Raw genomic sequence first — 72,089 nt, forward strand, 5'->3', positions numbered from 1 at the left:
GACTTAAGAGAGAAGTGTGCTCTTCCCTTTCAAAAACGATGGAAGCATTTTATTTCAAAAATCAATGTTTAGTAACATTAGTCATCTTTCTTTAATGTAAAACTCAGTTTTACAAGCTCGTTCCTAAACTAGTGAATGCGAAAGAGATTATAAAATTGCTATATACATCCTGCCTTCTGGGAAGTTAGAGGGTGGTTGAAGAAATAAGAACGAAAAGAATACACAGGAGAATCATATCACTGATGATGCCAACTATAGTCATGAGACCAGGAAGGAGTAAGAATAGCGCAGAAGTTTTATTAAATAAGATTTACTGCACGGAGATAGATCTGGAAGGCCAATCGGAGAAGGGAGGGCATTCTAAGCTTAGAAAACATCATTCATTTTGACCTTTCTCTTTCTGCTGTCCACGTAGCATGAATTGCATCATCATGTGATGCCTTGCCAGACAGTCACCATGATTCTGTAGTCTTTCCAGAACAATGCTGATTTCTTGGTCCTTTATTTACCTTCAGCCTTTGAGCAACTTTATTGCCAGAAACTGTCACTTTCTTAAGCTCATAGCATTATTAAATCTTCAGTATCTTTTTTTTTCCATTTTAGAAAAATACATAAAGATGTAAAACCAGAAGAGGAAGAAAATCTTCAATACATAAGAAAAAAAAACATGGAAGAGGAACCTGTATTTACTTCAGTAACTTATTTAACATACATTTAATGTCTTACCACATTCGAGTCATTGTGCAATACACAAGGCTCGGGGTAGAGAGAGATGTCAGACTCCACCCCAATGATCTCTGCCCTCAAAAGCACTCATTTGGATCTGTGAGATAGGACTGAAAACTAATAATTGGAATGTGATAGGACACTTCCAAAAAGTGGAATAGCATGCCACTATTAAGAATTACAATGAGTAGAGTATGTTTATTGACCTGAAGAGGTGTTTATAAGACATTAAGCTAAAAAAGCAGGTTGCAAATTATATAACAACATGATCCTAATTTGGTGATTTTACCAAATCATATACGTCTCTATGTAAAATAGATATTTACATACAAACGTTTAAAATCCAAATGAAAATAGTATTGCTGATTATGTGTGGATGGTGGGATTATAAATGTTTTTTTCTTTCTCTTCTTTCCTTTTTTATTATCTACATTTTCCAATTTTGTTTGTCTAATTTAACAGACATTAAAATGCAGTATGATGTTGCACTAATTCATATCAGAAAGTGCAAAGGGCTGGAGAAAATGGGCACTTCCGTGTTTGGGGTGTCAGAAAAGGCTTTCCAGTCCAAGGCTGAGGGAGGTGTGACAGCAGAGCATATTCCAAGATTTACAGAAGAGCCATTAAGGTGGAAGAGAGTCAACCACAAAAGGACTTTGGAACGAACTAAAAATAGGAGAGGGAATAGTTTAAAGCAAGGAAGTATAAAAAGTACCTATCTTATCAAGGTAAATATCTCAGACTAGCACAGAGCTTGGAGAAGAGAAAGAGAAAGCAGAGAAGTGCTGCAGGAACACGGTAAGTCCACTGAAACACCTCTACCTATTGCTTCCCTCAAGTCAATGGGCATGAATGGTGGGGCCGGTCTATCTGCATGGGTTCTCTGCAGCAACCCACGCTCTAAGCTGGAGAGGTGAAGACAGCTCCTGACTCTATTTAGGCAAGTAGATGAGTAGGGGAAAGAAACCACGAGAGGGATAGAACAGGAAAGAAATGAAACAGGAGAGAAACGAAAGAGAATGTCAGTTGCTATAAAACAGGTAAAAGATACTTCTAGAAAAAATATCAAAATATGATGCTAAGAAAGGTGACATAGAAGGTTCAAATGTCTGCTATTCCATGAATATTAATGAACGAGGAGAAGGGAATGTCCCATTGTGAGCACTTGATGATAATGTGGCTACCACATGACCACATAGCACAGTAGAAACACTGCAGCACTTGGTTTTGTAATGCATTTTAATTAAGGTGCTTTTTTTACAGCAAAAACAAAACACAGGTGCTGAAGATAACTGATTTTCACTAGGTCAGTATTTTCATTTGTGGATGTACTGGGTGATAGGGTGAGAATGATTTAGTACTGTTTCACCATATGCTACAACGTCTTCTCAAAGATAGTAATCATCTTCACTCTGTAATGTTAAAAGTGGAATTAACATGGAGGGGAGGTAGCAAGAAACTAGAAAAAAGTAAATTTTTCCAATTTTTATTTGAAATTACCTGATCAAAGAGCAAATGGGTGAGCTTTCCTCTTATTGCTATAGTCATGTCCTTTCGATCTCATCAGACCTTCTATTTTTTTATGTGTTCTTTGTGCTTAAAAATAACTGCAGTTGCTCTAATTTTTAGAAAAAAAGACAACTGAGAGTAAATTTTTTCCCAAAGGTCAAGAGAAAAATTTTAGTAAGTCAATAGATGGAATTTATAGAAAAAGTCTATTCACTGGTTTCCCTTTTCTGCTATCATTTCCAGGATTATCCTCATTTCAACTGGACGCTCGCTTAGTTATTCCCCCAAGCATTTTTCCCTCCCTTTGTACCAAATTATGTAACCAGAAAGGCTCTTTACACATTAAGTTATTTTGGTATAAACTAAAAGGACTGAGACTGGCTCAGCTCTTTAATCCTTTTTATAAAACCAGAATTTGAGCTGGTAAAAATGCATCTGAGACTAGCATCATCTTTATAAAGCTATTAGCAATCTGGGTTCTATAGGGAACTCACAGGCCTTAGTCCAGAAACTAAATAGCAGATATGAAATCAAAAAATGTTGATAAATACATGAAAAGCTTTGAGTTTTCATATCAAATTTCTCAATGAGACAAAAAATTACAATGACCAAGAGCAAAGGAAGTAGGTAATGAGATCACCTACATGCAGAAATTGTTTAATTGTTTTAATACTTAAAAAAAACTCAAGAAAATTCTTGTTCTGGTTAATTACTGTACCCAGACCCCCCATCTCCTATCTCCTTGATTTCGGCATTGACCCTCTCAAGTTCAGTCTCTATTTAAACTTTTCATATGGCCACATCCACTGCTTACACTGGGATGGAAGACTTTGGGCTCTAATGATAGAATGAGAGCCACATTTCATCCAGTTCTGCCATACGCTGGGCACTGATCCTACAGCTTCACAGGAATTAGAATTATCTGGTCTTCACACTAGCCCCTTTGAATGGCACTGTCAGTCTCATTTTACAGTTGAGACACAGGGATGAATAGGGATCTAGTTAAGAAAGTTTCTCGAGGGCCCAGAGTCAGTGAAGGAGGAGACTGCGGATTAAAGAAGTAGCCGAGTGGGAGGGCTTGAGCACTAAACGGCCACAGAAACCAGATCCACGGATACAAAAACTTCGTGTTCTCAAACGTTATTTCAGCATTATCAGGAGTCACTCCAAGAATCTCAGCTATGGAACTGTTTATTTTTCCTTGTTTAAAATAACCTTTTGTGGATTAAAATATGTTTCCACTCTGACGAAGTAACCCCTTTGTCATCAGATGTTTCCAAAATGTGTTTTCTGCCTTTCGATTGAGTTTTCAACCTTTTTCAGTTGTGTCTAGCATCTGAGCAGCTTAGAGTAAGGGTTCTGAGTGTAGGTTCTGGATTCAATTCTCTCACTGTGAAATGGGATGATATTAGTACCTACCTCATAGGGGAGTTGAAAAGACTAAGAGAGAGAACATATCTCATCCACTTTACATAGCAATAATAATAGAGACAACCTGTGCAGTTGTAACAGGCACAGATTCTGAGAATTTTACATGGAATAATCCTTTAATACTCAAAGTGACCCTATAAAGAAGGTACTTATTATCCTCATCTTACAGATGAGAAACTAAGGCAAAGAGAGGTTAACAAATTTACCAAAGACACAAAGCTGGTTTCAGCGCCAGGATTCTAACCCTGAGTCCACACTCCTAACCAGAACACAATACACCCCCTAGTGTCCCTACAGGAAATGTCAGATGAAATGCTAGCTCTCTAGACAGCTCACCTGAGGAAGACAGTAGTTTTGTTGTTGGGTAGTTGTAGGTACAGAGTCAATAACCTGTCACCTTGGCTGGCCTGGAAGATGGAAGACAAACTCTGCAAGCATCCAGAGGGGGCAGTGTGAGTGGAGTGGGGAAGTCCACACCAACAGTCAAGACCTCAACTTTCTAGTCCTGGCTCTGCCGTACATTTCCTATGTAACCTTGATCACAACATTTCATTTCTCTTCTGTAAAACAAGGGGAATGGGACAGGATAATTGGAAAGGCTCTTTCTTACTCTGAAATTTCAGGATTCTATGAGGACATGGTGTGAATAAGTGTTTCAGTTAAAACACCAGTGGTGAAATGCACCAGTAGGCTATTCACACTTCCTACCAAGGATGAGGGCATTCAGAACTCCTGCTTTCTTGATATTCATAATGTACAAGAAAATGGTTTGGGGATAAGGTCTCAAAAAAAGAATCTACGAACATTGAAGACAAATTTGTGAAAGTGTCATGGTTTTTTTTCAAGGATTAACTGTGATTGCTGTCCATATCCAGTTCCCCTTGGCCACAAGGGATGTGAGATACTCTACACATCCAGAAGGACAAAAATTAACAGGGAATCTCAAGAGTATTTTTTCTTAAAGAACAAGAGAATCAACTTAATTGGTCTTATGTGAATTATCTATTTGGAAAAGTACTAACACATAATTTTAAATCTTGGACTGCCTTTCTTACCATCCAGTTGTATTCTTGGCCTCTGTATTAGTTTTCTATTTATTGATGTAACAAATTACCATCAACTTAGTGGCTTAAAACCATACAAATTCATTATCTGACCATTCTGTAGGTCAGAGGTCCAACACCGGTTTCACTGAGCTAAAACCAAGGTGTTGGCAGAGCTGCATTCCTTTCTGGAGGCTCCAGGAAAGAATCTGTTTTTCTTGTTTTTGCCAACTTCTAGAGGCCACCTCTATTCCTTGGCTCATGGTCCACTTCCTCCATCTTCAAAGCCAGCATCACAGCATCTCTCTGACCCTACTTTCATCATCACATCTCTTTCTCTGACTCTCTTCTACCTCCCTCTTCCACTTTTAAGGACTCTTGTGATTACACTGGCCCACTGAAATAATCCAAAATAATCTCCCTGTTTTAAGGTCAGCTTATTATCCACCTTAATTCCATTTGCAACCCTAAATCTGCTTTGCCACAAAACACTTTCCTGGATTAGAAAGTGGACAACTTTGGGGGAAGGAGGAGGGTGCAGTGTTCTGCCTACACTTGTCTCTTCCCTCTTTCTGTTCTCCTTCAGATTCAATGGACTCAGGGAAAATCAGTATAAATACCTGATAAAAGCAAATAGGAATTGGAAAATAAATTTGTTCCCCAGCTTCCCCTCTTTCACTTCCTTCAAACTAAAGCATATACAGGATTCCAAAGTCAAATGTGAATTATGTTTATGTTAACTGTCACTGCTCATTATCTGCTCACTTGTTCTCCTCCATTTGCATAGATAATTGACATTTGACAAAATTTTCTTTAGTTTCCTTGCTGGGTAAATTTATCACTTTGTTATGTTTTGTAATACTTAGGACATAAGGATGTTCTCCAAGCCAACAACCCAGCCTGGAGTGTATGGAACCACACCCAATCCTTACATAGCGAATAACTCTATGGCTCCTGGGTCTCAACAACCCCTGAGTTTCATAATCCCAAGAAACCAACCTCAGAGTGGTCAGCCTCCCTTCATCACTTCTCCAGAAATCCGCACTAACAATCAGCAGGGTCAAGGAAATGTACTAATGGTAAATCCAGCTACAGTAACAGCAACCACAAACTTTAAAGAAGAAGGAAAGACACTAGGGGTAAGTCTGTTTACTATTAGAATTTTAATTTTGCATTTGCAAGGTTTTATTGTACTTAGAAGTTACAGGTGGAGAGAAGCTTATGATCTCATGACATACATCCAATCATTAAAAAGTTCTGAATGTTACTCTGGAAACTGTATCCCTTTTAGGTAGAAATAGTTAGTCTGCACATAGACATTACCATAAGTTCATTTTATTTTAGATTCAAGCAAGAACCTAACAGGTGACAAAGGACTCATCCTAGCAGGACAACTCGGTAACATTGACATTATGGGAGCACCACTATTTCTAGCTTGATCTCACTTCCCCCACCCTCAATCCTGTCTCTGGATTAGTTTCAAGACTGGTATTTGTATACAGGTGAATTCACATTAAAATAAACATTGATGGCTGCCTTAAAAACAGAAGGAACTACAAATGGGCAGTCTGGGGAAACCGGCTGTGAAAGCATTAGGGGCCATTCCATCTGCGTGCTTCACCCAATGCCCATGGAGATGTTATGACTTAACTGCCACACTACTTCTAAAAAGGGTACTTTAAACATTCATAGTCTTGTATATGTCAGCAGTATACACTACGCCCTATTTGGAGATGAAGATTCCACTCGCCTAGACAGAATCCTTAGTCCCTTTGTTGTGCTTTCCAGGCACCTCAATTCCACCAAACTGTATTGTCTCTCCTGTGTGCACATCTAACTTCTCTGCTAGAGCATTCAGTAAATGATATTCAGTGCCCATTAGGTACCAGAAACTCTTCTAGCCATCTTTCTATTTCAAGTTTCAATGTTGTAGGGAAATAAAAAAGAACATTGGTTCCCCTCCAGCAAGCAGGCAGATCTAAATTGTGAAGCTGGCCACTCAGATCCTCCTCCTGCCAGAGAGAGGAGATTCCCTACTCCCATTGAGCAAACGGGACAGACTAGCACCCCACACAGCCGATCCACACACAGGTGTGGGGAATATTGCAGAGAACAACATAGGCAGTCTCTTCCCTCATGGAGCTTAGAACCTAGTGGGGGAAATCATACCACACACATAATAAAGATTTAAAGAACACAGTGTGTTACAAGGTGATCAATGATATGGTGAAAAAGAGAAGTGTAGAAGGATAAGAAGTGCCAGCAGTGAGGGGGCAACAATCCAAGTGGGTCAGAGTAGGCCCTCCTTAGAAGATGACATCAGAGCAAAGACAGGAAGTGAGGGGTGAGCTGTGCAGCTATCAGGGCAAGGGCTTCTGGGTAAAGCTGGAAAGGTCCTTAGAGGAAATGAGTGTGATGTGTTTGGAGAACAGGGAGGAGGCCAATAAAGTAGAATAGAATGAGGGAAGGAAGCAGAAGGAGGGCAGAGGGGTGATGGGAGACAGACCCTGTAAAGCCTGGAGAACAGAAAACTCTGGCTTCTACTCTGAGTCCAATGGGCAGCCATTGGAGCATTCCACTGGGTACTGAAAAGGCTCACAATAAAAGTATTTTAAAGTGGTAAGTGCAATTTTGTTTTTTAAAAGCTCTGGTTGGCAGAAGTTACTTCCTCTCCCTGAAAATTGTATATCTGTGCCATTAGCAGCCCCCAGTCATCACCAGCGGTGCAGAGGCCCCAGGTCGTAGGACGTAGAGCATCTGCCCCAAATGACTCACAACTTACAGTGGTTCCGTGGCCAAATATTCAGAATGAATGAAATGACCAAATTACTAAGTCTGGGCTATAGGCAATTTTGATCAGTAAGTGGTACAGCCAGGGCTACACTAGGAGAAAAGGCTGGTATTAATCCAAGATCTAATCGCTCCTCATCAAGACGATGACAAGGATAAGGATGGGAAGTTTGTAGCCAGATGATGGAATTGCTGCTCTAGAGAAGAGGTTGTAAAAACCAAATATAATGTCTAATGCAGGAGATCTTCAACTGAGATCCACGACGGGCTACAAGAGGCCCAGGACACCTCTGAAGTTACCTACAAAAGTGTGGTGTGTGTACACATGAAGGTGTAAGACTAGTTTTTCAGAGGAGACGGCTCACAGCTTTTATCAGAGTCTCAAAGGACTTCGTTATTCAAAAAAATTAATTTCTTAGCACTATTTAAGAAGCTGTGTTTTCTTTTAATTCTGATACAATTTAATTGTATTCAGTAGCTACTTATTGAAGAAATCAACACAACCACCCTTTATTTGCAGTCTTGCTGAACAGATAAGCTATAAACTTGGGAAGAAAGACTTAACTTCTGGTCCAATCTAGCAACAGTTATTTCTCACAAATCTATTTATCCAGGATGAGGGGAGGTGCCCTAAGCGGTACAAAGATGAATCCACTGTCTTTAAGAATACATGTCTTGGCCAATAAGAAAATCTTTGTGCAGCTGCAATTAAAAAAGGAATATAAATAAACAGAAAACCAAGTAATAAAGTGTGTGACTTACAGCATAAGATACAACAGAAATTTGGAAAGAAAAAAGGCAGCTTGAATTGACTGGTGTAACCAGGAAGACTTCATGGAAGAAGCAGAGCTGAGCTGAGCCTGAGGGGAGGCTGTCCTGAATAGTCAAGACGTGGGCTCTGGAGTCAATTTGCTGCATTTGGTTCCCAGACTTGCCCCTCAGTATCTTGTGACCTTGGACACTGCTATAGTGGTGAAATGTTTGTGTCGCCCCCAAATTCATATGTTGAAATCCTAACTCCCAAAGATGATAATATTAGGAGATGCTTAGGTCATGAGGGTGGAGCCCTCATGAGTGCGATTAATACCTTAAAAAAGAGGTTCCACGGGGCTGGCCCCGTGGCCGAGTGGTTAAGTTCCAGCGTTCTGCTTCGGCGGCCCAGGGTTTCGCTTGTTCAGATCTTGGGCGTGTACGTGGCACTGCTCATCAGGCCACACTGAGGTGGCGTCCCACATGCCACAACTAGAAGGACCCACAACTGAAAATATACAAGTATGTGCTGGGGGGATTTGGGGATAAAAAAGCAGAAGAAAAAAAAGAGGCTCCACAGAAGTCCCCAGCCCTTTCGACCATGTGAGGACACTGTGAAAAGGTGCCAGCTGTGAACCGGGAAAAGGTCCCTCACCAGAAGGTGACCATGCTCGCACCTTGATCCTGGATTTCTCAGCCTGCAGAACTGTGAGCAATAAATTCCTGTTGTTCATAAGCCACTGAGTGTGTGGTACTTTGTTATAGCCAGAATTAACTAAGACAGACCCCTAATTTCTCTCTGTCTCTGTGTCTCCATCCAGTTGTTGGAAGGAGTACACAAAGTAATAAATGTAAAATGTTTAGAACATTATCAAGCATATGGTTAATACTCCCAAAATTGTTTTTTCTTCATTGATACTTTCCACGTGAGTAGGATTACCCAAGCAAAAAAATCAGTCCATTTGTAAAGGATGGCCATCAAAGTCACAATGAAAGCATTTTTTTCTAAGACTCTTTAGAAGCTCTCAGGAAATGCTAATGCATGCCAAAGTGGCACTTTCTGAAGAACTCTCCTCGGGCCACCCCAGCAAGCCTACCCAAATACCTCAGACAAGGCCTTATGCTGAGGCCTTGGCTCTAGTGTGTCAAATGTTCACGGCCCACCTCCTGCTGTAGAGGTCTGCCCAAATGACACCCATGCACCTTGGCAGAGTCGACAATAAGAAGCAGCAGCAGCAATGACAGTAGTGTTTCAGTAGTGCCTGAAAATGAAGAAGCAATTTACAAATGCCTGTTTTCTTTTTTCAGGCAATCCAGATTGTGATTGGATTGATGCACATTGGTTTCGGTGTTATTTTGGGTTTAATAAGCGCCATTTACGGTGGAGTTTGGAATTTTGCTTCCAGTACCTTTGTCAGTGGATATCCATTCTGGGGCGGCATTTCGGTGAGTATATTGCTAGAACACCTCTCCTTCTCAGTTTGTAAATTATAGATATCTTCAACCTATGCACAACTCATTTTTTTATAAGCTCTGCATCTGATCAGTTGGAGAACTGAGAGAATTAACAGCTCTGATTGGGTATAAATAAGGGAGAGCTTTTGTTCTCCATTTTAACTTGCAGCTTAAACTCATAACCTAAAGTTTATTCTGATCAAGTAATCAACAAGCTGAAGTTTTAATTCCTTACTACATTTTAGATGGAAATGTATATGTTAGAGAGTTGCAAAAAGAGGTGACTGGGAAATAACTAACAACACGCACTTGATCATGAGAAGAGATTGAGTAGTGAGCTCAGAAGTCATCAGAACGAGGAAAGCTTACAAGAGAATGAGTCCTTTACATTCTAGAAACTAAGGAGAGAAAAAAAAAGAAGTCAAAAAGACAATTTCTGAGAGTTACTCCAGAAAAAATGAGAAGTATATGAGGAATTTTTGAAAAGGAAATTAAATGAATATAAGTAGACCAGCTTTTCATATAAAGAGAAGTCATTCCCAGGAACAATCAAAGAATCCATCATTCACAAATAAATCTGTCCATTTCCACAGTTCATCATCACTGGCGCTCTCTCAGTATCAGGGTCCAAGCACCTTTCCCTTTGTCTGGTAAGTCAGAATGTTTCTACTTTTTAAACCTGTTTAAAGATTAGTTTATTTGGGGAGGAAAACTGAGAAGGTGGATTCAGAACACGTAAAGGGGAGCACTTTGTCCCAAAATGTATATTGGTTGCCTCCATGGCATGTGTGTCCCCACATGGTCCACACAATTTGCCACTCATAAATGGCAGAGCTCCACATCCTGACTCTTGAACTCACTTGAGAGGGACTCAGTAAAGATAGGGTTCCTTTAACTTTATTCTAAAGGCCCCTGGTTCAGTTGGGTCACTGCATTAGGGGAACTCCAAAGAAAAATCCAAGACCCAGGAAACCCCCACTTGCCACTTCAGTATCAAAAACTCTACTATTCATTTGCCATTTCTCAGTTCTGCCTTGCCTTGTATTTTTACTTTTTATTTGCACATATCTCCTATTCTTATTCAGATTTGACTTTTGTTTTACAGTTCGTTAAATCGTCACTAAAAACACCTAGATCTGTATGTAAGAAGAGTTTATAAAAATAATCACTGAGACAAGACTTGCAATTCTCTCAGCCACAGTACTCCACCTTTTGCAATTTCCTGGTCTACTTCTTTTTTTTTCAGACAAGGCTATACTTTTTTCAAAAGTTATTTTATTGAGGTCATACTGGATTACAACACTGTGTAATTTCCAGGTGTACATTACTCTATGTCAGTTTCTATATAGACTGCATTGTGCTCACCACTGACACTCTAGTTTTTATCCATCACCACAAATGTGCCCTTTACCTCTTTTGCCCTCCTTCCCACCCTTTCCTCTCTGCTAACTACTAATCTGTTCCCCTTATCTATGTGTTTATTTATCTATGTGTTTATTCCACCAGCAGTGAATGACAGTTCCCTTTTTTCCACATCCTTTCCAACACACGTTATTTCTTATCTTGTTAATTACAGCCATTCTAACAGGTGTAAGGTGATATCTCCTTGTAGTTTTGATTTGCATTTTCCTAATAATTAGTGATGTTGAACATCTTTTCATGTGCATGTTGGCCATTCTGCATATCTTCTTTGGAAAAAATGAATATTCATATCCTCTGCCCATTTTCTGATCGGGTTGTCCATTTTTTTGTTGTTAAGTTATATGAGTTCTTTATATATTTTGGAAATTAACCCCTTGTGGGATACATGATTTCCAAATATTCTCCCCAGTTGGTGAGCTTTTTGTTTTGTTGATGGTTTCCTTTGCCATGCAGAAGCTTTTTAGTCTAACGTAGTCCCATGTGTTTATTTTTTGTTTCCCTTGCCTGAGTAGACATGGTATTCAAAAAGATGCTGCTAAGACCAATGTCAAAGAGCATACTGCCTATGTTTTCTTCTAAGAGTTTTATGGTCTTGGGTCTTACATGCAAGTCTTTGATCCATTTTGAGTTAGTTTTTGTGTATGTTATAAGATAAAGGTCTACTTTTATTCTTTTGCACATGGCTGTCCACTTTTCCCAACCCCATTTATTGAAGAGACTTTCTTTTCTCCATTGTATGTTCTTAGCTCCTTTGTCAAAGATTAGCTGTCCAGAGATGTGGGGCTTTATTACTGGGCTCTCAATTCTGTTCCATTGATCTGTGTGTCTGGTTTTCTGCCAGCACCATACTGTTTTGATTACTACAGCTTTGTAGAATATTTTGAAGTCAAGGATTGTGATGCCTCCAGCTTTGTTTTCTCAAGATTGCTTTGGCTATTCAGGGTCTTTTGTTGTTCCATATAAATTTTAGGGTTCTTTGTTCTATTTCTGCGAAGAACATCATTGGGATTCTGAGTGAGATTACATTGAATCTGTAGATTGCTTTAGGTAACATGGACATTTGAACCATGTTTATTCTTCCAATCCACGTGCATGGAATATCTTTCCATTTCTTTATGTTCTCTTCAATTTCTTTCAATAATGTCTTACAGTTTTCAGTGTATAGGTCTTTCATCTCCCTGGTTAAATTTATTCCTAGGTATTTTATTCTTTGTTGCAATTGTAAATGGGATTATATTCTTGATATCTCTTTCGGCTAGTTCATTATTAGGGTAAAGAAACGCAACTGATTTTTATATGTTGATTTTGTACTATGCAACTTTAGTGTATTCATTGATTATTTATAATGGTTTTTGGTGGATTCTGTAGGCTTATATAAATATAGAGTCATATCATCGGCAAATAGAGACAGTTTTACTTCTTCCTTTCCAATTTGGATCCCTTGCTTGAACAATCTCAGTTAGAAGGACAGATTCATAAATGATGCAGAGAAAGAATGCTGTATTTTGTTTTGGGATTACAACAGGAGTGTTTAATCAGGATTAGGCTCCTTTATTTTAGTCTAGTCTAATTCTGCCTGGGAGAGCATGAGCAACATGATTCTGTGTTTCCACTTTTCCATTCTTTCTTCTTATGCTGGATTAAATATATCAAATCAGTTTTTAGTTCATTGGCAGATCCCTGGCCTACAGTTTTGAAACAGGAGAAAGCAAATGATTCGCCAAGAACTAAAGACAACTAGAGCAGAGGTGGTTTCAAGATTTTTTTTTAATTTTATTGCAGTAACATTGGATTATAACATTATATAGCTTTAAGATGTACATCGTAATATAGTTCAAATTCTGTGTAGATCATGTTCACCACCCAAAAACTAATTATAGTTCATCACCTCACATGTGAACCTAATCACCCCTTTTGCCCTCCCCCGACCCTTCCCCTATGGTAACCACCAATCCAATCTCCATTGCTATGTGTTTGTTTGTCGTTGTTTTTATCTTCTACTTATGAGTGAGATCATACGGTATTTAACTTTCTCCCTCTGACTTATTTCACTTAGCATAATACCCTTGTGGTCCTTCCATGTTGTCACAAATGGCCGGATTTCATCATTTCTTATGGCTGAGTAGTATTCCATCGTGTATATATACCACATCTTCTTTATCCATTCGTCCCTTGATGGGCTCCTAGGTTGCTTCCAAATCTTGGCTATTGTGAATAATGCTGGCAATGAACAGAGGGGTGCATGTATCTTTATGCATTTGTATTTTCAAGTTCTTTGGATAAATACCCAGCAGTGGGATAGCTGGATCATATGGTAGATCTATTCTTAACTTTCTGAGGATACTCCATACTGCTTTCCATAGTGGCTGCACCAATGTGCACTCCCACCAGCAGTGTACGAGAGTTCCCTTCTCTCCACATCCTCTCCAACACTTGTTGTTTCCTGTCTTGTTAATTATAGCCATTCTGACCGGAGGGAGGTGATACCTCATTGTAGTTTTGATTTGCATTTCCCTGATAGCTAATGATGTTGAGCATCTTTTCATATGCCTGTTGGCCATCCGTACATCTTCTTTGGAGAAATCTCTGTTCAGCAGCATATTTTCAAGCACCATGTCTGACTGGGTAAGGGAAACAAAAGAAAAGATGAACAAATGGGGCTACATCAAACTAAAAAGCTTCTGCACAGCAAAGGAAACCATCAACAAAATGAAAAGACAACCTAACAACTGAGAGAAGATATTTGCAAACCATATATCAGATAAGGGGTTAATATCCAAAATATACAAAGGACTCATATATCTCAACAACAAAAAAAAACAACAACCTAGTTAAAAAATGGGCAAAAGGTCTGAACAGAGATTTCAAGATTGTGTTTAATCCAGCAGAGGAGGAAAGAATGGAAAAGTGGAAACAGAATCATGTTGCTCATCCTCTCCCAGACTAGACTAGACTAAAATAAAAGAACCTAATCCTAATTAACCACTCCTGTTGTAATCCAAAACCAAAATAAAGCGTTCTTTCTCTGCATCATTTATGGATCCTTCCTTCTAACTGAGATTATCCAGGCATAGAATCTGTCTATTTAGAGAAGACAGAACTAAAACTATACCTAAAGCAATTTTTCTTGGAGCCTTTCAGAGGCCTTCAGGAGACTCTAAGGCATGCTGAAGCAGCAGCACATTCTTAAGAACTCTAGCCGAGCCAGTCTTAGCAAGTCAGCTCAGGACTTGGTTTCACAATCATTCAGCTGAATCTCAAAACTTTCCTGTAGAAACTGGGGTAACTTTTGGACTCTGCCCATACCCCTCTACTCACAAAATCCTAACGAGTTCCTCGTTCTAAATCCGGCGTTATCTAGCCCCTAGAAAGACTTTAGGGTTTTCATAAATTCCTAAATTTATCAGCAAAGTTTTTTTGCATATACTTTTTCATCTATAAAATTGGATGCTGTATAGTACTACCTCACATGATGGTTGTAAGAGTTCAATGAGATAATGTGTTTAAATAATCTAACACAGTGCCTGTCACAGAAAAATGCTCATTAAAAGTTTCTTGTTTTAAAAAGGGAATACAATTGTTACTGTGCATGAGGCATTTAGACAAATGTAATAGATGAGCTTCTGCTTTGCATTATTTACATTTTTCTACGGATTTTAAAAATAACCCACATTTAGGCTGCATACAGAATAGTTTTCATAGTAACTACCCAGAAGGGCAGAGGGAAAAAAAATCATTTCAACTTCAAAACTTTTTTTGAGATTTCAAAGATTAAGAACCATTAAATTTAATTAATCCTTACTTCATTTAATTTAACTTATCCTACATATATTTCTCCTGTTGTCTCCATTAGATAAAAGGCAGCCTAGGAATGAATATTGTTAGTGCTATCTTTGCCTTAACTGGAGTGATTCTGTTGCTGGTAGATGTGAGCATCAATGGGCTACCCACACAAGACTTTTGGGCAGTGGTAAGTATCCCATAATCTTCCACGTGCCTCCTCTCTTTCCACTCTCATAGAGTGAGTCTATTTTTTAATCTCTTATTACTGTGTAGCAGCTCTAGTGGAAAATCCCTTTTTATATTCCAGCCCTACTCCTAGTAATGTGATCTCTAGGACTATAGAACAAAGTGGGAGAGTTACCTCTACAGATGCACTAGGGCAGAGGGGCATCCCTTATTGGTCCATCTCATTGCCAATCATATGAACAATGCAGAAGACTCCTAAAGACACCCAGATACTATTTCCAAAATATTTAAAATCCTATGTAAATAAGATAGTTATTGAACAGTTTTATTTTAGACTAAGAATGGGATGAGAGGAGAATGGCAGTGAGAAGGACATCCACTTTTTATGAGAGAAACACACAGAACGAAGCAATTGCAAAATGAAGCACATGCCTCAGAATGTTCTCAAAAACAAAATCACCCATTTATTATTGTTATATAGGCCAAGCATGGACTTCATTACCTCAGGAGCAGAGAAAGGTGTAGAGAAGAGCTTTTAGGGAGGCAAGAATATGAGGTGACTTCATAGTAAATAAGGTGGACTGAAGCAAGAACACAAAACTTATCCTCTACAATACCAAACAAAAAGAACAAAAATTAGTCAAAAACCGGGGGCTGGCCCCGTGGCTGAGTGGTTAAGTTCATGCGCTCCACTTTGGCAGCTGGCAGCCAGTTCATATCCTGGGCACAGACCTAGTCCTGCTCATCAAGCCATGCTATGGCAGCATCCTGCACAGAAGAACTAGAATGACTTACAACTAGGATACACAACCATGTACTGGGGCTTTGGGGAGAAAAAAAAAAGAGGAAGATGGGCAACAGACGTTAGCTCAGGGCCAATCTCTCCTCACACACAAAAATTAGTCAAAAACCAGCTTTTAAATCGGCATCTTGGGAAAGAAACAAATGATTCTGCTGTGTTTCAAGGTGGTAGAAGAAAGCACAGCTCCTGGCCCTGCCTCTTACTCCCCAGGAACAAAACTGAGGAAAGGAGGATGCCAAAAAATACTGAGAAGTTTCGCTAATGCTCTCCAGTCTAGAGCTAAGAATACTTAGGTGGAGAGCAGTCAATTCTGAGAAAGGATAAAGCAAATCCTGTATGGTAAAGCCGTTGTGCCCCAGGACCTCAAGAGAAGTAGGGAAGTCACCAGAGTTCACACCTTCCAGTGCACTTTGCTAATGTGGAAGCATGAGCAGAAATCCACAGGAATAGAATAGACCTCCGACCTCGAAGCAGGACTTGGTACAGGGCATTTCTCAGAGGAGAGAGACAGCAAGCCCATGTTCACTAGCAAGAAGTGTGCTCACTGCCAGCTAAGCTACTGCTCTCCCGAGCAGCTACAGCTGCATGATTAGCATTCAGCAAAATGGACAGAAAACAATATCTAGCCCTCAAACTGTAGCTGGAAACAAGCAGGACAAATTGGACCCAGTTAGGTGGAAATAAAAATCAACGAAAATTTTCCTATACTGTATCTGAACAAACATAAGGCCTACACAGAATGGTTCACTTTAAGAATGAGAAAGTTGAAAACAAATGGCATTGAAACTACCCAAATACATTAGAGTGATTAAAACAAGGAATGGAAGAAAAAAAGAAAGGAAGGAGGAAAGAAGGCCTAAGATTCCTGTGGGTTAGTGGGTCAGCAAAAACACTCAGATGCCTGCTGTTCATTTTCAGTAAAAGACACAATCCAAGTAATCAGGACAAAAGATATCAGATAGTAAAATGGATGCAAATACATGTGCCTTCCTTCTCCCTCACAAGATGTGCTCTGGTTTAATGAAAATGTGGGTCACAATAACCAGGAAAACATTGAGTTTCCTCATTCTCATGGTTTGATCCCTTACTAACCTGGGAAGCCATATCTTCAAGATCTACCCCAAATTCCAGATAATAGATAATAAAACTATAAGATAATAAAACTACTCTGTGATTACCACATGATCCATACCTAGCATCTTGGTTTCCAAGAATTGAGTTTTTCAATTTAAAATAGGGACTTATAAACAACAAAAAGGAATTTCGGAGTAGCAGGTTCAGCCATGTTCTACCACAGCACACTAGTAGTAGAGATAAAAAACCCAACATGGAAGAAAACATCACTCAATTATCAATAAAGATTCCCCATGAGCATTTTATGCTGTTGAAACTCTTAATAAGAAAAGAAACTGAGAGAATGAAATAAAAAGAACATTGCAGCACTATAGAAACCAACTGAGTACCAAAAACTACTATTATAGATCTAATTTAAAAAATCACACACAGCAAGAAACAGAATGGACTCAGATAAAAACAGCAGAGAGAAAAACTGTACTCATAGTCTTACAGAAGAAAAAGACAAATATATTAAGTAATGAGAAGATGATAAACATGAAAGATAGGCAAGTTTGACCCAACATAACAATAAGTCGTCTCCCTGAGTTAGTCTCCGATAAATGGTACAGAAAATAAGTATTTAGAAACACTGAAAAAAAATTCCTGAAATAAGAGATAATTGAATTTGTAGACTGAAAGAGAATAACCTATATTAGGAGATAGAGATGCAAAATAAGTGAGATATACACTTACTCTTGTTAATATATAAGGTATAGAAAAGGATTCTTTAAGGTTTTAGGCACAAAAATCAAATAACCTACGAGTTGGAAAAAAACCAGCTTGGCTCAGTCTCTACCACAGCAACCTTGGATGAGAGAAGCTAACAGTGCAATGTCCATAAAATTTTGATGAAAAGAAACTGTGACTCAAGAATAACACATCCTGATTGCCTAGTGGTTAAAGCTCAGTGCACTCCGCTTCGGCAGCCTGGGTTCGATTCCCGGACACAGAACCACACCACCCGTCTGTCAGTTGCCATGCTGTGGTGGCAGCTCACATAGGAGAACCAGAAGAACTTACAACTATACGCAACCATGTACTGGGGTTTTGAGAGGGAGAGGAGGAAGAAGAAAAAAAGGAGGAAGATCGGCAACAGATGTTAGCTTAGGGGGAATCTTTTTCTGCTAAAATAAAAAAAGAATGCATCTAATAAAATTCTCATGCAAGTATAAAAGCAACAAGAAGATATTCTCAGTAAAACAACAACAACACACATGGGCACTGCTGCTAAAAAAAAAAAGCATTATTCAACCATCCATGGGGTAAACTAAATCAAGAATTCAGAAAGGCAAGGAGAAGTTGCGTAAAGAGATTAGTGAAGAGCATGAAAGCATTTAAATATTCATCTAAGACTGTAAGACGCAACAAGTGGGGAAATAACTACAAAACTGAACGTAAATGTTTTAATGTTTCACTCAAAAAAAGTGAAAAATGACATAATCGCCAAGTACTGGGAAGTGAACAGAGGGGAGGTAAGATGAGAGAGATATAAAATAAGAATGCAATGCTAATCACCTCATTTTTCATAATAAACAATCATTTGATATTGTCCAAAACTGAAACTTGTAGGTTTAAAATGGCTTCAACTTCTTCATGGATTTCATGAACTTTTTATTTTAATTTTAGCCAATTTAATTTGACTTAACTTCTTTTTATACTTTTAAAATCAAGCAACGCTTTGATTTCAAAATAGTAAGTACAAAATGATGCCATTCTTAAAGAATGATGTTTCTCTCTCTGGCTCACGCTCTCTCATTCCCTCTCTTGCTTTTTCTTGTCTCTCACTCTCTCCATGCGTTTTTCTATTTGCCTTTTGCCTATACATAAAGATCTAAAATAACAGGTATCAATTGTTAATTTTGCTTATTTCTATGCTGTGGCATTTGGAATGATTGTTGTTTTCTATATAGCCTGATTCTTTCTTTTTTAATGAGCAGGTAACATTTTTATAAAAACAAGAAAGCCATTGCAAAGAAGAAAAAATCTACCTCCTTTCTAAAGTTTCTAAATAAAACAGTCTACTGGCAAAGAGGAAAGTCTTCCAGCATTTTAAAGAAAAGCTGAAATTAAGTCACATTCCCTTGAAATAAGCATTTGATGATAATAGAGAAATAATCACGGAGCGAGTTGAGTATGAGCACTCACACGTTTGACGAGTCAGTAACTTTCTGAAGCCTGTGTGAGGCCATCTTGATTAGCCAAAATCTCAGTGTGTTTTATTCCTGATTTCAGCTTTCTGGGAAAGGAATTTCAGCTATACTGATTATCTTCTCTCTTTTGGAGTTCTGCATAACTTGCACCACAGCCCATTTTGCCATGCAAGAAATCACCAAGTGGGTGAGTTGGGCCTCTTCTTTGGAAATCATCTGAATATATGCTAGAGAAATATAGACTTAAGCGTCAGCTAAGTCCCATTATGGGTTTACCAGAGCACTCTTTGTCCTTGACTCTGATGGGACCAGGGAGGGACTGAACAGGATTTCAGTAACAATATTGCATGCTTTATTCATCCCTTCCAGTCTGTCCTGACTATTCCAAATGTGTATGCAACCAGTCCCTTGACACCAGGGTTTGCCTCAGCTCCTCCCAGAAGTGATGGCCACCCAGCTAACATCATTCAATATTAAAATAAAAAGAAGCATTATCCAGTCTCATGGGGTGAAACCACTCTGCAGAAACTTCTTGAGAGGCTGGCCTCTACTGTCCCCGATGATTGCTAATCTTTAAAGGCTGTGTTTGAGACGTGTTCTTAATTTATTATTAATGATAACTGACGTATCTCCAAGTCACTGCTCCTTCCGAAACACCACCACCATATATCGGCAAAGGAAGGACCAGAGGACTGAAAATGACTCTGCAACTCTCCAGAAGTTAGAAAATCTCCTGGGAATGTTACCCTTTCCTCAATAAAATGTTTCTAGAAACATAGCCTTTTTGGTATTTTTTTTTAATTCATTTTGGTTTGATATTAGTTGCAGAGGAAACACTGCAAAGCAGACTAATAAAATTGCTTTCATGATGATTTGCAAGGTGTCCAAGTCACTGGAGTTCCCTTACTCATCCCCTCCTCCACTTTCTGTTTAGAAAGAAAACGCCCAATTGCCCTTGTTGGGGGCCACATTATTTTGTACATTAATATCATCGAATACCTTGCCTCTTGGATATCTACAAAGCTTTGCTATTTACAGGCTATTTTTATGTGCATTAAACTCATTTGCAAGGGGATAAGAGCAGAACACGGATGGTACATCAAGGGCATTTTATTTGGATTTTGGCTGTTTTGTTTTTGAAATGGGAGAAAGACTGGCATGTTTAAAAGCCAATGGGAACAATACAGGTAAGAGAGAGAGAGATGTGACTATATTATAGATAAGAGACAAATGGTAGAGTAAGTTTCAAGAAATCAAAAGTGTATATGGAGGTCATGGCCTAAATCATGAGGAAGGGTGGTTTATCTACATAACAGGAGGTAAGGAAGATGTCACTGATACAGATATCAACAGGTTTGCAGTGATGGTGGTGAGTATGCAAGAGGCTCCAGTGTGATGGCTCATGTCATCCCTGTCAAGGTAGAAGTGAGGTCATGGCCGAGGTGGGGGCCATGGGTAGAGTCAGAACACTGAACAGAAAAGGTAATTCTGGAAAAGTGATAGAAATAGAGGATAAACTGATCAGAGAAACAGAAGTGGACTGCCAAGCTGCAGTGAGGGCACATTTCGGGGGTAGTCACACATTTATAGTACAAACTGCTTCAGCAAGACTTGGTTGATCAGATGTGGGTCCACATAAAGTGCCTATTTGATTTCATCCAGGGTTAGGGTTTTTCTAGAGGGGATGATAAAATACCAGAAAGGCAAAAGAGCTTAGGATATTGTCAAAGTATTATTAAAATGACAGACTGTAGAATCTAAACTGGATAATGAGGGAAGTGAAAAAAAGGACAGATAAATTGATCAAAAATTGAGATATCTGCCTTTCTCCAGTAGAGTTGTGAAGATAAAATGGCATAATGTTATGTGAAAACGGTTTGGAAACAGCAAAGTGTACCCATTTTTGAAGCTTTAAAATTATTTAAAAAGCCAGAGGAGGGGCTGGCCCAGTGGTACAGCGGTTAAGTTTGCACATTCCACTTCGGTGGTTTGCCAGTTTGGATCCCGGGTGTGGACCTATGCACCGCTCATCAAGCCATGCTGTGGCAGGTATCCCACATATAAAATAGAGGAAGATGGGCACAGATGCTAGCTCAGGGTCAGTCTTCCTCAGCAAAAAGAGGAGGACTGGTGGCAGATGTTAGCTCAGGGCTAATCTTCCTCAAAAAAAAAAAAAAAAAAGCCAGAGAGGTCAGAATATGTAGGGAAAGAGTAGGCAGAGAAATCAAAATCAAGGAAGAGGGAGATGAAAAGAACAGAATTTTTGCACGTGAGAATGCAGATGTATTATGTCAGGTGAGAGTTACATGGTTTCAGATTTCTGGGCCTGCTTGGGTCCCAACTATTTAGAAATCTGGGTCATCAGTAATGCTGTGTCCTTCACCATGAAGCTTAGCAGCGAAGTGAAAGTAAAGACACATCCTCCATGGTTGGAGGGTCTAGGAACTAAATAGGGCCCCCCAAAATGTCTGGAGGGGTGGTACACTGTTTATCCACATAAACAACTTTAAAAGTAATACTTGCTTCAGGGAAGAGAAGCATTTCCAGCAAAGCTGATTTTTTAAATAAATTTCCATTGAACATACTCTATTTTTCACTTGACTTTAGTAAAAGCAATAATGATAACAGCAAACATCTAGCCCACTCTATGTGCCAGTCACATCCCAAACACTTACATAAATTAATGCATTTCATGCTCACAACAACCCTGTGAGGTAGGTACTATAATTGGCATCATTTTCAGAGGAGAAAACTGTGGCAGAGAGGGTAAAACTTGCCATTAAGACATGAAGCTAGCAAAGAGGGAATCTGGCTCCCAAGTCCAGGCAGTATTCCTTCCAACTCTTCTTCTTATCTCAGATAAATCAGATTTGTAGCTCCAAATCAAACAAACGAAAATTTTGTCTATAGTAAATCTGTAGTACATTTGGGACTACCCGACTCTGATGGCAGAGGAGGGTTTAGTAATATGACGATACTACTTTCAACACTTGCTTCCTGATAATTACTCTGCTACCGGAAAATCCCCTAACTCAATACGTAGAGTGTCAACTGATTCACCCTCTAACTCCTCTTTTTGCTGGATAGTCAAAAGGTGCTAACAGAGTTGAGTTTCAACCATTTAAAACTGGTACTTGAGTTGAGGCTTTTTAGAGTATGAAAAACAAAATCGCCTACTTCAGCAATTTTAACAACGCTGCAAGCATAAATTTCTTATACAGAGGATTCATTTTAAACAATGCAATCCTGTTTTCATGCCACTGGGGAAAACATCCATTCATTCACTCATCAAATATTTATTGAGTGCCTACTCCATACAGGGCTTTGTTCTGTGTGCTTGAGAAAACAAAGATTCTGTTCCCTGGAAGCTTATCTTATCTAAGCGTTAGACTTCCTGTGAAAAATAAAATCAAATAAGTTAAATTGTAAAGTTTAAATCTTATAAGTTTTCTAAAAACGTACCCGTGATCTGAGACCTAAGTAAGTGACTGGAGTAGACAAATTCTATCCCAGCATGAAAGTCATGTGCCTATTAGTAATGTGTTACTATTTTTAAAAGGCCTTATGGTATCTGCATTCTGGAATATCTAAAAGCTTATTCACTTACTCATTCATTTGCCCCAAAAAATGTATTACACTGCTATTTTGTGACCAAACACTGTGCTAGGATATTACATAAAATGTAGCTTTAATGTATTTTTAATTTGGGGTAATATAAAATGGGATGGAGAGGGCTTTATCTAAACACCGGTGTACACATGCTTTTTTCATGCACAAGTAATAAATGCTGGGTTTGAGGACAAAGGCTTCTGCCAAAAAATATAACTTAAGCTACATAAGGAAAACCAAAGTGATCCTATATTTAGTGTCTTCCCTCCTCAGAAGAACCAGGTTAAATCAGATTTCTAGGGCTCTAGCATGTCTTCCAATTTTAACTTCTAAGGCTTTAGAGAAGAAGGTCAATAATTCATCATGAAATGCATGGGTTCAAGAGTTATCTTTCCCGGGCCAGCCCTGGCGGCCTAGTGGTGAAGTTCAGCATACTCTGCTTTGGCAGCCTGAGTTCAGGTCCCAGATGTGGACCTACACCACTCGCCTGTCAGTGGCCATGCTGTGACAGTGGCTCACATACAAAAAGAGGAATATTGGCAGTGCATGTTAGCTCAGGGTGACTCTTGCTCAGGAAAAAAAAAAGTTATCTTTCCAGAATCCATAAGTGTATCTTAGATACACACATATCATTGATTCAGGCCAAGCCTACACATTTCTGACAGTTCTTTTTCCCCAGAGCATGTTTTACATTTCTTACATCCCTCTGAAAATCAATTAGTCACAATTGTCCCCTGCTGCCATGGAGCAGATGCTGGCCAAACCTATTGTTAATTTGAGTGACTGGGAGGCGGGTGCAGAGCATCCCTAGGCATCTGTTTATATGCGTGATCTGAATCAGGGAAAAGATCCTACAGGGAGTGTGGAGTTCAGACATCTGCTCAGGCTGAAAGTCCATGTCCCAGGCTGGCTCCCCTGACTGGGTTTGATCCCTCTGGAGAAAGGGGTGTTCTCCTCATTTGTGCATTGTGTAAGCAGCCTGTTGCTCTGTAAAGAGGACGGAAGAAAACGTAAGGCTGCTTGAACACCCCCATGGCTCTGGAGTTGGGGAGTACTGGGAGACAGCACCTGGGGCAAAGCAGCCTGCTCCCAGAGCAGCAGCTGCAAAGCTGGAGAAGATGAAAATATAGAGGGAAAGTGATTGCCACACACATGCCACAGAGGTTCAGCAGGAGCCTGCTGTGCTAGAGAAGAAATGGAAAATTCTAGGGATTCCACAGAAAGACTGTGGAAGTGGGGATTTGCAGAGAACTGATGTGTGCTCAAGCAGATAGAGGTGCAAGCCAGGCCAATGGAGCCACATTGCCAGTATGTCCTAATTCCCATAGGCTGGAGAGGCCTCAGACATCAGCATTTCTCTAACACTGGCCGACTTCTGCCTTTCTCCCTTCATTTTGCAATTAAAACAAATGAAGCCTTCCTCTCTCCAGGCTATTGTTTGCAAGACAATTTATAATTTTGAAGTATTCACTCTACTTCCAGATCCACCTCTGCTCCACTCCTCAACTCCCTGATTTCACTCTGAAAGTTGATAGCTGCTTACTCAGTTCCCCCAGCTCAGCAGCACTCAGCTGGCTTTATACAATCTCTTTCTCCACACTTGGCCTCTACCCAGTTTAAGCTCACTCAGAATTCAACTTTATTTTTCACAACTCCTGCCACTCCCCCAAGTATTTAGCAACACCTTAAAATATGGTATAGACTTGCAGGCCAAAGGTCACTTCATATATTCATGCAATGATTGCCACAATGTCTAGTTCAAGATCTGTTCTGTTAGTCTCAGCCTATTGATAGTGATGCTATTAGCTAGAAATACTCACCTGGGCCCACACTACTCACGGAGAGCCCCCACAGACATTTCCCCAACCAGAGCCAATGCTGTGGCTGGACCAGTCCTTGTGGTTCGTATTATGACTGTAGGATGCACCTCAGCAAAAAACCATCAAAGAACTTTGAAAAACAAGATTCACTACTCACAGGTCTTGCAGGGCATACCGCATGCCCAGTGGCCACACAGTGAGAGCACCAGCGCAGAGAGAGAAAAGGCATGGAGCTGGGGCTCTGCCTTTATCAGGGCTGCGGGTGGGGTTATCTACAGTTTCTTCTTACTCTTCATGGGCAAATTTAAAACAAAAGAGCAGGAATTAAGGTTGGGAAGGGAAAAGTGGGGTCACTCAAGTGGCCAGTTATCTAGGTTACCCCGGGCTTTCTAAAACGAGAACTTCATAGGTGGGGTGGCCTGGTTCCTAACCTGGTTGTTTTGCAAGTAGCAGTGTCATACAGCTGGCATTATGTTTATTCCAGATGGATGTCTTTGAAACGTATGCATCGGCAAGCAAAAGCTTAATTTGAGGAACTTACACCACAAGACCCTCATTTTACAGATGGGAAAGGAAACTCAAAGAGTAATACAGTGGAGTATGGGCAGCCAGAGCTGGGGCTGAGAACCATTCCTAGACCTTGTGATGATGTCAACAGTCTTTATGCAATTTCAGGGCAGCCATAAGGCAGAGCTCTTCCTGAAGGAGGCCTGGAGAAAGCAAAGGGGTGCAGATTCTGGAGCTAGACTGCTGGAGTCAGAATCACAACTCTCACATTTATAAACTGGGTGACCATGAACAAGACTCTTAACCTCCCCAAGGAGGTTAAAATGGGAATAACAAGGGTATGTCATCATAGGCACATTGTGAAGTTTAAGTAAGATAAGCCAGTGTGTTAAAGTAGTTAAACAAGGAGGCCTTTGGACTGGGGTGGCTCTAACACCTTGGTAACTTAGGTAAGCAAACCAAAACCCAAGCCAGAGTCAACACATTCGAACCTAAGAAAATGAAACTTAAGAACAGCTAACCACAAACAGCCAACTAGGCTTTCCCAAATAAGGCAACCATTCCAACTACTGCCAATCAAATAATTTCCTTGCTTTGCTTCCAAGTCTCCTCTATAAAAACTTATTCTTGGCTCCTGTCGGCAGAGTGCTCCTAACCATTTTCAGTTTGGCACTGCCCAATTTAAATCAATATTTACTCAAATAAACTCTTCAAAATTTTAATGTACCTCAGTTTAGCTTTAAATACATGAAAGGCACATAATATATTGCCTGGACACAGTAACTGAAAAAGAAAAGCACAATAATTTTTAAATTATTAATTAGCATTCTATTAATGAATTGTATTTAAGTAACGAGAACTATATGAAAACTGAAATCTACTACATATGTTTATATGTGTGCATGGATGGGTATGCATATTTACAGACACACTATACTTTATATAAATATACATATATACATATAACTCTTCTAAAATAAACTCAATTTCTTACTGTCCCCAGTGTTACACAGATTTATTTGCATTTTTCTTACTAGAACAGGCTGATGTTTACACAGAGGAAGTATCTGTTTTCTCCTATGTTTAAGTAAAACGACATTCCTCGTAGAAACTTGCACAAGATATTTCACCAAGGCTTACAGCCAAAAGTCCTTGTAATGATCCCCAACAATGGCTTTAACAACATTCTATCAAGGTGGTCTCAGCACATTTCTTCCTAATGTCTTTTCTATCCTGGGAACCAATTCAAGGGAAATTAACAACAGAATCTGCATGGAGAAATATTTAAGATGACAAACTAAACAGTAAGTCACATCGGATGCCAAGCCATGACTGGTTGCCTCTTCATTGTTGAAGGATGCAGTTTTTGGGGACCAAAGGATAAAAACAAATGAATTCTGAATTGCAAAATCCAGGTTATGGGGACATAGAAAAGCAAGTTTGGTTTACTTATCTGTGATATTATCAGAGGAATTAAGAAGTGTCAAGGAATTCTGCCCGTCTCCCAGTTTGACTGGCTCAACTAGTCTCGCCTATGTTCCTATTGAAAGCACATGAATGAACATGTATTTGTATTCATTGAATAAATACGAATATACATTTGGGGCCCTGTCCAAGGAAATCATCAAATCCAAGATAACTGCCAGAGACTGTTGGTTAAACCTTAAATGAAAGGAAAAGATACATCACCTCTCTCACAATGAGTCATTCAATCAATCATAGCAGCAAGTTACAACAGGGGACCATCTCATCAGACTGATTCTTATTTCTACTAAATCCATAATCTTGAGGTTGACGACACATTCAAGTGAGTTCCTCCTTCTATAGCACATAGAAGGCCTAACAGTGTCAGATCCCTCTCTGCTCAGAGACAGGTACAGCACAAAAGAATAATACTAATGTTAGAAACTAAAGTGCGCTATCACTTAAGAATAAAACTAATATCCTCAATGATATACTGACCAATACAAAACGTAAAGACTTTAGAAGAGCCTGGGCATATTTTTTTTTCTTTTAACTGAGGAGACTTTAGAGTCAAAAGGTAAGGAAGCTAGCTGTGGGGCTAAAGACATTGTTTGTAATTAATTTTCAGGCTCCAAAATGATCATAAAAGATCTTGGCAGCTTTAAGACATTCTCCTAATTTAGCTTTGGCAAAGAAGGGGATTAGCGGCACTTAAGCAATTTCTTTATAAAAGAAAAATCAGTCTCTCTCAATGTTTTGCTCACTGGCTTATCATTTACTAAATATTTATATAATTGTAACTTTTTATTTTATTTATTTATTCAGTGATTTATAACACCGAATTTTGACTTTTCCAAAATATCAATATAAAATTTCCTGGAATAAATGAGAGCTCCTAACATTCAGTAGCTGCAGGAATGTCTGCTCTCCAGGTACTGGAAGCCTCGCTAAGTCACGACAGGCGCAAAGCAAGAGGATCTGTACTTGTCCGTTAATTTAAGATGTTTTGCATTGTTTGCTTGAGTTTATTTGGGGTTTTTCCCACTTCCTCATCCACCTTCCCAGATCCGACTCTTCTATATCTTCTAGCTGCTACCTCTACATCTTTACACATCTCTTCATAAACAGTGTTTTAACTACTGCCCACATCAAACAGAAAACTGATGCCAGGTAGAACCTGAAAGGTAAACTCACCTCTGAAGGTGATCAAAAAGTCATTTTGGTGTCTTGCTAAATATCCTCTTCCTTCATTCCCTTCTTTGGCTATTTATGTTTAGAAAAAAAAAAAGTGAGTCATTCACAGCCTTTTTCCCTCATTACTTGCCTTTTTCAATATTTACACCTTCTAAAGCGCATTCGTGGCCCAAGTTTTTCTTTGAGGACAGAGAAGGCGAAGGACTGACTTTTTATCAGTGAGGCTGGTCCTTCTACAGCGGACGTGTATGGAACAAAACCACCAGAAAGGCCAATATCAGAAAATGAGGTTTGCACGAACCACTTCTAGACACACCAGACGGCGGTTGGAGCGGGTCAGGTGGCCCGCCGACCCTAGTGAGTCTGCGCACATGCCCTTCCTCGTGCCCCCTCCCTTGGCAGCTGGAGTAGCGCGCGTGCGCATGAGGACCACGCCCCTGCCGTTGGACACCCACGCGGCCTGAGGAGGCGGAGGCGCCGGAGGAGCCGGAGGGCCTGCCGGGTCCTGGGCTCTTTGTTAGCTCAGGGATGACCACTGGGCAGAGTCTGGGGACCTGGCCCTGAGGGCGCCGCCAGCCAAGATCGGCCTGTTCAGCCTGGGCTGGGCGCTGGCGGGAGGACCCGGACAGGGTGCTGGACAAGCACTCCAGGGCAGAGTGACCGGCCTGTGTGGGGACCCCCTTCGCCTGGGCCTGGACCTGAGAGGGCAAAACTCCATCCTTGGGACCTTGAACAAGTACAATGCAGGTTAATGATGTCGCCTTGCTTATGGGCTCTCTTAAGGGTTCAAACCCGTCAAGGGACATGGAGATAGAGTTCGGTGTCCCCCACCCTCCTCCTCCTGTCTCCTTCCCTCTGCAGAGGCTGCACCCACCCACCTTTATTTCAGTCTTTATTTCCTCACGTCTGAGCCTCTTGGTCACTGCCTACAGACGTGAATTCCTGACTTATGGGAGCTCACACGGACTTGGCAGCTCCTGGAAATCCCAAATTAGACTACCCGTGATAAGCATTCAGCGCAGAACATTAGGGGAACCAGGAGAGAGGTGTGTGACACACTCATGAGGCAGTGGAGGCTCCCCAGACAAGGCTGCCGTGGGAGCTGTTAGGGCTGAAAGCCAGGCAGTGACCGGGATGCGGCCGCAAAGGTGGCAGGAGCATCACTCTGGGATGCAGCTCATGGGAGCAGTTCCGGTAGGGCTTTAGACGCCCTGCCCAAGAATTTGAACTTTATTTTGGAGATGCTGAGGAGCTGCATCCCTCTAAAGATGCTCACGATGGAGAGGCGGTTTCTAGACATGAGTTCGACGTAGCTGTTCCAAAACTTCTCTGTCTGGCAAATTTAGGTCATTAGGATGGGGTTGGCAATAAGGGTTGGGGGCGTGTCCTGCAGCTGCTTTTTAGATTAAGTGATGGGATCACCAGAAAAATCAAAGAAATGATTGATTTTATTTTTTTTATTTCATGTTTTTTTTTTTTTTACAAAAATGGGATACTTGGTTGTAGAGTAACCAAATTTAGAATGTTTTTTTAAAAATTCTAAACATCATTTATTCCAGGAATATATTGTAGCATTTCGTAGTTTCTCTTTTCCATCAATTAAGCTGAGGATTTTAAACACACACGTACACCCTTTTTTTTCTTAGTATTTTAGTGAATACTTCATTTGGGCTGGTTTTGGTGGAGGCCTGATGGAAATGATAGTGATACTAAATATTCTACTTCCCAAGTCACTCCTGGTGCTTCCACTACCAACTATGAATGTGAAAATAATTTTTCTACATACACAAAAGGGCTTATTATTTTTATTACTATTAATTTTAGTATTTTTACTATAATTTATATTATATAAATTATATTATTAAATATATAAATATAGTATAAATATATAAAAATTATAAATTATATTGGTAATTTAATAATAATAATACATTTACTATTAAAATTATAAAATAATATATTTATTATTTTATTATTATGTGAAAAGTGACAATCTAGATATGGCTTTTCCTCATTACTCTCTATATATGAATTCTGTAATTCTGTGACTTTTATTTAAACATGACAGAGTGATTAATGTTGGTTACCTATAAACCTATACCTTTTCTTTGGTATTTTTCAGAGATGATGTTTGAATATATAAAGCTTACTGTTTATACTTAAGTTATTAACATACTGCTTTCTCTATTTGCTATCATTAGCTCTTGTATTCCTATCCAGCTTGCTTTGTCTCTAGAATAGACCTTATGGAGTTAAGAAACATTCAGAAAATCAATTTTAGAAACCAAAGACTCATGGAAATAATCAAGACATGAGATTTTAAGGGTGCAGGAAATGAGAAGTCATTTAGTCAAACTCTCTCTTTTCTGAAAGAACTGAGGCTCAAGTTTTAAGATCCTCCATTAGATGATCATCTCAGTAAACGGCATGACTCACGTTATTGACCCAAGTGTGAAATGTTAGAAGATGTAGAACAATGTAATTTCAGATCTACAAGAGGATACAATTATTAGCCAGGTTTTCATCTTAATATAAATAAGAAGATGATCTAAACACCAGGGAGAAATACCAGGATAACAGGAAAAAGCAAAAAAGAATAGGAGAAGCCTTTAGGATTGTGGAAGCGACTTTGGTAAGTTGTCTGATGGAAGAAAAAGGTTTTTCACACAGAAAGAATTAGTTTACAGGTATGTGTCAGGAAAAAAATCACAAGTTAAGTAATGAACTTAAGTACAAGAACTTGGTTTTGAAAATACAAACACAGCATTATGAATTGCATTGAATTAATTATGAATTGCAAATGAATTGTTAAAAGCTTTACTGAAAATTCTCTAACACTGTTCCTTAGGTGTTCTTTATACTTTATCAACGAGGGACTCTTTACTACTCAGAGAAAATATCTGTAATATACTAGTATTTTTTTTAGTCGTGGAGAGAGGCTTTTCAGTTATGGAGGCTGTTATTCAGAACAGATGGATATAAGTTGATGCCTCTAAGAATTAAGGCATGGAAAGAAGAAAGTTATTACTTCTGAGTTTGGGGAGGTGGTTACAAAACAGAATCAAACTAAAGTATTTTCTTTTGAGCAAAGCATGTATATGTGTTTTGTGTTATTTTTTAGAATCTTACTAATAACAATATCACCTAAGATTAGAGACATAATCATCTGGAGGAAATGCTGGGAGTATGGCTGGATGTAGATGTCCGAAACTCTCTACAGCAGATGGTCTTGTTTTAGGGGTAAGTAAGACTTCGCTTTGACTAAATTCAGGATCATGCACTATTTCAATTTAATAAGGAATAATCTTGGATCTGGAGAGGGGAAGATTTGGTGAAGTCAGAAGGGTAAAAGTTGTTTTTTTTTTTTTTAAATATTGGTTGTATTCCACAAATTTTGACTGATCTCATGTCTGTTCATGAACAAATATGTGCTTAGATATAAGCATACTGTCTAAATCAACATACACAAGGTAATAGCTAAATCCAAAAGAATAAAAGAAAAAAGATAGTTTTTTTTAACTGTGAGAGAGATCTATTGCTGATCTCTTTTAATCACTTTACTGATGTCTATGCAGTAGGATAATTGTTAATTTCTCTCTTCTAGTAAGTTATAAACAGAGAGTTTATCTATCTCAAGAAATTCCAAGGCGTTGTGAATATCATGCTCTTTCACATCTGAAGGGGAAAACACTTTTCCACTGGCTGTGAACTTTTCCTTGGGATTTGGCTGGTGTATAGACCAAGTGTCTGTCTTCTACCTGAGTGTTCAGCAGAGGTTCTTAACCTCTTTGGACTCACAGACCCCTTTGGACATAGGAAGAAAACTGGGAATCTTCTCCCCAGATGCATAAACACATCATAATCTTTTACACTCATTTTGTGTGTGAGGGTAGCGGGAGGCCTATGACCTCGTGGAACCCATTCATTGACTCTAAGTTAAGAGCCATTTTCAATTAAGAAAACCCATCTAGTGTGTCCTTCACACACTAGCAGCCTTTCTTTCTTGTAGAGTTCTTTACAAGCTTTGGCTACTTGGATATTTCATAGTTTTATATAGAACCACTGCCAATCATGTAAAAGGAGACACTATTCTTCAAGCCCACTCACTCCCTTTAACATTTGGGGAAGTCATTAATGTTCTTGATACTGATGTGCTTATACAAGAGGTATTTACTGGATGCCTGCTCCATGCTGGGGACAATATTGGAAGCTAGTGACAACATCGAGACAAAGTCCAGGCCCTTGAAGATTTTGCAATCTACTAGAGGATTTTCTCCCAGTAAAATCCAAAGTACTTCTGGAAAAAAAATGTCATTCTTCTAAATTTGATGCAGAGCAAATGTTAAATTCTAAATCTATAAAAATATATGAGATTGTACCCAAAAAGTGGTCTTTCCATACAAAAAAAAACCCCTGAAAATGTATCTTTAATATTAGCTAATTGCATTTATGTGTTTTGCAGACTACTTGCTTTACAACGAGCTAGAACTATTAAAGTCAAAACGTTAAATAGCTTCCTATTAAAGTTTATATGAAAGTAAAAATAATGTAGCCTCTGAAATTTTTAAAAAGTAATTTAAAATGTGATTCAGTATGTGAAATCTCAGTTCATATATAAATTCAAAATAAATTTACTGGGACGTACTTACTGGGATTATAATTATCCTCCTATAAATTAAAGTTGAGTGATAATTCTCCCCTATGCTAACCCATCTGCTATCCAATAGGAAGACCTTATGCAAGCAAATCTACTTTGGATATTCTTTGTATCTCTGTGTTGGACTGGACCTCACCCCAGCACACTTGTGAAAAAGATCCATACCAATTTCTAATGTACAAGAAAATATTGGATATATGGCTTCCTGCATCCAAATAGATTAGTAAGCACATATTCTCTCAAGTACCTTCAGTATTCTCCTCTCATGCCGTTACTTGATAGATAGGGAGGACAGCCAGTAGTAGATTGGATTGTCAACTTTCTTATAGGAGATTTGGCCGGAATTATTATTGAACTTTCTGATGTTCCAGGTATGCCTGATTTCTATTTGGTGAACTTCAGTTAGGGCCTTCTTTTGAGGCTAACCAAACCAGGAAATATATGGTTAAGTGCATTGCTATTTTACTTTTATCTTTTGTAAAAGTGTTGAATATTGCTCATAATTAACACTTACTGGAATTATGTTATAAATTCCTTGGTTTCAGTACTAATAGCATTCTCTTCTCACAGGCTATGCAGATTATGCTCGGCATCTTTCATGTTTTCATGTGGTATTTCCTATTCGTCTTGTATATGGGACAAATAAAAGGAGTCTTTGGGAAGTATGAACCTATAACTTACAAAACAGGATGTTCTTTATGGGGAATTATTGTGAGTAGAATAATTTATATGATTTAATCATTCAGTAAATAATATTCATGCCACTAGTGGAAGACAGGGAACAGTTTCTAAACAAAGTTTTCAGGAGAATTCTTTAACTAAATCCCATGTTGGTAATTCATTCAAAATCAAATTCCTTTTTTCAGCAAATATTTTTTTGAGCACCTTTAATTTATCAGTGCTATTACAAGAGATGTGCATACAAGAGTGAACACACAATGACAACCATAGGTTAGATTGTCCTTAGGTATGCAAAAGACAAAGAGTCTTAGCATTGTTAATTTTCATATTTAGGGTCTTTACTTTAGCTTCTTCACATAATGAGTCTATCCTCACACATTTTGTAAATTTGCCATTACCTGTACTCTTCTCTGGTTTCTAGACAGCCAAAAGGTAGGAGGAAAATCTGGAGAGAGTGGCATCCTCGAAACCAAGTGAACAAAGAAGTAGGGAAAGATCAACTATATTAAATTCTGTTATTTTGTCAAATAAGACAAGTGCTGAGGATTAACCATTGGATTTAGCAGTATGGATGCCAGCAGTAAACCTGACAAGTACTTTCAGTGGAATGGGGCAGGGGGCAAAAGCTTGATTAGAGTGGTTTAAGAAATAGTGGGAGGAGAGGAATAAAGAGCAAATACAAATGACTCCTCTAAGGACTTTGGTGTAATGTGGTATAGAGAAATCAGGTGGTAACTAGGGGAAATTTGGGTCAAGAGAGAGGAAATTTTGTTTCAATAAGTTGGAAATATCATGTCTTTTCTTGAGGGGACTGAACTAGAAGAGAGAAAATTGATGATAAGAGATAAGTTGGGGGAGGGGAGGATTATTAGAATCATATACTCGTGTATGCAAGAGATAATGAATCTTAATACACAAATAGCTAGGAACATGGATAGTTCATCTCTAGCAGTGGTTCTCAACTAAAGTTGACTTTGCCCCTCAGAGGACATTTGGTAATGTCCGGAGACATTTTTGGTTTTCACAGCTGGGGATGTGTGTCTAGTAGCCAGAGGCCAAGGATGCTGCTAAACATCCTACAATGCATAGGACAGCCCCACAACAAAGAACTATCCACCTTTAATATAAATAATGTCAAATAGGTAAAAAGGGGAAGGCAGAGGAACAGAGAGAAAGGACAAATTTTGATAGGTAGGTAGATGGGGTGTTGGGAACTTGTGAAACTTTTTTCTGATGGCTTCAAACAGTGAATTAGGAAGCAAGATCATGAGCTGAGAATCGGAGAATGGATTGGTTGCTTGAGGAGAGAGGAAAGAATATAAAATAGTTATCTAGGAAATGTAAGAGAGTGCATGGATTGTGAGAAAGTTTGATTGTCATGTAGCATGAAGGGCTCACTTAAATTTTAGGAACATGATTGGATAGTGAGATGGGTCAAGATGGTTGTGTGTCTTTCTCAGGCCATGTTTGGCTGCATGGGTGCAGGTGTACAGTAAGAAGGAAAACTGCATTTAATCAGGATTTTGGTCTAATCATGCAACTGTGATCAAACAAGAAGGGTACAAAGGAGTTGAGAGTATATATAAGTGAGTGTTTGTAATAGTTGACCGTGGAATTTAAGCTGGTGATGGAGAGAATATAACAGATGAGGGGCTCACATTACAGATCCAGTTGGGGTCAAAGGATTGTTAGAGTTGTAATACTACAGGGCATGAGCTAGAAAGATATAAGTGGGATACTTGAAACTGAAATTTGACAGGTGTTAACACTTATTGGCAGAAACAAGGATAAGACAATGAATATGGGAGTGAGTGACTGGGATAGGATGGAGTCAAAAGATAAGGAGGAAAGAAATGCAAAGAACCACAAGCCCAGGGTCTTAGAAGGATCATATATGTATATACTGAAATTATGAAAGATTAAGAGGTGTTAGAGAGACAAGAATTAAAATCACCTAGAAAGAGAGAGCAACCAAAGGGTCAATAGATGGCTTCAACTGGGAGGGATAGTAGGTTATAAAATCCAATAATGTTTGATTCAAAGCTGGAGGAGAGGGAATGGTTGGAAGTAACAATAAGGAGCAAAGAGACCACTTACCCCAGGCTTAGAACCAATGGTTTAAGGGCTGTAGGAGATAAGATGGCCACCACTTGAGAGGGTTGTAGAGGAAGCCGTGGCCCCTAGGAGATTCCCTGCCTTTATACATTGACTCATAAGTGTCAAAGCATTGCCTTGGAAAACAACAGGTTAAAAACTGTGCATTTGCAGACAAAATCCAGATAAATGATTCATGACCTTCAGTGTTTAATTGTTCATGTTATAAAAATAGCATATTTAGCTCCTAGAATAAATCATCTAAAATTTCAATTAAATTTAGATGAATGCAAAATGTCTCCTTTAGGTCATCAGCTTTGAAAAGCATTTGGTAAAGCACATGGTTTGGTAATCTAGTTAAGAGCACTCAAGTTTAAAATTTACAAGATATTTTCACTTTATATTCTGAACTAGTTCTTCCCTTCACTGTGTACCTCCCTGGAAATCTCAGCTTTTGGTACAGAATGAAGTGCTGAGCGTGTTAACTTAAGTTATCCTTGAGGAGTTAGTAAGCTTTGGGTTTGGCCTTTCTATATATCACATATAGCATGAATGCTATTTTTCCACAAGTTAGCCTTTGACTTGGATCTTTGTCAAAGCCACTGAAACAAATAAGACAAAAGGAATATTTCCAGGGAATTGTGCAGTCCACCTTCAAATAACATGGCATATCTTTACACTTCTGGGAAGTAGACGAAGTAGTGTAGTATGAAATAATGTAACCTCTTTTTAGAAAACAAAGGCAAAAATGTGAATAGCAGCTATAACCTTAATAATGGCTACAGTCTCAGTTAAGAGATATATTTTGTACAAATACAATTTGGAATAGACTCATGGACCACTCTTTTTGCATCTGGATATGTACACAGTAATTACACTCAATAGCGTCTTCTCATTAGGAAGGATAGCATTAGAAGTAATAATTGAATAAGTTCAGAAAACATGCACGGAAATACAAACATGCACAGAAATACAACAGTCCCTGATTCAGGACTGCTTAAGTCATCTTTGGCATATACCACAACCTAAATTCTGCCCACTGGCTCCTAAATATTTCAGTTATTAGTGACCCTACCTTTCAAGTGATTACTATATGATGGAAACTTGTCCTGACCTCTCCTACTAAAATTTCTTTATATTTTGTTACTCTTAGTATTCTTAAAATAATTGACTTAGAAAGGGAGTTGTTAAAAGTACATTTTAAGTTGATGAGCATTATCAATGAGTATTTATAAATATATGTTTTTATATCCAGTTTATCATTTCAGGAGTGTCCATAATAAGAGCAACAAAATATCCAAATCAAAGACTGGTAAGTTGAAATGTTTAGGGTATCCTAGAAATCGCTTGTCAGAAAGATAAATAGGTTTTAATGAAACAATAGTGGGTATCTAAACAATGAAGGAATCTACCCTACCTGTAAAATAAATTAAAGAATTAAGTGAAAATCCAGCGCACATAATTTAATGTAGACAAACATGCCATATTAATTAGAATCATGATTGTGTAAAGGTTTCTAAGTTTAAATGTAGGGGGGGTTTTTTGGTTTGGTATTCTACCTTCTTTTAACATTGTATGACCTTTACTATTAGAAAAAATTTAGTAGGACCTAATGCCTTTATATATAAACATAACACTGTAAAACTTCATTTTCCTAGCTATCCAGTTTGGGAATAGGATTTTATCTTGTAACAAAATAGAAGACCTGTCCAGAATAAAGATCCATCTATGGTATAGGTGAAAAGATTTGGAAGGAAAAACATCCTAAAATCTTAAAGCTAATAGGTACCTTAGAAATTAAGGTATCTGATCTCATAATTGTACAGATAAAAAACTGATATCCAAAGATATTGATGGATTTCCCTAAAGAATGAAAACCCAGTATTAAAAATCATTGAATCCTATTTGGCTTGTTTCTAAAAACAGCATTTTCCATCTTTTTTTCTTTCTGCAGTGGAACTCCTTTGGTTCAAATCATATAAGTCTTTCTTCCAACTGACTCAGGAGATTGTAAAATACAATATTTTTGAACCTAAATGGAAGATTGATGCTTATTGGTGTGATGATATTTCAGTTTTTGCTCCAGGTTAACTGAGTTTCATGTAAACCAGAAAAATATTTTACTCCAATGGCGAGCATACCAACACTTCTAAAGCTTCAGAAACTAGATCAAAATTTTAACTAGATGATGTTTTCCAGCAATACAAACTGTTTACCCAAAGAGTTTATTCTAAATATAATAAGTGTACGCTGTATCTTCTTTTCAGATTACATGTGCTTTGGTCACGAGCATCCTGTGCATAGTTACTGCAATTGCTGCGACAGTTATAACAATAATGGAGTTGGTTAAGTTTGAGTCTGTGTCATATAGGAATTATGGACAAGCGGTAAGTGACCAATTCTATAGGAACATCTTAATTTCAAAATGATTCTTTTCAGAGGTTTTGAAGCCTTAGGAGGTAAAATAAGGCTTTTATTAGTCGTCACGAAATTCTTTGGTTTAGTAAGCTCTTCATTGAAAGTTTTAATTCAAAAATAATTCTAATGTGATTTTTTGGGTAAAGATTAATAGAATGTTTGAAATCTTGACATGCCCAATTAAAATAAAGCAAGTAAAAAATTTGAAGGCTTCCGTGATAATTGTTTATGCATTAGGCTAGGGGTCACTGATGATTCTCTTAATGAAAGAAAAGTATAATCCTAGACTTTAAAACCATTCCCAAAGTCAACAAAAGAATTCTGCTATTAATGCATATAGTTGGGATTATAGACACCTGGTAATTTCTGGTTTAACATAGAGCTTTTCATACACAGCCTATTTTTGTATCTTGCGTGAATTTTGCTTTAAGTCCCCAAATGCTAAATATGTATGAATCTATCTTGCTTTCATTTAGTTGAATATCCAGTCACATACTTTGTACCACAGAAAAAAGTTTATTTCTTCTTAAGATAGTGACATTCTCAGGTAAATGTGAATATCTTTACTGATACCACAATAGATTTATTTCAATTGCGTTGGCTTTAAATTCAGAATCCCAGAATATTAGTGCTGCAAAAGACTTTAGCAATGCTTACAAAAATCATCCATTTAAAATGAGAACAGATTGGAGTGGAGCTCCTCTTCGTTATGGAACAACAAAAAATAGTAACAATTTGAAAGTTTTCATTCAAAACTAAATCTAATGAGTAGAAGAGTCATTGCAGGTGAGGGGTAAACTTGCTGCTCCTCTCCTGTACAACCCCTATACCTGAGTATATTATAGTATACAGCATTATGCTGTGTAATATTGTATTATGGTATACAGCATTACAAAGGGGACCGTCACTAGAAGGAATCAAAGCATGGAGAACAGAAGCCTAATCGGCAATGAGATGATGAGAGAGGATGCAGTAATCCCTCAAAATAGATTGTGTGCGATGAATGATGTATTGATTTAAATAAGTATGCACCAGATTTTCCCTATAAATTATAAAATTTTCCATTTCCCCTGGAAATCCAATCTAGATATCTCCAATTCTAAATTGGGGGACAGAGATAGGGAGGGGGAAATCAAATTATTAAGTGTAGAATTGTTTCAAGTTATTTTAGCTTACCACTCGTATTCATAAGCTTATAATCGTCAGTTGAAGATGATATGGCATAATTTCCAGGACCTACCTTTTGCAAACAGTATTACAAACCATTGTAGACTGTATTTATTTGACCTGAACTCAGTATTAATTATCAGTTTCACAGTCTCCCAAACACATAAATTTCAGCTCTATTTGCTGTGATTAGTTACACAAAATGAACTTGTATATTAGCCCTACAGCTCTAACCCACCATATTTTCCTAGAGGCACTGTCGAATTATAGACTTACATTTACTATATTTACCTACATTTACCACAATTACAAGATTTTCCATATGCCCACTTTTCTAGCATAAGCAAGTGGCTTGGCTAAATCCACAAACTCATGAAGTTATCAGTATTCCCAGGTAGGTTCAGCTATCCCAAAAAGTGTATGCCTCTGAAATATACTCCCCACATAGCAAAATGGTTAATAGTATTAATTCAAAACCAGACTGCCTTTATCCAAACACCATCTTCGGTATTCACTGTCTGTGACCCCTTGGACAATTCCTTAACTTCACTGTTTCTTAGTTTCTTCGTGTGTAAATGGAGAAATGCTAACATATACCTGTTAGCTAACTGCTTTGTCTGGCTCCCAAACACCAAGCTGTTGTTCTCATAGCCAGCGTACTCTTCTACTTGGATATGCTTCTATTGTCTTTATCTCAAACTCAACAGATATGAAATGGAAAATATTTACCTCCTCTAAAGTACTGAACTGCAAGCCGGCCTTATTTCAATCTCCTAGACTCAAAACCTTGATGTAATCCTTCACCTTTCTCTTTCTACTGTCTTCCCAAGCACCAAAAATTGTTTATTATTTACTTGGATTTTTATTAATTAGGGCTCTCTTGGCTGTAGTGACAGGAAATACAACCCAAATTGACTTAAACAAAGAAAGGGCACTTACTGACTTAAGCTGGACTCAGAGGTTTAAATCCTGTGTCAAGAACTCAGCCACTCTCTCTGTTGTTTTCCTATTTGAACTTCTTTGGCAGGCATCTTGTCGCTTTTAGGGGAGAGTTTGAGAATAACACTAACACATATAAATTAAGGAATGTGGGCAAAATGACTTTTTACAGTTTTACCAGCTAAGAGGTCACAAGCACTTTCCAGCCAAAATGCTATGATTGTGTTTCTGCCAACAAAATTAAATCAGAATCCTTATCTTGCTACTTCCAACCCTGTACAGCCTTTTCTTTATCCTCCTGTTAACACCATTTGTGAATAAACACTATACCTGAGTTAAACTTGTTTTATCATCTTCTCAGAACGTATTATATTCATTCTTGCATTCAGTTTTTGCTCACATTATCAAACTGTAGGTCATGTGATATGTATTTTAGCCATATTATTTGTTCTATTTTTTGTCTCTATTTCTTAATTATTTTGTCATACTTTTAATTTGTGCTATTAAATTCTTTCTGGAACAAGGTAGGTTACAAAGAAAAAGTAAGTAAAAATTTAAAACTGCCTAGAATGTTGCTTCTCCCTTCATTTTTCTCAGTCCTGCCCTCATTTCAAAAGTCCTGCCTCTTTGTGAAGCCTTCCTAGATATGGATGGCTCAGGGTGAACCTCCTGTTAGTCATTTTGACATATTCACCCTTAACATATGTTACCTTATATTGTCTTCTGTCTTTTCTACTTGAATATAAACTTTGAAAAAGCAGGAATCTTTTGTCATTTCATTCTTACCATCTAATCCCTACCACCTAATAGTTTCTTGCATATAAAAGATATTAAGTAAACCTAACGAAAAAGGAGAAGGCGTGGGGCCAGCCCTGTGGCGTAGTGATTAAGTTTGTGTGCTCCGTTTCAGCGGCCCAGGGTCTGCAGGTTTGGATTCCCGACACGAACCTAGGACCGCTCATCAGGCCACACTGTGGCAGCATCCCACATAAAGCAGAGGAAGCTTAGCACAGATGTTAGCTCAGCGACAGTCTTCCTCAAGCAAAAAGAGGAAGGTTGGCAATAGATGTAAACTCAGGGCCAATCTTCCTCCCCCCCCAAGAAAAAAAAATAGAAGGAAGAAGAGAAGAAATTGAAGGAGAGAGAATTAGAATGTTTTTCTTTCTAGGTCTGAATATCATTCTTGTCTTTCCACAGCCAGTACAAAAACTACATTTATTTCAGCATTGTTACCAGTATCATTAATCCTGATATGTAGTTGAAAATATCTTTCTGATAGCAACAGAAGAGCTCTGCTTTATTTACCCCAGCAATTGCAATCACTTTATACTCCCAAGTGAAATGTTCTTTGAACTCTTATTGAATTTGCTTATCTTTCCATATGATGTTATAGCAATTTCTATGTGAGATTTTCATCACCACATGTGTAAATTTAAGTAGGTTTGTAATTAATAACAGCTGTTTTAATACATGAGGATTGCTTGATAAAACCTCTTGGTAGCCATATTGTCATTGGAGTTAGGAGGGTCAAATCTTATTGACTGAAGGGTTGGATAGTGAACTGTGCTAGGGATTCTGTGCTAAAGAGAATTATGAAAATGAAGAGTTGTGAGAAGTGAGACAAGAATGCTGAGCGATGAAGATCAAGAATGGAAGCTGTAGATAATGAATTGAGGGAAGGAAAGCTAGGAAAAGTGGAGCAGAAGGCAAAGGAGTAGAAATGCCTAGGGAAATCAACTGGTGAAGGAGGCTTACTTATTCTTCCTATTTTCCTTCTTTTCTTTGACTCTCATACTAGGAGCTACTTCTATGAACATATTTGCACTTAACTGAAGATAGTAATGCAAGATTTCTCCCTATTTTCTGGTTTCAGAAACTTGGGAGGGAAGTTTCAGCTATTTTACTGTCCACCTACCCCCTGGAAGTTTCTATTGCACTTGCATACTCGATCTTTGGCTGTATTGGTTTGGTAAGTGTTTATCTACTCTCTGGCAAATCAAGAGATGTTGATTTCTAGTAAGAACACTATGAGGAGTTGAAGTGCACTGATACAGTTTGTTTAGAACTAATAAAAATGGAATATGTGATAATATATCATTTACTTTTTAATTTTTTCTTTATTTTTATTGTTTATAAAATTACAAAAGTAATACATGAAACTGTGTATTAAAAAGTTAAAAAATGATTATTGCCCTCTTTAATGTAGTCCTCATCGTATCCACACATCCAAATCTACACTAAAAGATACATATACACACACACATACAGTTTTCCTTTTTACTACCTGTGTGATCATATTAATATTGTTTTGTCACATGTATTTTTCTCAACTATTATAAACATCTTCTCATTATAAAACATATCTAAACAATGCCTTCTGGAAGTGTAATTGCAAGTTTAATAACATCCCAATATGCTGTAATAATTCACAATACCACAAAAGTTTATGAGAATCTTTATTTTCTCACAATCTTAAAAAACTAGATATGTAACATTCATTCATTCTCTTACAAATATTTATGGAGTGCCTACTATTTACTAGGCATTGTAATAGACACAAAGGATGCAATGATTAACAAGACAACATCCCTACCATCAGGGAGCTTGCATTCCAGTGGGAGAGAAAAACAATAAACAAGTAAACAAATGATATATATAATAATTTGAGGAAGTAGAAAAATGTTATGGAGTAAATAAAACAAACAGCTTAAGGAGATAAGGCATGGATTATTTTACATAGGATTGTAAGGGAAGACCACTGAGCAAGGACTAACTGAAGTGCAGAAGTAACTATGAGACTACATGGAAAAAAAGTTTTCCAAGAATAGGGAATGGGTGGGGCTTCCAGAATGGCTGAGTGAGGATATGGTAAATCTCCCTAAAAAGAAATGATAAAACTGGACAAAATTGTCAATAAACCTTTTAAAGATTCTGGAAATTTACCAAAGCATACAACAAATTGAGAAATATTTATTTTAGAAAATTTGCTGAACTTCAGTAAGAATGGTGGATGCCTGTGACATTTTATTTTTTTTTAGCTTGAGGCTTCTCAGTGTCTTCCAACATATGAACATAGGGGGATAGAATTTAGCCCATAACAAGATGTTTAAGCTGACCAATCATTGACTGACCACTTATGCTGACCTGGGAAGAACCCTAGGAAACCAGTCTTAAAAATAACAAAATAAGGGGCTGGCCCCATGGCCAAGTGGTTAAGTTCGCTTGCTCCGCTGCAGGCGACCCAGTGTTTCGTTGGTTCGAATCCTGGGCGCGGACATGGCACTGCTCATCAAACCATGCTGAGGTGGTGTTCCACATGCCACAACTAGAAGGACCCACAACAAAGAATATACAACTATGTACTGGGGGGCTTTGGGGAGAAAAAGGAAAAAAATAAAATCTTTAAAAAAAAAATAACAAAATGAAAAAAGTGAGCAGATATATCAGAAGTGACACCCTGCAAGGGACACGGACTCCACAAAATTAGTACAGGCAAGTCATGAAAGACAGCAATAACAAACACTTCTGGGGGAAGATGAGGCAATCAGAATCCAAAGTCACTACGATATGTTGTCTAAAATACCCATTTTTCAACAACAAAATAAGACATGCAAAGAACAGGAAATAGTGGCCCATACACTTGAAAAAAGCAATCAATAGATACAGTCTTTTGGAGGGAGGGGAAGACAAATGTTGGTCTTCACAAAGAAAGACTTCATGGGCTGGCCTGGTGGCATAGCGGTTAAGTGTGCACATTCCACTTCGGCAGCCCAGGGTTTGCTGGTTGAGGTCCCGGATGCAGACATGGCACCACTTGGCAAGCCATGCTGTGGCAGGCATCCCACATATAAAGTAGAGGAAGATGGGCACAGATGTTAGCTCAGGGCCAATCTTCCTCAGCAAAAAGAGGAGGATTGGCAGTGGATGTTAGCTCAGGGCTAATCTTCCTCAAAAAAAAAAAAAGGAAAGACTTCAAAGAACTAAAGGAAAACATGTTTAAAGAATTTATGGATGATAATAACTTAGCAAATAAGAGTATCAATGTCCCTTACCTTGCTTGTGGTTATGATGTCATAGCATTTGCATATGTTTAAATACACCAAATTATACACACTAAATATGTGCGGTTCTTTGTATATCAAGTATACCTCAGTAATACTGTTAAATTTTTTTAAATAAGAATATCAATAAAAGAAATAGAAATTATTAAGAAGAACCAAATGGAAATTCTGGAGTTTAAAAATATAGTTACTAAAATGAAAAACTCACTAGAGGGGCTCAAGAGCAGATGGGAGCTGACAGGAGACATGCGGACAGAAAATCAGCCAACATGATAGAACAATACAATTCATCCAGTCTGAAGAACAGGAAAAAAAGAAGAAAATAAACAGAGTCTCAGAGATCTTTGGCACACTATCTAGTGCACCAATATATGCTTAATGAGAATCCCAGAAAATGAAGGAAAAGGAAAAAAGCTTGAAGAAATAATGGCCAAAAATTTCCCAAATTTGATTAAAAATTATACTTCTATACATCCAAGAAGCTCAATAATCTCCAATTAGAATAAACACAAAGAGATCCACTCTTAGACACCTCAGGGCCAAATGAATAAAAAAAAGGAAATCTTGAAAGCAGCAAGAGAAAAATGACTCTTCATGTACAGTGTAAGCACAATAAGATTTACAGCTTACTTCTCATCAGAAATAATGGAGGCCTGAAGGTAGTGGGATAGAATATTAAGGTGTTAGAGTAAAAAAGAGTCAGGCATGAATTCTATAGCTTATTAAACTCTCCTTCAAAAGAATGCATACTTTATGATTCCATTCATAGGAAGTTTGAAACCATGTAAAACTAAAGCTAAACCCTAATGTTTAGAGAGGGATGCAAGCTAGTTGGTAAAACTAGAAAGATAAGAAAGGATTGATTACCTAAAAGTCAAAATCACATTTGCTTTTGGAGGGAAGGAATACGTAGTAATTGGAAATATGACAAAGTGACCTTTGGGGTGCTGGCTGGTGTCTGTTCATGTTCAAGAAGATCATGAATATTTTTATTATAAAAGTCTAGAAGTATACCAAACATTAAAAGTGGTCCAATAGGAATTAAGAGAGTGGTTTGAGGTAGAGATGGGACATAAAGAGGAAAAATGGCACTTTAACATTTTATTCTATAAACATCAATATTGCTTATTTTTTAAAAACTAAGTATTTATTACATGTATGATTTTAGGAAACATGATATGATTTATAAGAGGTTAATTTTTTTTTCAGAGTCGTGGTAATGAAGATACTCTTTCAACTGTTACTATAGAAGAAGCTGAGAGCCCTCTTTAGAAACTTTAGAAATGTGAGAGTTTTTCCTGGTGCTCATACCTGATGGGGCCCTAATGATATTTCTGCATAACAAAGCTGCTACAAAGCCCACAGATTTTGTGCAAAGGAAAATACAAAACAAATTGGATTTTTCCTCTAAGTATTCGAGAAATCTCTCCAGAGATATTTTTGTAGGCTCCTACTGGAAAGCTTTTCCCTATTTACATATGCTATTATTACAAGGAAGAATTTATGTTCTAGGTACTCTGAGTAGCTGTCAACTCTCCCTAATGGAGCTTTTGTAAGAGACCATAAAAAAAGATTTGTGATTGTCTCTAGAGTTCAGGCTACAAAGACTTGGAGCATAATATTATATAATTCTGAGGAAAACGTTAAATAATTTATGTCCCTACAAGTAAAGAATACATTTCAGTCTGAGTTCTTCTGCCTGAGCTGGCTCCTACCTGAACAAAGTGTGACTCAAAAGGCATCCATTCATAGTCCCTTCATTGTTCTTCTCTGACTGCTCCTCTCCTCATTAAAGTTCCTTTCTGCCCTGAAAGTCTCTGCTGTTGTCCTTCTCTTTCATTCCCCCTGCTTCTTATTTCTTATTGATTGGATCATCTGTTCTATTGCTTTTCAAAGCAAGCAGGCAGCTTTTCCACAATAAGGAGAATTTCCCAAAGATCTGTTCTGAATTCAGATTCACCCTATCTTCTAAGATGGAACAGACTTTCAGAAAGCCTTGCTCAGCAATATTAATCATGCCAGTGAGTACATGTGGCTCTCTTTTAAATGTGCTATTTTGTTTCTGCCTTGTCTCTCAATTGTTGTCTAATACTATCAGATTTCATGGTTCTAAGATTTCAGCACTTAGCTCATGTCTGTCAGTTCAACATATTAATTGAGTGTCTACTGTGTGTTAAGGAGTATATTAAGCTCTGGAGTATGAAAGATTAATAAGGTACCTCACCACAAAGAGTTTTTATTTTAGGGGAGGAAACAAACAGGTAACAAGTCAAGACTATGAAGTGTTATAAATGTGTTAACAGAAGTATGAAAAAATTGAAGTAGTGTAGAAAAGATGATCCTTCCGTTGGGAATAAGAGAGAATAAAGCTTTTTGGAGGATATGGCCTCTGAGCAGGGGACTAAACATCATTTACCAAGCAGATCCAAGGGTGGAAGGACATTTCAAATAGAAGGATTCGCTCATGCAAAAACAGAAATGTGAAAAAGATGATACTATATTCCAGTAGCTAAAATAAATATATATCATAAAACATAATGACAAGGAGGAGTAGGTAAAGAGTGAAAGTTGGAGAAGTAGGAAGAGGCCAGATAATAAAGAAGTCAAATCATCAAAGACTGAAGACTAAAGTATTGAACTATAACTTGCAGGCAGTGGGAAGCCATTGAAAAGTTTTTAGTAGGGAAATCATAGGCTCGGATTTACATTTGAGGAAAAAGTATTAAGGAGGGAGAAATGCACAAGAAAGGATAAATTTGATAAGAACAACTAGAGTGTGGGAGAGAGTAATGGATAATTAGTTCAATGATTCAGACAAGCAGCAAAAAAGAGAAGGTGAGTTTTAGCTTTGTTGATTGAGTAAACAAAAGGTATGGAAGAAAAAAAGAATCCAAAGTAACCCCCAGTTTCTGGATTAGGTGACCCCTGCAGTGATTTAAAAAAAAAAAAAGGTAAAAGACAGAAGGAATTGGATAAAATGACAACTTCTGTTTTGGATAAGTTGAGTTTGAGATAACTAGGGGACATTAAAGTAGAAACGTCTGATAGGCAGTTGAAAATACATATCTAGAGGTTAGAGAAAGGTTAGCTATGTAGAGAGAGGTTGATTTTAATGGTAATTAAAAATATGTAAATGGGAGCGTTTCCATTTCCAGCAATTAAAGACTAGGTTCTTACAGCCCAAGCTTCCTACAAAAAACACAGCAAAAGTGAGCCAAAATTTTAAAACATCATCTATTTGGAGGTATTGGAGATCTAGGATTTAAGGGGCCAAGATTCCAGAGTGGAAAGCAAGAGATGATCCAGACTTTTGGCATAGCATTTCCCCAGATGCACTTTCTGAATCACAGACAGCAGGTGAGAGGTTAAGAAGCTGAGAAGAACTTCTAGTATTCTTATAGGGTTGTGAAGACAGTAATTGGAGTTCTGGCTCACCAAAGGGTGAGAATGTCATAAACATCCAGGACTTTCTGTCGTGATCCCCAGAAGGGCTATATCTTAACAGGAAAGGTGAGCAAAAATGGGTCATCCCTCCCATAGACTGATGCTTAGACCCAAGTCAACTCAATTACAGATTGTAATAAAGTAAGCTTCTCCAAATCTAACATTCTACCAAAACAAAGATAAATCATTTCAAGAGAAAGATAGCATTGTCCACAGCATCAAGTTATCACTCCAATTTTTGATACACAACGTTTAGGATTCAATCAAAGTAAAACAAGAATTAACTGAAATCCAAGAAAAAATACAGGCCCACCATAGATCCAAATAACATGATTATAAAATCTTAAATGACAAGATTTCAGGAGAGAAATGAAAATTCCGAAAATGAATCACATGGAAATGAGAATGACACAATAACTGAAATTAAAATCAAAATATATGAATGTAACAGCAATTAGACGTAACTGACAAGAAAATCAATGAACTGAAAGAGGAGAAGGAAAAATCAGACTGAAGCATTTTGACAAAATGATAGAAAATGTAATGCAGGAGGTAGAGAGAGAAAGAGACATATGGTACTGATAAAAAGTTCCAACAGCATATATTTAGACTTTTAGGGAGTAGAGATAAAAGCAAATAAGTAATATTTGAAGAGATTATATCTGAGAATTTTCCCAAGTTAATTAAAAAAAAGACAAACTATTGATTCAAGAAGAGTTACAATCCTAAACTAAGTAAATACAAAGAAACCCATATCTAAGTACATCATAGTAAAACTGCATAAAACCAGCTACAAAGAAAAAAGTCTTAAAAGTAGACAAGGAGAAAAGGCATTTCACCTTCAAAAAACAACAATGAAAAGAATGGTGGCTGGCTTGTTGGCAAAAAGAAAAAAAACCAAGTCATCAGCACTGAATTGAAATATTAACAAGACTTCTTTAGACAAAAGGGAAATTATCCCAGAAGGAAGGAAAAAAGTAAAATGAAAAAGGATAAATATCTGAGTAAATATAAATGAATAGTGACCACGTAATCCATAATTTCTAGGCACAGTAAAATTTATTTAAAAGAGACCTGAAATAGCACAAGACAGGTGATAAATGGAGTTAAAGTGTTCTAGGGTCCTGGCCTTGTCTGGAAAGCAGTAAAGAACTAATTTAAAACAGCCTTTAATAAGTTGAGGTTGCATGTTGTAATCTCTAAAAGAATAATAAAAGGCTGTATAACAACCTGATAGTTCATAAAAGTGAAACAAAAATATGTGAGAAATCCAAAAGAAGACAAGAAAGGAAAGAAAAGAAACAGAACAAAGGTAGGCAAACTAGTATTAGAGTCAATATTAAAGCAAGAAAAATTCTTGAGATGAAGAGGATATTTCATCAAAGTGTCAGTCCACCAGGAAGATGTAATTCTGTTTGTACGTGAATAATGACATATCATTTTTAAAAAGCAGAAGTTGAAAGAACTACAATTAGGAATAGACCTATCCATGACTATACAGGGAAAATTTTAATAACTTTTCTCAATAATTAATGGATCAAGCAGACAAAAAAAAGTAAGATCATAGAAGATCTGAATAAAACATAACACTACTCACCAACCTGAATGGCAAAAAATTAAAAAGAGTGATAATACTAACTCTTTGGGATCCTGTGGAGAACCTGTAGCTTACATACCCTGCTGGTAGAAATATATAAAGTGGTTAATACCACTTTGGATAACAGTTTAAGAATATCCAATACTAGAAACTCCATTCCTAGGTTTATAGCCTAAAAATTAGTACATATGTTCAACAAAAGACAAGAATATTTATATAATAGTCACAGAATCAGTATTCCACACCTCAATTGGAAAAAAATCTAAAGTTCCAAATCCAAATGCTCATCATGGTAGGATGGATTTCACAAATTTAATGTTGAGCAAAAACATTATGTACTTGAAGTATTATATAATTCAAGATTCAATTTTCCTAAAGATCAAAAACAAGTAAAATACCTATTGGAAGTCAAGATAGTGGTAACTTTTCAGAAGAAAAGGTAGAAATTAAACAGTATATTTCTAAATAATACACAGGTCAAACAAAAAGTCTCAGGGAGAATTTTTTTTAATGTATTGAACTGCATGATAATTAAAATGCAACATATGAATTTTTTGTGATGCAGCTACAACAGTGAAACTCATAGCATTTAATGTTTACATTAGAAAATAGGAAAAGCCTTAAATCAATAATGGAAGCTCTGCCCTCAGGAAACTAGAAAAACAGCAAACAAACCCAGAGCAAGCAGAAGAAGCCAAAAATATGAAGAAACCAAGGAAACTGAAAACAGGAAAATAAAGAAAATGAAACAAAAAGCTGGTGCTTGAAATGATTAACAAAATTGACAAAACCTTAGCAAAACTGACAAAGAGAAGAAACACATTACTAATATAAGATATGAAACAAGAGATATCAATATAGATCCTGCAGACATCAAAAGGACAATAAGGGACTACTACAAACAACTCTATATGCTAAATTTGTCAACTTACATGAAATGCACCAGTTCCTTGAAAAGTGTAAGCTACCACAACTCCCTAAGATGAAATAGATCATTTGAATAGCCCTATAACTATTTTTAAAACTGAATTCATAATTTAAAACCTGCGGAAGAAATTTCCAAGCCTACGTGATTTCACTGGAGATTTCTACCAAATGTTTTAAGAAAAATTAACACAAATTCTACACAATCTCTTCCTGAAAATGGAAGAGGAAAAAATACTTCCCATCTCACTCTAGGAAGCCAATATCACCTTGATGGCAACAGAATACAAAAGCAGTACAGAAAAAGAAAACTACAAACCATATCCCTAATGAATACAAATGCAAAAATTCTTAAAATATTAACAAATATAATAACTTGAATGAATCTCAACAGCATTACTCTGAGTGAAAAAAAGCCAATCTCAAAAGGTCACATACTGTATAATTCTATTTATATAAACATTCTTGAATGACAAACATGTAGAGATGGAAAACAGATTACTGATTGCCAGGGTTTAAAGATGTTGGGGAGGAAGGGGATGAGTTTGACTACAAAGGGGTAGCATGAAGGAGATCTTTGTGGTAATGGAATAGTTCTGTATCTTGATTGTGGTAGAGGTTACATGAATCTACATATATAATAAAATGACATAGAACTGTACACATACATATTACCAACATCAAATTCCTAGTTTTGAAATTATACTACAACTATGTAAGATATAACCATTGGGTATACTGGGTAAAGGCAACATGGGAATCTCTCTCTACTATCTTTGTAAGTTTTGTGATTCTAAAATTATTACAAAATAAAAAGTTAAAAACAAAAAAGATATCACAGGCTGGAGGGGTGCTTCTCAAGAGATGGTAATGTTTTCTCTCTTAAACTGGATGGGGATTATGTCTATTTTGACTTTGGTTAATTCATCTAGCTGTATACTTGATATGTTAAGCCTTCTGTATATTTAATTCAACCTAACTTTTTTTTAATATGAGAGTGGGTGAAACCAACCAGGATAAAATATTGAATGAGTAGTAAAGAGTACTGTGGAAAGAACCCTCAAAAAAACTAATTTTGAGATTCATGACAAGAAAGATGCAACAGAGTCTGGACAATGGTCATAGAAAGAAAAGAAAATTAGGTAGTTATAGTATCATGAACACGAAAGGAGAAGTAAGTTCCAAGGAAGGGATTCAAGGGTATCAAGTATTTGAAATGGCAAATAATAAATTGTTAGTACTTATATCTGGGCCAAATTTCAGAAAGTTAAAAGGTTTTAACAGGATAAGAGAAAAAGTAGAGATAAGAGACAAACTAACATACTATTTATAGTCTCAAGAAGATTAGGAGAAACTTGAGCTTGCATATAGCCAAGAGAAAGGAGAGGGTACAGAGAATTGATAACTGATAGATTACTCAAATGGTCACAAATTCTTTACATCCCCAGACTCATGCTCTTTTTAAATGTGACTTTGAAGTTCCTAAATATATTAAACAATTATTAACAGATCTGAAGGCAAAAAGAGACAGCAATGCAATAATATTGATAATAATGGATAGATCACCTAGACAGAAATTCAATAGGGAAATAGTGGACTTGAAGTGTACTTTAGAACAAATGGACCTAACAGACATATGCAGAACATTCCATCCAACAGCAGCAGGATACACATTATTCTTAAGGGCACATGGAACATTTTCCAGGATAGATCATATATTAGGTCACAAAACAAGTCTTCAAAAATTTAAGATGATTGAAACCATATAAAGCATCTTTTCCAACCACAATGGTATGAAACTACAAATCACTAATATGAGGAAAGCTGAAAAACTCGCAAAAATGTGAAAATTAAACAGCACATTTCTGAACAACCAATGGGCCAAAGAAGAACTCAAAAGAGAAATGAAAAACATATCTTCAAACAGAAATGGAAACACCACATATCAAAACGTATGGGATGCAGTAAAAGCAGTTCTAAGAGAGAAGTTTATAGCAATCAATTCCTACATTAAGAAACAAGAAAGATCTCAAGGAACCTAACCTTACACCTCAAGGAACTAGAAAAGAAACACTAAGCCCAAAGTTAGTAGAAGGAAGGATATAATAAAAAATTAGAGCAGAAATAAATGAAATAGAGACAGAAAGACAACAGAAAAGATCAACAAAACTGAATTGGATTTTCAAAAAGATAAACCAAATTGACAAACTGTTAGCTAGACTAAGAAAAAAAGAGATGACTCTAATAAAATTATAAAAGAAAGAGGAGACATTACAACTGATACCAAACAAATACGAATGATCATAAGAGACGACTATGAACAATTATATGCTGATAAATTTAGATAAAAGAAATTGATAAATTCCTAGAAACCTGCAAACTACTAAGATGGATCATGAAATAATAGAAAATCTGGACAGACCAGTAATAAGCAAAGATATTGAATCAGTAATCAAAAATCTCCCAAGAAACAGAAGCCCAGGACTAGATGGCTTCACTGGTGAATTCTACCAAAGATTTAGAGAATAATTAACACCAGTCCTTCTCAAACTCTTCCAAAACACTGAAGAGCAAGGAAAAATTCCAAACTCATTTTACAAGGCCAGCATTACCCTGATACAAAAGCCAGACAAGTACACTACAAGAAAATAAATTATAGGCCAAGATCCCTGATAAACAAAGATGCAAAAATCCTCAAGAAAATATTAGCAAACTAGGGGGCCAGCTCCATGGCCAAGTGGTTAAGTTCATGTGCTCCACTTTGGTGGCCCAGGGCTCACTGGTTCAGATCCTGGGCATGGACTATGCACTGCTCATGGAGCCATGGTGTGGTGGCATGCCACATAGAGGAACTAGAATGACCTACAACTAGGATATACCACTATGTACTGGGGCTTTGGGGAGAAAAAAAAGGAGGAATATTGGCAACAGATATTAGCTCAGGGCCAATCTCTGAAAGAAAGAAAGAAGGAAGGAAGGAAGGGAGGGAGGGAGGGAGGAAGGAAAGAGAAAAAGAAAGCCACAGGTGATCCTTTAAAAAAAAATATTAGTAAACTGAATGTAACAGTACCTTTAAAAAGATCATATGCCATGATCAAGTGAGATTATCCCTGGGATGCAAGGATGGTTTAACATACACAAATAAATAAATGTGATACACCACATTAACATAATAAGGGATAAAAATTATATAATTTCAAGTCTTTTCAATAAGTGGTGTTGAGAAAACTGGATTTCCACATGCAAAAGAATGAAACTGGATCTCTGTCTCACACCACTCACAAAAATTAACTCAAAATGGATCAAAAATATAAAGACATGAAACCATAAAACTCCTAGAAGAAAACATAGAGGAAAAGATCCTTGACATTGGTCTTGGCAATGTTTTCTTGAAGAAGACACCAAAAGCATAGGCAACAAAAATTAAACAAGTGGGACTATATCAAACCAAAGAGCTTCTGCACAGGAAAGAAAATCATCAATGAAATGAAAAGGCAACCTACAGAATAGGAGAAAATATTTGCAAACCATATATCTGATTAGAGGTTAATATCCAAAATATATGAAGAATTCATACAACTCAATAGCAAAAAAAACAGTTTGATCAAAAAAATGGGCAAAGGACCTGAAAAGACATTTTTCCCAAGAAGACATTCAAATATCCAATATGTGTATAAAATAGTGCTCTATATCATTAATCGTCAGGGAAATGCAAACCAAAATCACAATTAAATGTCACCTCACACCTGTTAGAATGACTACTATCAAAAAGATGAGATGACAAAGTTGGTGAGGATTTTGGGAAAAGAGGGCCCTTATACGTGGTTGGTGGGAATGTAAATTGGTATAGCCATTATGGAAAACAGTATGGCAGTTCCTCAAAAACTTAAAAATAGAACTACCATATGACCTAGCAGTCCCATTCCTGGGTCTATATCCAGAGGAAATAAATCAGTACCTCGAAGAGGTATCTGTACACCCACGTTCACTGCAGCATTATTCACAGCCTCCAAGATATGGCAACAGCCTAAACATCCTTTGACAGATGAATGGATAAAGAAAATGTGGAGTATGTGTCTACAATGGAATATTATTTAGCCATAAAAAATAAAGAAATCCTGCTGTTTGTGACAACATAGATAAACCTGGAGGGCATTATGCTAAGTGAAATAAGCCAGACAGAGAAAGACAAATATTGTATGATCTCACTTATATAGAGAATCTTTAAAAAAAAAAAAAGTCAATTTCATAGAAACAATAGAATGGTAGTTGCGAGGGACTGAGGGGAGTAGGAAATGGGGAGATGTAGGTCAAAGTGTACAAACTCTCAGTTGTGAGAAGAACAAGTTCTGAGGATCTAATGTACAGCATGGTAACTATGGTTAATAATACAGTATTGTATACTTGAAAGTTGCTGAGAGTAAATCTTAAGCATTCTCACCATTAAAAAAATGAATTAACTATATGAAGTGATGGATGTGTTAATTGTCTTGATCTTGGTAATTATTCCACAAAGTATATGTATATAAAATCATCACGTTGTACACTTGAAATATATACAATTATATTTATCAATTATTCCTCAATCAAGTTGAGGGAAAAAACTTTCAGAAAACAGAATAGAGGGAAAATTCTTTAACATGATAAACGGCATTTATGAAAAAACACAGATAAGATCATACTCAATGGTGAAAGGGTGAAAACTTCCCCCCTAAAATCAGGATGAAGGTAAGGATGCCCACTTCTACCTCTGCTATTTAATATCATGCTGGAAGTTCTAGCTCAAGCTATTAGACAAAGAAAGAAAAGACATCCAAATTGGAAAGAAAGTGGTAAAACTCTCTCTGTTCATAGATAACATGATCCTCTAAATAGAAAATCTAAAATAATCCACAAGAAAGCTACTGAGTGAATTCAGAAAATTTGCAAGATACAAGATCAACACAAAAAAATCAGTTATATTTCTATATACTAGGATTGAACAATCTGAAAAGAAAATTTAAAAAGTAATTCTATTTACAATAGCATCGAAAAGAATTAAATACTTAGAAATAAATCTAACGAAGAAGTGAAAGACTTACATGCTAAAAACTAAAAGCTATTACTGAAGTTAAAGAAGATCTAAATAAACAGAAAAACATCTGTGTTCATGGATTGGAAAACTTAACATTGTTAACATGTTACTACAACCCAAAGCAGTCTACAGATTCAACTCAATCTCTATCAAAATTCCAACAGCCTTTTAGGGAGAAATGGAAAAGCGGATCTTCAAATTCCTATGGAATATGAAATTCATCCTCAAATCCATATGGAATATGACCTTGAATAGTCAAAACAATCTTGAAAAAGACAAATAAAGTTGAAGGACTCACATTTCTCGACTTTGAAAATTATTGCAAAGCTACAGTAATTAAAACAATGTAGTACCAACATAAAAATAGACATACAGACTGATGGAATAGAATAGAAAGACCAGAAATAATTCTTCATATATATGTTCAATTGCTTTTTAACAGGTTTCCAAGACCATTCAATGAGGAAAGTACAGTTTTTTCAACAAATGGTGCTGGGGGAACTGAATGTCCACATGCAAAAGAGTGAAGTTTGACTCTTACCTTATACCATATACAAAAATTAACTCAAGATAAACCAAAGACCTCAGTTTAAGAGCTAGAACTATAAAATTCTTATGAGAAAACTTTGGGAAAAATCTTCATAACATTGGATTTTTGACTATTTCATGGATATGGCACCAAAAGCCCAGGCCACAAAAGAAAAAGTAGATAAACTGGACTTCATCAAAATTAAGAACTTTAGTACATCAAAGAACACTATAAATAAAGTGAAAAGACAACCTATAAAAATGAGAAAAAATATTTGCAAATCATACATACGACAAAGGATTAATATCCAGAATGTATTAAAAACTCCCAAAACTCAACAATAATAACAATAAAAAATAGAAAAATAGGCAAAGGACTAGAATAAACATTTCTCCAAAGAAGATGTACAAATGGCCAATAAGAGAATGAAAATATGCTCAACATCACTAATAATTAGAAAAATACAAATCAAAACCACAGTGAGATACCACTTTACACCCATTAGGATGGCTATTATTAAAATATATATATACAGAAAATAAGGTGAAGATGTAGAGAAATTGCAACCCTGTGCATTGCTGTTAGGAATGTACAATGGTGTAGCCTCTTGGAAAACAGTTGAGTAGTTCCTCAGAAAGTAAAACATAGCATTACCATATTCCAGCAATTCTACTTCTAGGTGTATACCCCAAGGAAATGAAAGCAGAGACTCAAACAGATACTTGTACACCAATGTTCACAGCAGCACTATTCACAATACGTAAAAAGTGGAAACAACCCAAATGTCCATCAACAGATGAAGGGATAAACAAAATGTGATATATGCATACAATTAAATATTATTTATTCTTAAAAAGGAATGAAATTCTGATGCATGCTACAATACAAATGAACTTTGAGAACATTATGCATAGTTATATAAGCCAGACACAGAACGACAACCATTGTGTGAATCCACTTACATAAGTTACATAGAATAGACAAATTAATAACGACAGAAAACAGAATAGAGGTTACCAGGTACTAGAAGAAGGAGAGAAGGGAAATCATCGTTTAATGGATACAGAGTTATGTTGGGGATGATGGAAAAGTTTTGGCTATAGGTAGTGGTGACGGGCACACAATATTGTGAATGTATTCAATGCCAGTGAACCACTCACAAATGGTTTAAATAATAAATATTATGTTATGTATATTACCACAATTTAAAAAAAGATAACATAATAAGCTTCCAGATTTTAACACAGGTGAGTATCTCCATGATGTCGGGGCAGGTAAAGATTTCTTAAATCAATACAGAAAGCACTGACCATCAGAAAAATTTTGATAAAATGCTATACATTAAAATTAAGAAGATCTGTTCATCAAAGGATACTGTTTAAAAAGTGGAAAGGCGAGCCACAGACTAGAAGGTATTCCAACTTATACAGTGTCTTAAAAGGCTTAGTATGGTTTTAAGCTTTGATAACTTCAGAAGTACAAACTTACAAAACAACTCATTTTATAGTTTAGTTATTTAAATTCCTCTTTCATTTATTTAGTTTTGTGACTTTTTAATAATAAATTCTTTTTTCCTTTCTCTTTTTTTTTCTTTTGCTGGGGAAGATTGTCCCTGAGCTAACATCTGTGCCCATCTTCCTCTATTTTGTATGTGGGATGCCACCACAACATGGTTGGATGAGTGATACGTAGGTCTGTGCCCAGGATCCAAACCCGTGAACCCCCAGACACAGAAGCAGAGTGTGAGAACTTAACCACTATGCCACTGGGACAGCCCCTTTAATAATAAATTCTTAATGTTAATTTCTTATTTCAGTCTCTCTGATTGAAGATGGCAAATGTTAACCTATGGAGTCAATTAGTAAATATGTAAAACTAGTCCCGCATAGCAGAGGGAGGCCTCCAAGAACCCTTACACCTTTCTGTTGAGCTCAAAGGCACCATCCAGATCTCTTCCTTCCTGGTGAGTTCCCCATTAATGCCCTTTTCTGAAAGCAGACCTAATTCGGGACCACGTCAGTCCATCAGGGAAGTTCTAAAAACTATAGCTCAAAGGGAATGTGTCACCACTGCATTTCCTTTGTCCTCAGATGCCTCTTGCCCTCTACACAAATTCTCTCACCTTATCCTCAGCAACCACTTCTGTGTACAAGCTCTAGGAGAGGCATCCTGTGTCAAGTCCCCACCATGTCTCCCCCAAAAAAGTTCTGTTACGTTTTTCCCTTTGTACACTAGACTCCAATCTCCTTAAACGTGTAGCCAAATATGTGGTCAGAGAAGAATCCAAAAAGATCACACTCCAAAACAACGTTTTGTATCACTTACACAGAGAAATGGCAAACTGCTCACTCTGCTGAAAAGTATTTTCAGTCCTGAATACACCAAACACCTTATGACATATTTTTAAGTTTAGAACTCGCAGAACATATAGTACCTGTTAATAATGAAGTTTAACTAGCTAAAGATATTGCTATGAATAATTCCTAAAATCATCCTGCTATTATGGGTGCTTTTTCTCTTTTATAAACTTCCTGTAATTTTCTATTATTGTATACTTAAAATATATAACATATATTTGTATATATTATACATTTTCTTTTCAGGCTGTGGAAAGAAATTTTATTCATATTCAGCATCCTGGAGTGAGCACAGAGTCTCATTGGACATAAAAAGTAACATTTTAATCATTTATTACTGCTAGAGAGAGTATTTCATTTCTCTCTGGTAAATCAGGACATAAACTCACAATGAACAGCTAAAATATTGACAGAATTGGAAAATCGAAAATTTTCCCTCTAAAGAGTTTTCCTAGGAAGCTGAAAAATTCTGGGATAAATGCATACTTCATTTTTTTGGTTTTTTCCTTGTTTGGCTTACAATTGAGTGTAAAAAAAAAAAGCCTCCTATACAAAACTGTGAATAAATTAGAAGTTTGTTTTCTAATCTCCACCCTCCTAAGACAATAGAAGTAGATAGGTATGATTTCTGTCTCAGACGTGTGTTATCAATATATGTACCCCTAGGACCAAGGACATTTGGCACATCATCACCAGACACAGGATTAAAGGCACATTAAAATCTGTGTTCACTACATTTTATAATTTGCTGTATACAAAAATACAAGATATTCTAATATCTTCAAAAACCAAATGTTTTAGAGCTAGAGAGTTAAAACATCAGGTATTATCCCAAGAAAAGTTGGTGCAGAAGTTATTCAGTAAAGCTGGATATAGTTCTACCATCTCTACATTTACCTTTCCAAATCTGGAGGACAAAATTTATCTTTGACTTGTTTCATCCATCACTGACTCAGAGAACTCTTGTCAAAGGCACATCTACCTCTTCCACTTCCGTGCCAACTATTTTTAAAACTCATGTCAAAGGCCCAGACTTAATGAACAATCCAAAGGCAATACTAGGTTCCAATAGGGAGGGTACTTGTCTATAACCTTGCTCCAAAAGAGTATGGGGAGTCAGGAATTTGGGGAACAGCTTCCGGCATCTGGGAGCATTGGAACTGATTTGGGGTAGGGGAAGTTCTGAGGGTCGGGACTGTGGGAGGCAGGAAGGGATTAGGAACCAGATGGTAACAGGGCCTATTTTCAGATACTGCATTTATGTCTAGATAAAATCAGAGATGCCCAGATAGTCCTTTTATTCTAATCCTAGGTTCTCACCAGAATTGACTAACAGCAGCTCCAACTTTGAAATTCATTCATATTAAAGTACAAATGATTGATAAAAGATGAGGGAGAAAAACAAAGAGTTCAAATTTTGTGAAGAAATACAATTACATGGGACTTCTAGGTATGAGTTTTAAGCTGGGAGTATAGGAAATCAATAAACACACTCATTTACCAAATTAGGCCTAGGACTTCTCAGTTTTATTCATAACAAATGTTTCAAATAATGGGAAATATTCATCAATAAAGATTATAGTTACTGAAATATGAAAAAGCTTCCCAAAGGGACAATTCTATGAAGGAAGCCAGTAAGAGGCAAGAAAAGATATAGAGATAATTTGACAATAATGCCTCAGTGTTATTAATTAACCAAATTTTCAAGAACTCAAGCTACCTGGACTGACCTTAAACCCACACATTTTAAGAACACTAAATGTTTTCAACCATTAAAAATTAAGGGCCAGCCTCTGAGAATGAATGAAAAAGGACAATAGACTCATGCAACCCACACACATAAAAGTTCTAATGTCTGATAATGGTATCTCCCTACTTACTCAACTTTATCAGATTCATACAAAAATAAAGATCTAATCAAAATGACTTCATATTGCAAAGGCGACATGACCTGCTCTGACCAAGGGAAAAAAATCATGGTTTATTTACAGAATCGCAAGTAACTTGATGAAGATAACCACAGCGTCTATGGAGAGAAGGTGGAAAATGAGGCCGTACAGGTAGACAAGGGGAGAACGTGATATCACCCCAATGCCATGCTAAGGCGTTGGAATTTCAGCCTGTAAGTCATGGAGCACTGTGGAAACATAGTAAGTAGAATCATTATTAGACTCCGTTAGTTCTTTGTAGCTGTAACATGGAGGATGGAACCGAGGCAGCCGTTATACTAAAAGCGAGTTATCTAGGTTAGAAGATTACTGCAGTTTTCCAGAGGAGAGAAAATACATACTTCAACTAGAATAGTGAGAAATAAAGAGAAGGAGGAAAAATTTGAACTGTATACGGAAGATAAAATCAAAAGGATTTAGAGATGCGTTATATTTGTGAGTGACGCCAGTGCTCTGGTTTGGGCAGTTAGCTGGATAGTGATGCTATTGACTGGAATAGCAGAAAAAAGAAAAGCTTTATAGGCAAATGATTAATTTAGATTAGATTATTTTTTATCTAAGGTGCCTTTGGATAATCTAAGTAGAAATATTTAGTAGGAAGTTGGAAATATGAGACTAGGAATTTAGTAGAGAGCCCTAAGATGAAAATCAGCTTTGGAAGTGATTTATAAGATTGTAGTGCAGTCTCTCTACACAAATGGCATTTCCCATTGAGACAGCTCAGATCCAGCGCTCCAAATGTCCCCAAGAAACCAGGTACAAAACTTTACAAAGTAGTGGCCAGACAGTGTCCTAGAGAACCAGGCCCCAACTAAAGGCCCTCAAAATCCCCATTAAAAAAGTAAATCACTGGATTAGTCAAACAAACAAAACCCCTTAAAGTTTGTAAACTAAATTGTTAAGATTAGTCCAAAGGTCTTTCTAATTGTGATTTCTGAAGAGAGTAAAAATAGAAAGGACCCAAGGTAAGAATATCATTTAAGAAAAATGTAAGGCCATGGAAAGGAGTCAACAGAAAACTAGGAGAGAGTCAAATGTTGGAAACTAAAGGAAGAGACAACAGTGGTGAAAAACAAGTTGTTTTAACCATAATTACTTAAATTAACTGTTAATCATTTATTTCTAATTTCAACAATTTTTTTTTCTCTTAAAGATTGGCACCTGAGCTAACAACTGTGGCCAATCTTTTTTTTTTTTTTCCTGCTTTATCTCCCCCAGTCTCCCCTGGTACATAGTTATATATCTTAGTTTCAGGTCCTTCTAGTTGTGGCATATGGGACGCTGCCTCAACGTGGCCTGACGAGTGGTGCCATGTCGGCGCCCAGGATCCGAACCCTGGGCCACCGCGGCGGAGCGCGCGAACTTAGCCACTGGGCCACGGGGCCGGCCCCAAATTCCAACAATTTCTATTTTAACATTTAAACATTGTTGTAATATTTAAACATTGTTTCTAATACTACCCAACCATCCTCATACTATTTGACTAAAAAATTAAATATTCCTATGTTATCACATACATAGTCAATCTTTATTGCTTGTGCTCGTTTAGCATATATTTAGGCATCCACCCTTGTTTTAGACACTGGGTGGAACAAGACAGATAAGACCCTTACTCTAATGGAGCAAGAGAATTTTAGGAAATATAGCATTAGCAAATGCTTTTTAAGAAATAAACAGGATGATGGGAGGAGAGGTGGGGTGGATAGTTGGCACTGTTTTAGATAGGAAATAAATGCTTGGCTAAGAAGGTGACATTTAGGTTGAAACTAGCAGGAACTGTAGCCAGCCATTTTCAAAGTCAGCAGACAAGTGCTCCAAGCAGAGGAAATAGAAGAACAAAATCCTGAAAAGGGAAAGGGATTGGCTGGTTTGAGAGGATGGGGTGACTAGAACTCATTGAGCGAAAACGAAGGTGCTTAAGGATGAAGTTGGAAAGGCAGAGCCGGCTCCCATAGTGCATTTTTGGCCTTGTTAAGTTTTTAGGATTTTATGTAAATGCAGAGAAAAGACATTAAGAAGATGAGAAGAAGAGGTGAAACAGGGAAGAGGTTTACAAGGCAGTGAAAAGATCTGGAACAGTACTATCCAAGAGAAATATAATACAAGCCACTTGTGTAATTTTTAATTTTCTAGTAGCCACACTGAGAAAGTAAACAACAGGTGAAATTAATTTTAATAATAAATTTCATTAACCCCATGCATCAAAAATATTTAGATATTTTACATTCTTTTTATCATATCAAGTCTTCAACATTTGATGTGCATTTTACACTTAAAAGACATGTCAATTCAGACCAACTACATTTCAGTTGCTTAATTGCCACATGTGGCTAGTGATTGCTGTATTGGACAGTGTGGGTCTTGAAGTTTCAGCAGAATTCACAGAAAATATATTCTTCATTCTCCCTATCCAAGGACTTGGTTCCAGAGAGTGAGAAAGCATTTAGGACAGTATTAACCTCAAAAAGAAGCTAGCTTTCAGGCCAAGGAGGTGCAGAAAGTTTCCTGTGAAGAGATTGAGGATGTTCAGGGGTCTGTGCACAATAGAAGGTAGATTCCAGGGCACACAGAAAAAAGACCTCCCGCCCTATCTCATCCCAGCCCATGATTTCAGGCTTTCCTTCTCGTCCGGATTAGTCTCATCAGCATGTAAACGTGTTATTATCTCTCCTGTTTAAAAAAAATAAACTCTTGACTACTTCTCCCTCTACCTATGACTCCAATTCTCTCCTTTCCTTAAAAACAAAATTCAAAACAACAATCTGTATTGACTCTCCCCAAATTACCTCCTCTCATTCTCTCTTGAATCCACTCCAATTAGGGTTCAGCTTCCATCTCTCCCCAAAAGCTATCCCTGTCAATGACAACAGTGACTTCCATACTGCAAAATCTAATGACCAATGCTCCGTCCTCACCTTAACTGACCGTTCGGGAGGCTTTTACCATAATTTAACATTTTCTTTCCTTAAATTCCAGGACTCTTCAGGTGCCTTTCTGGCTGCTCCTTACCTCCTATGCTGGAACCTATTCATCTCCCTGGCCTCCTAAGACCAGCACTTATCACCTCCTTTCACCCCGATCCTCTCCACAAGGTAAGCTCCCAGAGATCCAGGGATAGATATGTTTTTTCTTCACTGCTTTATCCCCAATATGTAGAACAGTACCCCACACATATTGATGCCTAAGAGATAATTTGTTCAATAAATTATGCAATATGTAAAACACCTGACACCTAAAGCCTCAACAACAACAAGGTTGCCTTTAGTTAGCAAAGCAAATCTTTCATACTTTTTTTTTTTGAGGAAGATTAGCCCTCAGCTAACATCCACTGCCAAGTCTCCTCTTTGTTGCTAAGCAAGAGTGGCCCTGAGCTAACATCTGTGCCCATCTTCCTCTATTTTATATGTGGGACGCCTGCCACAGTATGGCTTGATAAGTGGTGCATAGGTCTGCGCCCAGGATCCAAATGTGGAAACTCAGGCCGCTGGAGCAGAGCACACGAACTTAACTTCTACGCCACCAGGCAGGCCCCAAAATCATTTATACTTTTAAGCTGGGACTCAGTATAAACTCAGTATAAAAGGAGTTTGAAGAGATAGGTTCTAGGTAGTTTCCCCGTAAGCATCTTTGCCGTAGACATTTTTGCTGAGAGCATTTCAGCCGCCAAGCTAATTGGCCACAAGGCAATTTTGCCATGAAAGTTAAAAGAACTAGTTGACAGTTTAGTTTCATTTCTCCATTGACGAATCAACCGCCTTAGATAACAAATACAAGTATGGACTTGACAGAAAATACAGCGATAAGACAGTGGAAGTGTGAAATGAGAAAGTGTAAAGCCAGATTGCATACTATACTAGAAAATGATAACACATCAGTTTGCAAATTCTTTGGAGAGCACCATCCTCCCTCCCACCCATCAAAAGCAAAAGTTTACCACGCTATGGCAAATATAAAAGAGGCGGCTAGTAATTCACAGCAGTCTTCTAGGGCATCATTGATTCTTTAGCTAATGTAGATACCACAGCTTGTTCTCAACAGCCAGATTGCATACTGTACTAGAAAACTAATGGCGCAGTATTGCCATGAATCTACACACATTTTAAATATATTCAAATATTTTGTATTTTGCAAGTCTTTTTAATTTTGTTATTCATTTTTCAGGTGTCATCATGCGCTTTTTAATGTCCCTCTTATTTTTTGTGATTGTATCTTTTACAGCAAAATTGCCTTGCAGCCAATCAATTCTGTGTGGAAAATGCTTGCGTTGAAAACATCTACGGCAAATATGCTTAGCGTGAAACTACCTAGAATCAAATAGATGACCTTGAATCCGTTTATTCTTTCTACTATGTGCCAGACACAGTGCCCTTACATTGTGTTCAGTGGTTGAAAAAAAAAACAAGAAAACAAAAACGTTCTACATAGCACCTGGCCTCATGGAGATGGCCCCCAAGTTAGGATTCTAATATATTAGTTGTTGGGACCTGCTTATAGCAGATTTTAAACCTGTATAATTTGATTTCGGTTTTCAGAGTATGTTAGTGTGAACGTGGGAGGTACAAAGAACATATATTATCTCACTGTACAGAAAAACAATCTAAGGAACAGGGAAGATAAATATTTTCCTCAAGCTTTCAAGTATCTAATAAAAAGGAGAGCTAAGGACTAGAGCCAAGGTTTGCTGACCAGTACGCTTCCCTCTACACCTGGTGGAGATTAAAGTAGAAAGACTCGCTGATCCTAACCTAGCAGAAAACTGGAGAGGAGGCATTTGTTGGATGGAAATGTCTCTGCAGATGCAGCCAGGGAATCAGGCGCGGCCCAGATGCGAGGTCAGAGTGGTGCTAACACAGGCAGGAAAGGTTTTATTTGTGTCACTCCCTCCCCCAAATCTCATTCCCTGTTCGTGTCCTGGGAGCCTGCATGCAAACAGAGCTTCCAGCCTCCTACCGCGCAAGCGCCCCCGCAGGTGTCCGCGTGGGGCTCCTCGTGCAGCCTCTCCGAAGCCGCGCTCTCGGCCACAACCGCGGCGTTGGAACAGCTCGAGCAGGGGATGGGGGTCCCCTCCGAGGAAGCAGCGCCCTCTCAGCGAGCGCTGCTGCCGGGACTCCCGGAGCAGAAAGGTCTGGGACAAAGGGTGCCACCTAGGAGAGAGAGAGATCATGCCCCTCTAGCCGTGTCATGAAGAGAATGTAGGGATCCGCAGTCGGTGAGGACCACGCTGAGGGCAGGCATTCCGAACGCTAGTTCTTCTTTGAGTTTCAATTTCGTACCATTTTCTCTTATTTGCTCCAAAATACAGTCCTGCGGGTGTTTTGCTACTGAGGAAACAGCCTGTGAAAGAATAAATGATACAGGCAAGGTCACAAAGTAACCGGTAAGGACAAGACTGGAACTCAAGTTTGACTTTTTCCACTAAACCTACATTTTCTCAATTTCAAGCGTCAATAGACCATCTCTGGGGCATCTCAAACCTCAAGAGTTTGTGGTTTATGTAAATGGAAGGAAAAAATTATAAGTGAAGAACTTGAAGACAAAGTCTTAGACTTCATATAAGGCTATAGATAAGAGGTTGAAGAAAACAGAGCCATTGGACATTGGAGATTTGAGAGAGTAGATTGTCAAAGCCGTGTGAGAAAAGTTAGAAGACAAGGCAATTAAAAAAAGACTTTTTGGTTGCAAGAAACAGAAAGTCTCTCTTAACTAGTTTTAGCAAAATGAAGATATATTTATTGTAATATATGAACAGATATGTTTACATAATGTAAGGGCAAGAAGTCAGCCAGGTTTCCAAAAGAAATTAGAACTCGAAAGTTGAAAGCCTCGGAAACTCAGGAAGTTCTTCTTCTCCTTCTCTGCTTTTCTCTGGGTGTCTCTCTATTCTTCTCACTCTCAAAACTCACTTTCTCTACAACTGTTCATTAGGGTCGAATGTGGCAATGCCACTGCTGCTGACATGAAGAGACCAGCCCAGACAACCTGGGAAAGAGTATGGTATGGACCCAACTTGAGTTAGATGTTCACCTTTGACCCAATCAGCTAGGATCAGAAAAAAATCCCCAAATATTAAACATGGAGACTGGGGAGGACTGATATGAGTTATACAGAAATCCCAAAGGTTGTCCATAATTTTAATGATCATTATCTGTGAGTTTTTATTGTCTTATCTACTGAACACCTTCCCTACGTTTTCCTAGGTCCCTACCTTGTGAAGCCTACCTTTCCAAAATAGAATTATAGCACTTTACTTCTCAGCATCTGATGCAGCTCATGTAGGCATGTGATATGGGTTCTGCCAGTTAGGCACCCCTGCACCAGACTTTAATGTGGAAGGAAACTACATGGAGTAAGTGAATAAACCAGAGCAAGCAGAAGTCTGATTTTCCTGACCCTGTAAATGGGGGTAGGAGGTGGGGGGAGGGGGTGGGTAATGGGTAATTTCTAAAGGGATTGATGGATTGGGGCAGCCATCATATACTATTTATGCAGTCCAATTTAAGGCTGGCAAATGAACAAAACTATTTGAGCAACAATCATTGGTGATTTTTTCAAGATAGTAATATTGATGGTGTGATAAAAAATATGTGCCAGGGGATTATGAAGCAGTGAAAAATTAGCAGCTCTAGGATTAGATTTCCCTCAGTTTTAAGGATCCTAACCTAGAAAATAAGTAATATTAATTTGTCTCCATATTTTCTTACAGAAAAGAAACACATTTATCCTCTCATTTCTCTATTGTGTCTTAGGGAAAATGCCACAAAGTCTGAATCACGTGTGGATAAAAAAGGAAGCAAGAATGTTGGGGGTAAGAGTTAAATACTACTTGAGCAGATAAATGATTCTATTTTTGCAAGTAAATATAAAAAGGAGATTTTAACCACCTCTATTACGAACTCCCCAAATAGGGGAGAGTTAATAAAAGTGTCCTGAAATGGTTGTGTAAATCTGCATTTTCTACATGCAGCTGGAACATATAAGTGGTATATCAAGCTAAAGTTAAATAAAGCAGAAATTATGAATCTATCAACTACATTTAAATAACCCAAAATCATTACAACCTAGTCATACTCCGAGAAAATATACTCTGAGACTAGAAAAGTATATAAATTCCCTTTGTGGCATCTATAAATTAGTTCAAGCTAAGCTGATGATGACATGCCTAAATGAGATGGTCAGATTGTGGAAACTATAGTCAGGAGAAGCTGCGGACCATGGAGCTTTGGGGTCAGTTGTCATAATGGCACTATGTTCCTGATATCATCCCCAACATGCCACTGTTTTCCCAGTAAACTCCCATCAAATCTAGTAGATGATATTCTTTTCTTTTTATTATCCACCAATGTTGTTGGATGATGGAGCCAGATCAGGCATCAAATCAGCAAGATTAAAGCTTGGGCCAGGAATATTCCCAACATCTCAAGTCTGTTATTGCCTTCGCATATTTAAGATCTACGTGATCCTCTGCCAGAATTGTACTAAAAACTTTACATAAAGCAAGCAACGAATCCAACGTTTCCTCTCCTAATTCCCTATGTTATGATGTTAAAGATCTGAATTCCTAACACCCTTGTCCACTTATCTGGTCTGGGTATTGAGAAGGAATAGTTAAAGTGTGTCTGAGAATAAATCGGTCTGTTACTGGCCACATTCCTGTTCTTCTAATGAGATCTACCACCATGCAAGTGTTCAGGTCTCATTTCATTCAATAAAACATTCCAACTTCCAGTTCTGACAAGATGGAGTGGATACACTTCTCCCTATTCCTACTACTAATTACAGATAAAACTGGACAAATATAAGAAGACTCTGAAAGGTACAGAGAAGGCAGAAAAGCTAGGGGCCTTGGAACCCAAGGAATGGTATGGTGGTGAGTTTCCTTGGTTTTCTTTTTGCTTCAAATATCCCAAAACTCAAGAAGCCTCCCCAAAACACTAATAAGCACAGACACACACACAAAAAAAAACACCAAGAAAAGCCTGTTTTCTCCAGCCATAGATCCAGGTAAGGGACAACCTAGCCAGGTAGAAAACTTTTAGCAATAACTGCCCTACTGTAGCCAAACACCATAGGAAAAACTATGATCCCAACCACACCTCCATAAACAAAGGCCATGTGGGAACCTAGACTTCCACCATCGCCTGACTGTAATAAAATATCCCTTCCCTTCTCCAGGGTGGTGTCAGAGGCAGCTAAATGGGAGGCTGAGACCTTCATCATCTCTCAGCAAGAATGAGCCCCCTACCCCTGCCTCCCTGGTGTCCATAGAGGCCACATGGGAAAGCACTACTGTGTTGACCCTATCGCAGCCAGTCATAATGGTGTCATCAGAGGCCTGGTGAGGAGCCCTAAGGTGCCCCTCTCCCCACCAGTGTCAATGGAGGCTGACTGGGAAATCTAATTCCCACCTAGCAGTGACAAGGCTTTGCCCCCAGGCCCTTGCCAGCACCATATCAGAGACGATCTGCTGAAACAGAAGATTTAAGAATATGATTTTTTAATTGTACTAAAATACACATAAAATAAAATTTGCCATCAAAACATTTTTTTTCTCCACAAAGCCCCTGTACATAGTTGTTTATCCTGGTTGTAAGTCATTCTAGTTCTTCTATGTGTGACGCCACCACAGCATGGCTTGATGAGAGGTGTGTAGGTCCGCACCCAGGATCTGAACCTGGAGGTGGAGCACACAAACCTAACCACTTGGCCGTGGGGCCGGCACCTCAAAACCATTTTAAGTGTACAGTTCAGGGGCATTAAGTACCTCTGCAATGTTGCACTACCATCACGACTATCCATCCACAGAACTCTTTGCATCTTACAAAACGAAGACTCCGTACTTATTAAACAATAACTCCCCCATTCCTTCCTCCCCCAGCCCCTGGCAATAACTGTTCTATTTTCTGTCTTTATGAACTTGACTACTCTAGTACGTCAGCTAAGAGGAATCATGCAGCACGTGTCTTTTTGTGATTAGATTATTTTACTGACCATAATGTCTTCAAGGTTCATCCATGTTATAGTATATGTTAGAATTTCCTTCCTTTTCAAGGTGAATAATATTTCATTGTATGTATAACCACATTTTGTTTACACAGTCATCCATCAATGAACACTTGGGTTGCTTCCTTTGGTTATTGCAGATACTGCTGCTATGAACATAGGTGTACAAATGTCTATCCAAGTCCCTGCTTTCAATTCATATGCACACAAACACACACCCATATGCACACACCCTGTGGAGTGGAATTGCCGGGGCATATGGTAGTTCTATATTTAACCTTTGAGAAACTGCCAAACTGTTTCCATAGCAGCAGCAGGATTTTACCTTCTCACCAATAGTGCACAAGGCGTCTAATTTCTCCACGTCCTCTCCAACACTTGCTATATTCTGCTTTTTTGATAGTAGCTATCTTAGTGAATGTAAAGCAGTATCTTATTGTGGCTTTGATTAGCATAATGATTAGAGATGTTGAGCATCTTTTCATGTGCTTATTGGCCATTTGTATATCTTCTTTGGATATATGTCAAGTCATTTACTCATTTCTTAAATGGGTCGTACAGCATGTTTTGTTGTTGTTGTCAAGTGGCAGGAGTTCTTTATATTTTCTACATATTTACTCTTTACCAGATATATGGTTCACAAATTTTTTCTACCATTCTCTGGGTTGCCTTTTCACTGTCTTGATTGTATCCCTTGATGCAAATAAGTTTTAAATTTTGATGTAGTTCAATTTATCTATTTTTTCTTCTGTTGCCTGTGCTTTTAGTCTCATATCCAAAACATCATTTCCAAATCCAATGTCATGAAACTTTTACCCAGTACTTTCTACTAAGAGTTTGTGTTGTCCCAGCCTGTCGATAGTGAGTTTCCCACCTAGGAATGCCTGAGGCACTTGCCCAGCCTGTATTTATTCATAGTGAGCCCCACACATTCTCCACCCCGCCCCACTCCCACCAGGGCCCATGTTGTGTCTGGGCCAGCCTTTATGGTTCTTATTGTGATCGCAGAAGGCACTTCAGCAAGAAATCGTCAGACAACTTTTAAGAAAAAGATTTATTACTCACAGGTCCTGGAGGATACAGAGCGTGCCCAGAGGCAACATAAGGATGTAGGTAGTAAGGATGTAGGTAGACGAAGAGGGAAGGATTATGGATCTGGGGCTCTGCCTTTATTTCAGGCCCAAGGGTGGGGTGTCTAGGATTTCACAGGTTCACTCTTTATTGGTGAATTTGAAGCATTACAGTGGGAATTAGGGCATGGAAAGGGAGATGATGAGTCACTCACACAGTTAGTTTTCTAGGTTACCCAGGGCTTTCTTAAAGGAGAACTTCAGGGAGTTTGGGGGCACCCGGTTTCTAGTCTGGTTGTTTTGCTAGCAGCTGTGTCATAAAGCTGGCAATATGTTTATTCGCGAGGAATGTCTTGTCTTTGAAATGAATGCTTCGGCAAGCAAAAGTCTAATGCCAAGCACTTACATTACAATCAAAAAGCTTGATGTGAGGCACGTACACTACAGAGTTTTATAGTTTCAGGTCTTGGATCCATTTTGAATTAATTTTTGTATATGGTGTAGGGTAAGGGTCTGACCTCATTCTTTTGTATGTGAATATACAGTTTTCCCAACACTATTTGTTGAAAAGATTGTCTTTCCCCATTGAATGGTCTTGGCACCCTCGCCAAAAAAAAATTTGATCAGATATGTGAGAGTTTATTTCTGGACTCTATATTCTATTCCACTGGTCTGTCTTTATGCCAGTACCACACTGGGCTTTTTTGTTTGGTTTGTTTGGTTTGGTTTTTGTTAAGATTTTATTTTTTAGAGCAGTTTTAGGTGCACAGCAAAGTTGAGGGGAAGGTACAGATATTTCCCATTTACCCCTGCCCCTACACATGAATAATCTCCCCCATTATCAACATCCCTCACCAGAGTGGTACATTTTTGTTGCAATTGGTGAACCTATATTGACACATTAAAACCACCTGAAGTCCATAGTTTATGTTATGATTTACTCTTGGTGTTGTAGATTGTATGGGTTTTGACAAATGTATAACCACATGTATCCATCATTATGATATCACACAGAGTATTTTTCACTGACATGTAAGTTTTCTGTGCATCACCTAGTCCCCCCCACCCTGACCCCCTGCATAATCTCTGGCAACCACTGATCTCTTTATGGTCTCCACAGTTTTGCCATTTCCAGAATGTCATATACTTGGAATCAAACAGTATGTAGCATTTTCACATTGGCTTCTTTCACTTAGTAATATGCATTTAAGGTTCCTCTAGGTCTGTTCATGGCAGCTCATTTGTTTGTAGCGCTGAATAATATTCTGTTGTCTGAATGTACCTCAGTTTATTTATCCATTCACTTACTGAAGGACACCTTGGTTGCTTCCCAAGTTTTGGCAATTAGGAATAAAGCTGCTATAAATATCTGTGTTCATGTTTTTGCAGACATAAGTTTTCAGCTCCTTTGGGTAAATACCAAGGAGTGCAATTGCTAGACATTAAGGTAAAAGTATGTTTAGTTTTAAAAGAAATTGCCAAACTGTATTCCAAAGTGGCTATACCATTTTGCATTCCCACCAGCAATGAATGAGGGGTCCTGTTGCCCTACATTCTCACCAGCATTTGGTGTGGTCAGTGTTCTGGATTTTGGCCATTCTAACGGGTGTGTAGTGTACCTCATAATTGTTTTTATTTGCATTTCCTTATGACATATGATGTGGAGCATCTTTTCATATGCTTCTTTGACATCTGTTTATCTTCTTTGGTGTTTGTTCAGCTCTTTTGCGCATTTTTTAATTGGATTGTTTTTATTTATTGTTGAGTTTTAAGAGATTTTGTGTACTTTGGATAACAGTCCTTTATCAGATGTGTCTTTTGCAAATATTTACTCCCAGTCTCTGGCTTTTCTTCTCATTTTCTTGACATTGTCTTTTGCAGAGAAGTTTTTAATTTTAATGAAGTCCTGCTTATCAATTATTTCTTCATGGACCATACCTTTGATGTTGTATCTAAAAAGTCATCATACCTAAATCATCTAGGTTTTTGCCTGTGGTATCTTCTAGGAGTTTTATAATTTTATGTTTTGCATTTAGATCTGTGATCCATTTTAAGTTAATTTTTGTGAAGGGCATAAGTTCTGAGTCTAGATTCATTTTTTGGAATGTTAATGTCCAGTTACTCCAGCACCATTTGTTGAAAAGATTGTCTTTGCACCATTAAATTACCTTTGCTCCTTTGTCAAAGATCAGTTGACTTATTTGTGTGGGTCTATTTCTGGGCTCTCTGTTCTGTTCATTGACTTATTTGTCTATTCTTTTGCCAATACCACACTGTCTTTATTATTGTAGCTTTATAGTAAGTCTTGTTGAGTGGTGCCAGTCCTCTGAATTTATTCTACTCCTTCAATATTGTATTGGGGATTCTGAGT

At 37.7% G+C, this 72,089-nt stretch overlaps 2 protein-coding genes and 1 long non-coding RNA gene across 4 annotated transcripts; 2 read left to right on the forward strand and 1 right to left on the reverse strand.

Annotated features, from left to right (window-relative positions):
- Positions 1-1,120: 1,120 nt before the first annotated feature.
- Positions 1,121-28,087, reverse strand: LOC139074369 (uncharacterized). Its single transcript, XR_011523917.1, has 4 exons — positions 27,888-28,087; positions 4,003-4,226; positions 2,227-2,344; positions 1,121-2,138 (listed from the first exon to the last, which is right to left on the reverse strand). It is a non-coding gene; the product is annotated as an uncharacterized lncRNA (long non-coding RNA).
- On the forward strand, positions 1,306-19,934 carry LOC103553470 (membrane-spanning 4-domains subfamily A member 12). Its single transcript, XM_008524060.2, has 7 exons — positions 1,306-1,524; positions 5,576-5,848; positions 9,558-9,695; positions 10,298-10,354; positions 14,980-15,096; positions 19,246-19,350; positions 19,533-19,934. Exons 2-7 carry the CDS (start codon positions 5,585-5,587, stop codon positions 19,638-19,640), a joined length of 789 nt encoding a protein of 262 aa, XP_008522282.1. The 5' UTR covers positions 1,306-1,524; positions 5,576-5,584; the 3' UTR covers positions 19,641-19,934.
- A 37-nt stretch (positions 28,088-28,124) lies between the features above and the next one.
- MS4A13 (membrane spanning 4-domains A13) lies at positions 28,125-45,587 on the forward strand. Of its 2 annotated transcripts, XM_070564029.1 has the most exons (8): positions 28,163-28,504; positions 30,879-30,997; positions 32,485-32,637; positions 32,985-33,125; positions 36,445-36,501; positions 37,457-37,576; positions 41,587-41,682; positions 44,984-45,587. In XM_070564029.1, the coding sequence occupies exons 4-8, from the start codon at positions 32,988-32,990 to the stop codon at positions 45,044-45,046; spliced, it is 474 nt and encodes a 157-aa protein (XP_070420130.1). In that variant the 5' UTR covers positions 28,163-28,504; positions 30,879-30,997; positions 32,485-32,637; positions 32,985-32,987; the 3' UTR covers positions 45,047-45,587. The 2 variants fall into 2 exon arrangements, with proteins under 2 accessions (XP_008522281.1, XP_070420130.1); XM_008524059.2 differs by lacking the exon at positions 32,485-32,637 and having other exon boundaries at positions 28,125-28,504.
- Positions 45,588-72,089: the final 26,502 nt, after the last annotated feature.

Source organism: Equus przewalskii, chromosome 11 (assembly GCF_037783145.1).
Source record: "Equus przewalskii isolate Varuska chromosome 11, EquPr2, whole genome shotgun sequence".
In the NCBI taxonomy this organism is placed as follows: Eukaryota; Metazoa; Chordata; class Mammalia; order Perissodactyla; family Equidae; genus Equus; species Equus przewalskii.

Coding starts and splice junctions, on each gene's coding strand:
- MS4A13 (XM_008524059.2), top strand. CDS start 30,944: ATGGCTGGATGTAGATGTCCGAAACTCTCTACAGCAGATGGTCTTGTT. Junction 33,126..36,444: donor GTTCTTTATGGGGAATTATT/GTGAGTAGAATA, acceptor TTTTATATCCAG/TTTATCATTTCAGGAGTGTC. Junction 36,502..37,456: donor AATATCCAAATCAAAGACTG/GTAAGTTGAAAT, acceptor TCTTCTTTTCAG/ATTACATGTGCTTTGGTCAC.
- LOC103553470 (XM_008524060.2), top strand. CDS start 5,585: ATGTTCTCCAAGCCAACAACCCAGCCTGGAGTGTATGGAACCACACCC. Junction 5,849..9,557: donor AAGAAGGAAAGACACTAGGG/GTAAGTCTGTTT, acceptor TTCTTTTTTCAG/GCAATCCAGATTGTGATTGG. Junction 10,355..14,979: donor AGCACCTTTCCCTTTGTCTG/GTAAGTCAGAAT, acceptor TGTCTCCATTAG/ATAAAAGGCAGCCTAGGAAT.